Below are 68,636 nucleotides of genomic sequence, written 5' to 3'. Positions count from 1 at the left end.
GTGACATGTTCCTCATTGGGGTCGTTTTGAGTATGTTTTAGTCTTTTGGCCATAACTTTGGCTACAGGTGTCAGAATCGCGCATAAGACCCCAATCCGGAAAGCTCTTTTCGACGCGCACGCTCTCCACATTGAGCTACGCTCTATGTGGCCTTTTTTTCAACCTCAAATTCTGCCGTTTTCTCCTCCGAATCACTAGATTTAGTTATTTTTACTATTTATGGTAATATTTCGATTGTTAATTAGGAAGTCAATTTAAATCGATTTAGACCGGATTTTTGACGCTCTCTATGTGGCCTTTTTTTCAACCTCAAATTCTGCCGTTTTCTCCTCCGAATCACTAGATTTAGTTATTTTTTACTATTTATGGTAATATTTCGATTGTTAATTAGGAAGTCAATTTAAATCCGATTTAGACCGGATTTTTGGGAGATTGCTTATTTTATTTCGAATTTCAATTTAGAGTGATTTTCGGGATTTTGCTATTTTTGGCAAAATTCGAATAAAGACGATTTTTTTTGCTATAACATCCGGCTTGTGGACTGCTTTTGGATGGTTTTTTGATTTTATATTTTATTAAACCCTAGAGACTTTTTTTCTCTGGTTTTTGGGCGAATTTTCTCTTGTGAATCGTCTGTCGGAGCTAGCCTACAGGATAATCACTATTCTGTCTGGCGTTACACACACACCTCTTTCTTTGCCTTTCTCTTTTTGTTCTTACTCCTCAAGCTTCCATGCTATGGAAGCGTTCATTTTCTTCCATGTTTTCAGCCCAAACGTGAGGTTCTTTTTTAGTGTGTGTTTCTCTTCAAAATTTCATCAAAACAAGACAAGTTAAATATTTATTGTGTAATGGTACAAGTGCACGTTATGAGAGTTTTTAGTTCTTTTCATCGAATTATGATATAGTAAATAAAGTAAATTACATTTAGAAGGTCATTTCATAATGGATTTAATGTTTTAATTGGAACGAATATGTATAATTATATATATATATATATATATATATATATATATATATATGTTTTTTAATATACTTAAAGAATAAAGGAAAATCAACTATAATTACAAAAATCGACTGTAAAATACAATGAATATGAAAAAAAATATAAAAAACCAGTAAAGATATATTAATATATGTATAAGATAAGGTGGCAAGGTGATTGGAGAAAGGGGATTATATAATTTGGCCAGTCATTTCAAGAAGGGGAAGGATGGAAAATCATGGCATTGCTCGTTTGGTTTTATGCATGGACAAAGTTTTGCATCAATCAATGGAAGACAAAAGCCAGCTCAAGAAAATGGCATGGGTATAAGAGTAACTAATAAATTGTAGACATGTGGGATTAAATTAAGGCAGTTTGTCATCATTGATAATAATTATTTTTTCCATTACATATTTAATTCAACCTAATGAATCCAATATTAGCTCGGTTCCTAGGTATCCAAATATATATATATAATTATATCTCTTGTAGTTATTAATTAACAGGTAATATTGCAGCTAATCCAGCTTATATATAAACTAAATAAGAGTATTAGAATTTCGAAACATGCATACAAAATTTGTATTATGGAGACAAATGAAAAATATAATATACAAACACGACGTAAATGTTGAGAGGCATGCTTAAGACAAAGCACAAAAGAACAAGAGAAGCCTTCCATTTGTTCAATATATATACAATTAAGCTTAGGATAACTGTTAATCAAGGGAAATATATAGTTCCGATGAATTAAATTATGGGAACTGAGAACAAAATACATATGATAACTAATACAGTTATAGTAGTAGGAATGTTATATAATACGTACAATGATAACAATTTCAATAATCAAGTCATTAATATCGTGATAAGAAAGGATAAATAATTAATTACGATGTATTTTTACCGTTTTAAAGCACTAGAGTGTGTCCTTAGATTAAATGTAGGTATATACGAGTTAAAGGCGGTCAGAGAAAAAGAAGTGATTAAAGAAATGAAAATTAGGGTTAGCATGTAATGATAGATGGGATCACATGCTTGATAGCATGCTTTGATTCCTTTAACAAAAACTTTTTCTCTCTCAAATATTAGAACCAAGTGTTCCTCAAACCACATGCCTCTTGGGAACCAGCAAATCCTTTTTCATTTTACTTTTGTCTTTCGTCTTTGTGTAAATGACAAGAATTCTTAATTAATTGCAGAAAGTAGAGCATGAACAAATCCAATAAATAGAAAATTTAAATAATATCTTACTTCTCGTTATGTTACAACTCAAAGCCCCATAAGTAGTGTGGGTGAAATTAGTGAATGTATTATCTTGTTTATAATATAGAATAAAAAGTACGTTTGTCTGCTGGATTAAATCTTCTTTTTTTTTTTTTTGCTTAAAGGAACATTTGATGTCTTTGGGCACTGTAACTGTTGTTGCATTTTTTTAATATTTATAGTAACATAAAGATAGCCGATTTGGGTGGCCGTGCCCTATTTCTTCCTCTTTTGTTTTTTGTCTTGCTGCAAGCCTTGAAAAATGACAGAGAAACTTCGGAGTTGGTTTCTGCACCATACTATACTTGGGGAAACACAAATTTTACCATTTCCCACGAATTATCTCTCTTAAAAAGAATGTTTGGGGCTACAACATATTAATTGTCAGGGTTCAAATCAACTGATATGTGTAATAAACTCAAATCCATTCCATGTAAATGATTTGTTTTCAGTAGGAGCAAGGAATTTGGGTTTGCCATGCTGCAGTGCGACAGGGCAGCAGTTAATTTCATGTAGAGCCATAGACTTTTTTTAATATAGAAATCAATTTCATGAATTCCATAATATTACAAAACTGTGTTGCATAATATACATACATATCTGGATAACGACGAACACATATCTACTTTGATAGCCATTTCCCCAAAATCCTAAAGAAACTGATAAGAGAGCAGCCAAAGCCATGGCCATGGAATTTGGAGGGTAGGCAGGGTCAGTTTTAGCGAAAGCCAAAAGGATTTGGCGGGAGTTTTTAGTGACATTTTTTTTTGTTTTCGTTGCAAAATATCTCTAATTTTCTATGCTTTAAAGGCAACAATGGAGATGAGGAATTTTTTTGGGGGATACAAGCATACGCACGCACACACGAGATAGGTACACATACGAGATGGGATCAAATCAGGACCCTTCATTCTGAGGTATAGTAGACTCGGGCAGAGGTTGAAAGATGATCGGTGCTCCATATTGTGGGTAAAGTAGCATCAGAACCGTTGGTGCATGTTGATAAGTCGGGGCCAATCTAAAAGAGAAGCGTTGGAGTATGATCAAAAGAGCCAACTTGGCTTGTAATATGGCAAGGTTTTGGCCGATGCACGTGCGGACCCCTAAACCAAACGGGATGAACCCGACCGGATGTTTCGAAGCACGTGCCACGCCCTCGGAGAATCGAGCTGGGTTGAACTCGTTAACATCGTTCCCCCATATGGCTTGATCATGATGAACGGCCAAGATTGGTATCAAAAGCTCAGTCCCACGGAGGATCATGTAGCCCCCCAGCTCTGCATCAACTTTGGCCCGTCTGATCGTGGCTATCGTTGGTGGGTACAGCCGCAGGGATTCATTTAAGATCATGGTCAGCTGCACACCACAACATGTGAACCCAAAATCAGAATGTTTTACTGATTTAGACCCTTTTTCCTGAGTTAAAACCATGGCTTAAACAAGGAGCAAAGAGACAAAACATATGACTGTCTTTAATGCAAAAGGAAGGGGGGGCGGCCTTAGGCTTTTTTTACCGTCTTAAGCTTCATAACATCATCTTTGGGAGATATAACACGTGATCCACACACCCTTAACACCTCCTCACGTGCTTGCACCTGCCACTGGGGATGCATTGCTAGTAGAACAGTGGTCCACGTCAACAAATTGGATGTGGTCTGTTTACCGGCAAAGAAAAAGCTCTTGCACTCTTCGATTATGTCATGGACTGTGATATTTGGACACGAATTTGAGGCCTGCATCATTAATCCTAGCAAATCCTTTGGTCCTTTCTCTTGCCCTATGTCCCCCAACTTCTCTTTCCGTCGTTCTATTAGCTTCATCAATGACTTTTTAATCTCCCTGTCCAATTTCCAAAAGTTTATGTTCCTCTTGGTCGGCAAAAATCTGAAATTTCAAGCCCCCAAATTTAGGCATTTCGTATAGTACTGAGACAGATGACTACACGACAAGGAAACCTTTTGGTACGTGAAAAACTAGGACAAGGGATGATGGATGTAATGATTGATGATATAGAATTTTGAAAATTTACCTATAACCAGGGATGAAAACTTTTTGAAATGCCTCGGCTGCTAAAACCATTTGTTGAGCTTGTAGACGAAAAATGGCCTTTCCATCTTCATAACTGGTCCCAAACGCGGTACGGCCAATGACATCTTCGGTCAGTGTTTGAAACCATTCGCAAACTTCGATTTCAATCTCACCCGAGCTGGTCGGCAGCATTGCCGACCATTTCTCGAGCATATCGGTTACTCTTTCTGCCACCAATGGCACCAGTAACTAGAATAAAAAAAGTTATATGTTTTAATTAAAAGTTGATATGAGAAATGAATGAAGTGATTAATTAAATTACTTTGAGATTCTCCATATGGAAAGTGGGGGTGATGATTTTTCTATGATGAGCCCATTTTTCGCCTTTGAGACTAAGGAGGCCTTCACCTTCGAGCTGTTTCATAAGAGGGTGGGCTTCATTCTTCTCATAGGAATCAGACTTGGAAGTGAAGATTTCCCTTAAGAGATCCGGGTCAGCCACCGTGAGGCGAACCGTTGGACCAAACCAGACCAGAAACGTTGCACCTGGTAATTCATAGTGAAAAATCATTAAACACATTTACATCATCATATTTAAACAAACAACACATGTTTTGCTGTAAACGAAGAAAAATAAAAAGGAAGATTTTACACCGAGGAGGGAGTGGCACGGAACCTCAAGTAGTAAGTATCAAGTTTGCGAAAGAGGAAAAATGAGCAGGAAAGAAATGACAACCCATTAATTAATTCAAAAGGAAATGATGGATATACGTATAGTACACACACATATATGTGTGTGTATATAATAATAGAAAATGAGGGAGAGCAGCGAGAAGAAGACAACTCAGAAACAGTGGTAGTAGGCTACTAGCAAACATAATACAACTTCATCATCAGAAACAAAGGCCAAAAAGGAAGATGACATAGAAAAAACAGAGAAAGATGATAAAGATAGTAAAAGTATTTTGAAAAATGATAGAAATATAAAGAGAGAGAAAGATGGGATTATGAAAATCAAGGGGTTAAGGAGAAAGGGTGCAAGAAAATAAGGAAAAAAGGGAAGAAAAACGGAAGTGGAACCGTCCAAAAATTCCTGAACTTCAACATCAAGCATCAATGGCTCTGAAAAAGGCTGTAAAGTTTAAAAGAAGCTTTTGAACGGTCACAAAATTTTCGAGGACCGATCATAGACAAACCACTTTAATAATGATGATCGAATCCCTCTTGTTTTCTTTAAGAATGGAATAATGAAAATACCATAGATTTTCCTCCAATGATGGTAGAAAGAGAGAACTCTGGGGAGAATGTTGTGGGAGAGAGGCATGGGTTGAGAAGAAGCCTTTAACATCATGCCCACAAGCTCCTTAACGTTTCCAATGAAGAAATGGTAAGGGGGGCCTCGTATCCCTTGCCTTGAGAAATGATCTTCGATCCTCTTTGGTCTCCACCAAAGCAACACTATCACTTTTAAAACCAAAACTAGCACCGTCAACGCTATGGCTACCAACTTCAACCACTGCAAAACACCCTCCATTTTTCGTCAGCAAAGAAGAAGAAGAAAGAAAGACAAATAAATTTGGCTTCTATCTTTTCGCACAGTTTTACTCTTTAGTGTGGAGCAGCCTTTTTTTTCTTATCTGCTTTAGCTTATGTTGGTTTACTTGCCTCCCTTTGCTGGCCTTTTATTAGTACAACGAAAGGAGAGAGAGGGTGGAAAATAAAGCTTTTCTTTTTTAAAAAAGAACACTAAAATAAAGGGCGAGATTAAGCAAACCCAGATCAACGGCGTACGGGCCGCAACTGGAATAAGGGTCAACGTGAAGAGCTTTTTTTTTTTCCTATGACCGAGTGTTGGGAATTGCATGAGTTCTTAATATTGCGTTTGGTTAGCAGAAAAAATCAATTGTTAAAGTTAAAAAAAAATTTAAAGTTAATATTTGTGTTTTTTTAGAATAATAATAACGACATCTCTACTATTTTTAAGTAGTGGTCAATTTTTGCTATTTTAGATTAAAAAAATAGCATAACAATGATTTTTTTTTTCATTTGGATCCTTTGTTATAATTGATATATTTTTATTAATATTATGTTTATGATAGTTTCTAATATTATTATTTTTAAATATATTATTTAAATATCTAATTCATAATGTAAATTGATTAAGAATATTTTATTAGTATAATAGAAAGTTTATTCAAGTTTGAGTTTTATTTTTTAAAGACTCTAATTTGGATTGCAAGCTTATGATAATGAAGATGTAATAAGTTAAATCAATTCAAACTCGAAATTTTGAGATTACCTTATTGTAGGATTCTCCAATATCTGGAAAAATATAATTGTTATTAGGGATGATCATTTCATCCGGACTTAATGGGTCAATTTTTATTTTAAAAATTTAAGTTCTAGTTAGATCGATCGATTTTTTGGAGTGTTTTTGAATTGAGGTTGAAAAATCTAACATAATATTATATTTAACCTTTATATATTTAAGGATAATCACAATAATATCTCTTTCTATTTTATTTTTTTAATTATGTCATTACTTTACTTAATAAAAAAAATATAGTTATATTATTACCATGTGCAAATTTTAACCTAAAAATCATGTCAGATTTTGGATTGGATGAGGTCCTCTTGAACTCAAGTTGGTTCAAGTAGATTTTTAGTTTTTAGGTCGGGTTTGGATGAGCTAAAAACCTAACTTGACTCGCTATCATCCTTAATTAGTACTTCCTAGAAAGCTTGATCATAATATAAGGATGAAATTCAAATTCTAAAACAATATGTTTTGGAATGACTTGAACAATTACTTTTGATCACTTTCAAGCTCACTTAGAAGTTTTATTATATGCTATGATAAGAACTAAATACAAGATATTTATTTATATAAGTTTATTTTCTAAATATTATTTAATATGTTAATAATATATCAAGTACAATGTTTTTTTTATAAAATTTAGTTTGTGTAGCATAAATAATTCTACATGCAAATATTTTTAATTTAATATTAAAAGATTAACTTTTAAAAAATAAAACATATCAAAAAGATCATTTGAGAAAAACAACTCTAAATTGTATTTTTCTAACTAAATGTTATAATTTTAATAAATTGAATTAGATCATAACTGGTTGAGTACTGATTATTTTCTCCTTCCTACACCTAACTTGTTTTCCAATCAAAGGCTACGTAGTCTTCTTGGAAACCATACAAAGATTAGGTTATATTTAAAATGCTTTTTAATTAATTTATTTATCACAAACTCTTAGCTACCTTGATGGGTTTTGTCTAATACTAAGGCATGATTGAAGGGAAACATAGATGATGTACTCCAAGTGGATTTATTGTTTACAAGTTAATGGTTATAGGAGTCTATCGTTAGAGTTTCGATCTTATAGAGAATTGAAATAATCTTGAGTTTTGATGGCTAATTGATTATTTATACATTAATATTTAATTTGTTATCGACAATCAATTGGTTTAGTGGAATGAGACATTAGATTCTTTAAATAAAGATAAAGGTTCGAATTTTAACGTTTACGAATAGAACAAACTGTGTTGGGAATGTCGTCTTTACTTCTACAATAATCAATTCAAATTAATCGATTAATAGATTAAATGATGACGGTCATAAAAAAAACATTTAATTTGCTAAATTATTTACAGCGTGATATGAACCAAATATCTGTTCCCAAAATCATTCCTAGTTTGAATTATTAAGGTTTCATTTTTATTTTTGTTGATTTTATACCTAAGTCATTTTTCGATTCAATGAATCCAAGAAAATTATGGGATTTTGAAATTCCACATGTTATACATGAACCAAGTAAAGACATTGTCAAAAAACCATGTTCCATCGTAGCTCATTTTACACATTATCATCAAAAGTCTAATATAATTATTAGTCCAACGTAATTCGGAATTAAACAACGTTTTACCTTTTCTTTTCTCCGAATTTGGAACATATTTTCTTTTTATTTCAACAAATATGTTTTTATTTTTTAGGAAAAAAACATTTCCCCTAAACATGATATATTTTTATTATTTAAACACTAACAAAACTCCTAAACTATTTGCCACTGGCACTTAATACCATATCTTAATACTGTTTTTACATATCACATGTCATAGTTGAACGATAAAATATAATTTACACTTTTATATAAATATGATTACATGAAATGATTTAAATAAAATAATATATTGATGTGGCGTATCCAATTTATAAAAAGAAAAAGGCTCGTACTAAACAACATACAAGAGTAATTGATAACGTACAAGCAGGTTCAAAGTATTAAAGCGATCACATGCCGTTGAAGTCAAAAACTTCAACTTGGTGTTGGATTTTCCTGATGGTTATAAGAAGCATTGTCATGGTTCGAAAGATATATTGGAAATGTCCTATAAACATAATATAAAAGATTTTGGAAAGTTGAAGATTGAATTTAGAGAAAATAAACAAATAAACGCATCAAACCTTTAAAAAGGAAGGATCAATTTCAACAGCAATATCTTCCTAATATAATCTTATAACATCATAATCAAGATATTCAAAATTAAGGAGTCTAATTAATCTTACTTTATAACTCAAAGGATTCACACCAACTTTCTAATACATTATGTAAAATCACAGTACAAAATTAATATCTTTCTTTTTACATTATTCAATAAAACCATAATCAATACATTAATGAAGACATTCTATTGGGACGTGCATGTTCCTTAATTTAATGTTTCATAGCATGCTGCTACAAATTATGCATTTATGGTAGGAAAAAAAACTACATATAAGTGTTTGATATATATATATATTAAATAAATAACTCTTACGTACATTAATTACTATGATAGTAAATAATAATCGTCTTTGTGATATATAAAATCTAACCTAAAATCAATATTTATATAGATAATTATATTGAATCTAGGTTTATATGTAAAATAAAAGTCATTAAGTGGCATTAATTGTAAAAGGGAATATTGTTCTTCCCGTAGGTTCTAGGTTCAAACAGATGCGTCTACAGGGTGTGTGTTCATTGTTAATAGATTAAGAAAATTCTTATCATATACTACCTTTTAATCACTCATACTATTAAAAATAAAAAAGAGAAGGGTATATAATAGAAAATGGGGGGATTAGGGAGTGAGAGAGCATAACAAATGCCAAATCCTAAGTTCCGGAAAAGATATAATTTGAGGGAGGAAGGGGCACAAAGGAGTTGTTATTTTGGAATGTTACTCTTAAATTGATTCACATGGAAAACAAAGGCTTGTCTATTTTTAGGGTTTCCCCAACTTCGGTTAAGGGTCAGATCAGGTGGGGATGTTTATGTTTTTCCATCACTCAACATTTGGGTACCCACTCGAACCCTCTTTCCCTAATCCATTCCTAATACACCCACGACATGTTGGGGCCATATGTCCCTTCCCATAAATTATAAACATATATAATTCAACCCTTACACTGTTTATTTAAAAGTGCCTTTTTTTTTTTTTTTTGGACAAAGGGTGTCGTGTCTTACAAACACAAATAAGCAAGAATGTTTATGGGGGGTTTTAATTTCATGTTTATTATGAGATTAGACACAAACTAACCATTCAAAACGAATTTTTAAGACAGTTTGATCTAATGCGTTTGCATAGATTTTGATTGATCTATCTTGTAGAGATGTTGTTTGTACTACATATCAAATCCTTTCTTTTCGTTGGCAAAGACATCCTTTTGTCTGTAAGTGCATGGATGATATTGTAATGAAACTGAAATCTCAAAATCAACAAATATTCATTGCACTTTAAATAGAAATATTGTGAAATTTCACATCTCAATTTGTATAATTGCATCTTTGATTAAATTAACTCCGATTAATCATTTTTATTAGAAGTCAAACATTGTTTAAAAAGTGGTACGTGTAGAATTATAAGTATAAGATTATTTATAATTGCAATTAATACAATTTAAATAAATATATTTAGCACGAATCAATTTATTTCGGTGGTAAATGAATTGTTGTTATTCTTTGAGGCTCCGGGCTCGAGCAATGGGAATACCAGAAGTATGAGCGTTTAATGTTAATATTGAGAGTTATCTTTGAACAAATATTGCCTTGTACTTACCCTAAATTAATAAAAATAAACATATACATTTAAAATTGCATCAAAAAGTAAATAATCTCGATATGATTAATATATAATAAAATTTAGAGTAAACTATAAAAATAGTTATCAAATTTTTAGGATTTTAATTTTGATCACTGAGTTTTTAATTTATTTTTATTATGATGATTCTCATCTGTTTCTATTAAAAAATATTAACATATTACGTTAGACTCATCTTCAAAAAAAAAAGTTACCCTAAGAATAAACGTTAACCATACATAATATTTAAATATAATGAGATTCTAACTTGAAATCTTGAAGTTGTAAATATTTCAACATTACTGCTAAACTAATGCTTCATCGATTATTGGAATTTAAACATCTAGATAGTAGCCATGATGCAATCCAATCAACAGTCTTTTTTTTTTAAATAATATATATATATATGTTATATTAGTTACTACTAAAAAAAAACCTTTTTTGTGTGGAAGACGTAATAGTACATGAAATTACTTTAAAATTGGTATTAAAAAGTCAGAATAAATCAAAGCCTGGTACTGATATAGTTATGAAAATCATGCACTGACATTAAGCGAAGAATATGATTAGACAGAGTTTATGGAAGCGAATAATTGAACACCAATCATAATTTTGGACTCATATGACATTCACAATAATTGGAATAGATTGATCATTACATTTTTTAGAAAGGAAAAACAAAACAAAATAATTAATACATCTGTTCAAAAGACGAGAGTTAAACTCGAATGATCTGAATTTATATTTAAATATTTAAAAATATTTTAGTCTTAATTAATAATGTTAATATAAAAATAATCTAATCTGGAGCCAAAACTAGACTGTGAAAAGTTAAACAAATAAAAAATCAGGGTGGGATTTGGCAGCGTGATTAAGTTGATTTGAAAACAATAAAAAAAAAATCATGATTGGTGAAGTCAAGAGGGAAAGAAGGGATTTGCACATATGATTTGGTAGCAAATCCCCTTTCCAACTACCATATCAAGTCCTCCCATATCATTAACCCTAATCTAATTTTATCCCGCAATTACAAAAATGATCTTTTTAGCTACCATTGGAGAATGGCCAGTTGTCATTCCATTTTATGAAGAAAAAAGAAGAATAAATAAACCTTTGACTTAGCTTTGGAGAATCCATAGCTACTCAAATGTCAAATCCAATTTGAAAGGGAAATTGGGCATAGCCTTTCATTGACACAGTAATTTCCATTAATATTTCTAAAATATAATATTATTAAGGTTTAAAAATGGGCCCTGATTAGATGGTCAGGAAATCATCTCAAGAAATCGTCCATGGACTATGAAAATGTTGCATGCTTGCACTATAGCCAAAAATGCAAGTTTCAACTTTGCGATAAGAATCTTACAATGAGTGCTAGAGATCTTTTGACGAGAGGTTCGACTTATGCTTATAATAAAGGAGGTGAATTTGACGGTTGATATGCTCATAGGTATGATTCGTGAATGCCCTATTGGTGAAGATTTGTTTGATGAACCGTCTATTGAAATGGTCGTGTTATTATCTTAAGAGAGTGCGGAAATCAACGCGTAGTTCATTGAATGTTATGCTTTAACCAAAAAAATTAACATCAGACACTAAAATTGAGTACTTTATTTTACATAAGATTGTAAAAAGAAGTTGCCATCAAATCTTTAGTTTCATGTAAAGTTAGAAATTTGACAAATCCTAATCGGTGTTGGTTTTAGCCCTCGTGAATCGAGGGTCAGTGTTTTCTCACCTTTTCAGTTAAATAAAAAATAAAAACATCCCTCTTTTTTATAAATATATTTTAAAACATTATTATATTAAATGAAATAATTTATAGTTTTCAATGGATAAAATACCAGATTGGCCCTCTGAAGATAATTCAATTATCAAATAAGTCATTTCTTGAAAAAGCTTAAATTAAATCAGTCTTTGTTTAAAAATTTGTGATTATTAAGCTGTCCAGGTTACAAAAATGTTGATCCCATTAGCGGTCCTTAATTAAACTGACGCAGAAGCAAATGATTGGTTGGAATTTATTTTTCTTTAATTCAATTTTAAAAAAATCTTTAAAAGAATAATTTTAATTTTTAAATTTTTAATGATTATAAGGAAAGATAAATTTTTAATTAATTAGATGTTGTCACGTTAGATCAATCAATACCTTTAAGTTGAATCGATGTTTTTGTAATTTTAATATTTATTTTATCATAAACTTTTAAATAAAGATTTAATAAATCTTCGAGAGAGTTCCAATAGTCGTTATTTTTTAGTATTGTACTTATTTATTTTAGTTGGACATGTATTATTTGTAAGACTCTTACTCAATGATTTGAGTATGTAAAGTAATTTGATTATTCTTTATATTTTTGTGTAATTGTTTATTTGTGGAGTTCCATCTTTACTAAATATTTGATTTATACGTTTTATTGATGTGACTTTTAATTATCTTAAATGGTTTAGTTTTGAAAAAATGATTTTGAAAAAAAAAGTTTATTAGTAGTTTCGATGGTATAAGTATAACACTTTTGAATCTTTAAAATATTTTGAATCAAATTTAAAATTTTATAAAATCAAAGTTTAAATTAATTACATTAATATTGTATAAAACATTTTAAGGGTTTGAATAAAAACATTAGACAAAAATAAAATCTTTTCGTAAATGAGTTCTGATTACAAAAATCAAGGGCATACAATGGAAATATTTTCTTGTTAATCATACGAGCAGCGACATATCTATAACTTTTTGAAGACGGATATTGAAATTTAAATTTTATTTGATTAGTTATATATTTTATTGATGGTGTTTAAAAAATTTTATTTATGTCTATTTTATTTATAAAAATTATATCATTAAAATATTTGAGTTCACCCTAATTAATATTTTAAAATTTTCATTACGAGCATGTATTTAAACCACTTTTTATGAATATAATTGAGAGAAGATTATTTTTTAGAAAATATTAATATTCCATAAAAATCAATTGTATAAATTTATTTGTATATCGATAGCTCTTATTCATTTGATATTAGACATTCATATCTCTGATATTCTTGGTGCTCTAACTCAGAACCTCAAAAAATAATAAAAATTTCTTTACCACTGATGTCGTTTGATTCGTGCCATAAAACGAGAGAATTGAATGAAAGTTTTCTTCATGTTGTGTATAAATCTAGGGTAAATTAGAAAATTTTTCATTGAACTTTACTCTATTTCCTATTTTATTTATTATACTTTTACTTTTTTTAATTTAATTGCTAAACTTTATATATTTAACTTTTTTATCACTCTGCCGTTAAATAATTTTGTATCAAAATGCCGTAGTTTTAATCTAATAAAAATATATTTTTTCTTTTATTTTATTCATTTTATCCCTTTTCCTTATTTCTTTTTCTTCCTTATCCTCTTCCCATTTCTCTCCATTTTCTGTCCACAACCAGAACCACACCAAATCCCGATCATCATGCGACCGTCGATCACTGTCGCCGTTCTAAACGTTCAAGTATGAAGAAATAATGGCGCACAAGATTTGCACGGGCAAAATTGTCTGCAAGGTACAAAGACAACACATGAGCTTTGTCTCTCCCGACCCCTTTTAAGTCCGATTTCATTCAACCATTAGAACTTTCTCCGACATCAGTTTCTTCCTGTCCCTTAGGTTTGTCTCTCCTCTCCATCTCCTCCTCCTTCAACTTGCTCCACTGATTTATCTATTATTCTGATTTTCCTTGTTTGTCCAAAGCTTTTTTTTGTTCAACTCCCTTATGAATTTGTCATCTTCAACCCTAAAGGCTCACAACTTTGCATATCTTCCTTCAATTTGGTCTTTACCAAAGGAGACATTTTACGACCCCAGTCTTCCCTTAAATCAAACAACGATTTGAAATCAGTCTGAAGAGTCCCTATTGCCTTTATTCGGAGCCATTGTAAAGAGATAGCAACAGTTTCAACAGCCCTTTATCACTCCCATACTTATTCTGTCGTTCGTTGGACACCAACATCCCGACCTTACATCAAAGCAAATGTGCATGCAATTTACAAATTGTAGGAGGAAAAATCATGCACTGGAGTTGTTATTAGGAATGAAGAATTATCACATTACCTTTACCTTTTTGGTCGAGACTCTTGCTATTTTACAATGACTTCAATTTGCAATGCTTATCGGCATTAGACGTGTTATTCTCGAAAGCTATGCGAACTCAATCATCACAAAGCTCAATAGTCGAAGCACCAATCTCTGGACAGTAGGTCCGTTCATCCGTGATTCGAAGCACCTGTCATGCTTACTTCAATTTTGCAAATTCAGCTTTATAGGAAGAAATGGGCGATTTTCCCGAAAAATCATTGATTTTATTATTATTTAAGTATCAGATAACGTTAGAGAAAATATTACGGGTTTAACATCTTTTGTAAAAAGGTGCGACTCATGCACCTCGCCTTACGCTAATGTGGCGTCACGTGTTGAAAAATACGGCCTATGCACCGCTCCTTACTATACATGTAAAGACCGTGTGTTAATTTTGTAAATTTTTTAAAAATAATACTTAATATGTAATTAATTTTTTAAGATGATTTTTGTGTAAAAACGTCAATTTTCATTTATTTATTTTTTATGTGTACAAAAAAAACACTTTCTGCATTAAAATCTTTAAATATTCTTTTGTAAATTATTTTATAACTCGACAATTTTTTATTTTTGTAAGAAATTACACAATACATATAATCTAGTGTAGAAATTTTTTTAGGGTAAATAATTTAAAATATGAATAATTTTATAAAAATTTTATAATTAGTATTTCTTTTACAAAATGACGATGATGATAATAATATGAAATATTTTATAATTTAAAAAATTATAAATTTCATATATTATTGAATTTTATTACAAGTTTAGAGAGTAAAACAAAAGAAAAGAAAATATTTAGATTTTCATGTATGTATTTATACTTTTATTTTAGAAACATTTTATCATAAATTTTCTTAATTAATTTGAATAATAGCAGAATAAATGATTAATTTGAATTATAATTCATATATTTAAAATTCAATAAAAATACAATGAAAAAGAATTAGAAGTGAATAAAATTCAATAAAAAAAGAAGAAGGTAAAGCTAAAAAATATTACCTATATATTTAAAATATTCTTTCTAATATTAATTTTAAAAATATAAAATAAATATTAATTTTTTATTTTATTAAAAATGAATAAACATTATTAACTGTTATTAAAAAATAATAATTAATGAATAATAATTCATTTGATCCTCAATTGTAATTAAAAGTTTATTTTAATATTTTTCTATATTTTTAAACAATTAATTTTAAAAGTCAATAAAATTTTCAAAAATATATGAAATTTTTAATTTTTTAAATTATAAAATATTACATATCATCATCATCATCATTTTGTAAAATAAATACTAATTATAAAACTTTTATAAAATTATTCATATTTTAAATTATTTACTCTCAAAGTTTTTATATATTAGATTATACATAGTGTAATTTTATACAAAAATCAAAATTTGTGAAATTATAAAATAATTTGTAAATGAATATTTAAATATTTTAACGCATTTTTTTTTTTACACACAAAAAATAAATAAAAAATTTAACGTTTTTACGCAAAAAATCATCATAATAGAAACTAATTACATATTAGATATCATTTTAAATAAATTTACGAAACTAATTCCTGGTCTTTACACATCGTCCAAGGTATGATGCATAAGACTAGTTTTTTTACAAAAGCGTTAAATCCGTAATATTTTCTTTAACGGTGTCTTACACGTAAATAAAAAAAATCAGTGATTTTTCAAATAAATGAGAACAAAATTGCACATGCAATGGCAGTAGAAAGACTCTCCAATGCTCATGATCGTTTTTGGATTGAAGAAGCCCCATTTAAGGTTCTCCAAATTGCAAACGAGAACCGATGATCAAGCGATCCTCCTTGAACCATTTATTTTTGCTTCTTTTTTGGAGGATTTTTTTTTCAAAGGTTCGCATCCACAATCCCCCCCTCTTTCCCTTCGGTCTATACTCCTCAATGATCTGCTCTTCATGACCGGAGTTGTGTCGAGTATCTCCAACATTTGGGTCGTTTACCCTTTGACCTTTGTCTTATCCAATGTCTGCTTTAATTTTAATTTGTTATGTGTGTGGACACAAGTGATTCATTCTTTTACGAGGGACACATTGTATTTGTTTTATTTTTATTTATTAATAAAGTCGACGCAAATGTTTAAAAAGATTAATTGATTAAAAATTAACAAAAAAAATGTCATGTCATAATAGAGTTTAGGAGAAAACGACAGAATGATAAGAAAAATAATATATAAAATTTAGTGATTAGATTGAAAAATTAAAAATACAATGAATGAAATATGACAGAAAGTAAAATTCATTTGTAAAATTGGTAATTTACCCATAAATTTATTTGATTGAGTTTTTTTAAGAAAAACTTTGCCACCATTGAGCTGTCACGAGTTAGCATGGAAATGGTACGTCAATTCATGGAATGATTCAGTAGATCCTGCAATCTTCTAGTAAGCAACACTTTAGAAAACGAGCATTTATATGATGATAAATTAATAGTACTGCTTTTTATTAAGAGAAAATCGCCTCAGTGACCAAAAAAAAGTTATAATATACGATTTTAACCAACTTTTTTTGGATTTGCCAAAATGACCAACAAAATCGCAACGCGAAATAAAAATCGCAACGCGATCCCCAGAATCGCAAATCAGTTTCCAGAATCGCAACGCGATTCTTGAAAATCGCGATGCGATAGTACAAATTCGCATTGCGATTTTCCATAATCGCAACGCGAATATGAAAATCGCAACGCGAACACATAAATCGCAACGCGTATCCGTAAATCGCAACGTGTATCCGTAAATCGCAACGCGTATGGGTAAATCGCAATGCGTATCCGTATATCGCAACGCGTATCCGTAAATCGCAACGCGTATCCTTAAACCGCAACGTGTATCCGTAAATCGCAACGCGTATCCGTAAATCGCAATGCGTATCCGTAAATCGCAACGCGTATCCGTAAATCGCAACGATAATCCGTAAATCGCAACGCGTATCCGTAAATCGCAACGATAATCCGTAAATCGCAACGAGAATCTGTAAATCGCAACGATAATCCGTAAATCGCAACGAGAATCTGTAAATCACAACACTGAAATTTTGGGTATATAACACTGAAATCATAAACTAAATCCCTAAATCGCAACTCATTCCATCTCCATCTATCACTCTCTCCGGCGACATCCGTTCCTATATCCAACGACATCCTTCCCCATCCGGCAACAGGTCTTAGTTTCGCATCTCGTTTGTTTAGTTACAACCATGAAATCATCTAATGTTGATCATGTTTGGATAGATTTGTGTTTTGGAGGGTCATGGGATAATGTTAATGGTGTTTTACAATATATGCCTTTACCCATAAATCTTCAACTAAAATTGTCTTTACAAAAGTTAACTTATGAAACTCTAATGCTACGTGTTTCAAATAAATGAATTTAGAGCCCCTAAGTGGATTTAGGCTATCTTATCAGAGAAATGGTAAAGTTTATTTGTTAACCGACAATGAAGATGTTGAACGATTCATTGCTTACATTAGTGTTTCACAAGATGATGTTACATTGTATGTTGTTGAACCTAGAAGTAGTATTGTTGGGTCAGTAGCGGGTAGTAATCAACTAAGTTTTTCTCAAAACCCACAACCTTTCTCTAATCCAAATCCCAATCAACTTTCAGCACCAAATTCCGGTTTTCGTATTGACCAGTTAGACGATGATGAGCCAACAGAAAAATTGTGATTACTAGTCAGTATTCGAAATTTGGTCTTGGTCAATATCCGGACTTTGATATTGGTCAATACACGGATTTTGATGATGTTTCAGAAGAAGAAACAGACCATGCGTGTAATGATATTGATATTGGTCAATACCCGAATTTTGATGATGAAACAGCCGTTGCCGAAGAATGTAATGTTGATGATAATGAGGAGGAAGTTACGACTGTGAATGAACATGTTGAACATCCATTCTGTAATTCATATAATCCTGAAGAAGAAAAAGAAGAAGAAAAAGTCCCCGAAGAAAAGAAAATGCCACGGGCGTATAACTGGAATATGCCAGAATTACTTCAGATACCGGAAGAAGAGTTGATAAAGAAAGCAGTTGATTGTTACACAAAAGTTATTCGTATCAAGAAAGATGATTGTTTTGATACAAAGGAAGACTTGAAGATAGCTTTATATACGAAATGTGTGGAAGATGGCTATCAACTAAAAGTTAACAAATCAAGCAAAGATCGTTTCGAAACAAGGTGTATGATTGACAAAAACTGTACGTGGCGTATGATTGCAAAGAGAATAAAAGATTGCAAAATGTTTCAAGTTAGGACTTTTATTGATAAACATACATGTTCAAGAACCCAAGTTTTTCCTCACCATAGACAGGCAAACAAAAAGGTGTTGGGTGGTTTTCTGGCTGAGTTAATGTTTTGAATGGCAGGGTATATCGGGGACATGAAATTATGACTGACATGAATGCTCGGTTCAAGATTAGTATATCATATTCTCAAGCTTGGAGAGCCAAATGTTATGCCTTGGAATTGTTGAGGGGGTCGCCAGAAGCATCGTTTGCCCAACTGCCGGCTTATTGTCACAATTTAAAGCTGAAAAATCCTGGGTCGGTAACTCATATCAAAACAGATAGAGATGGACGCTTTGAGTTGCTGTTTATCGCCATTGGTGCTACGGTTAGTAAATCAATATAATTTTGTTGACTCATTTTTGTTAGTTACATGCATTTCACATTTAAATGATTATATTTCTTGTGTATATTATTTTGTAGATTCGTTCGTTTATTACTTGCATGCGCCCAGTTATTATAGTTGACGGAGCACATTTGAAAGGTCGATACCTTGGAGTAAACTTATTAGCAGTAGCCATGGATGCTAACAATGGGATATTGCCAATAGCTTACGGGGTTGGCAAATCTGAAACCTCTGATTCATGGACATGGTTTATGGGGCATCTTAGGGATTGCATAGGTCCTATTAGCAATCTGACAATCATATCCGATAGGGCAAACTCAATTGACAACGCTGTTAGAAGGTGTTTCCCAGATGCTTTTCATGGACTTTGTGGTGTTCATTTGTATAGAAATCTAAAATCAAGGTCTGCTGGTATAAAAAAGCACAAATGGACATACTGGAAGGCTGTAAAAGCTTATCGGGAAGTGGATTTCAATAAGCATATAAATTGTTTAAGACGTGTTTTGCCTCAGTGTGCTCAAACACTAGAAGATGTCGGGTTTGAAAGATGGTCAAGAGTACATCAACTTGGAGCAAGATATGGTTTCATGACGTCTAATAGTGCAGAATCAATCAACGCTCTAAGTCGTCATTCCCGGAAATTACCCATTACTATGTTAATGGAGTTTTTCGAGCCTCTATTCAACAGTGGTACTACAAGAAAAGAAACCATGCAGGTATTATTTCTTTGAATTCGTAACTTATCATATTTATATATTTTACTAAGTATTGTTTATTTAAATTTACAGGAACATTGGAACATCGTGTTACACCATGGACTGAAAAAAAGATAACGAAACGTGTTGTGAAGTCAACGTCATGGAGAGTTGAACCATGTTCAAACACTTTGTTTCAAGTACTGGATAATAACTTAAATGGGCTAGTCGATCTAAATGCAAAGACGTGTAGTTGTATGAAATGGCAAACATCTGGTTATCCGTGTGGCCATGTTATAAAAGTTGCTCTTCATTTAAACCAAGATGATTCAAGCGCATACGCTATGGATTGCTACACTACAGAAGTTTATCGACAGACTTATGCCGAGATTGTCTACCCTATTCCACATCCTTCTGAGTGGGACATACCAGATGACTTACAAACAGTTTTGCCACCAGCCATGGACAGAAGGCTACCTGGCCGACCAAAAAGTCACGATCGTATACCGTCTAAGGGTGAAGAGAAGAAGAGATCGACATGTAGTCGGTGCAAGGAAAGTGGTCATACAAGGTTGACATGTGGATCACCAGTGCCATCAAAATCATCTTTTCCTCTACCAAAATATGGATCCTCATCAAAATCCAAAGCTCATATGGTGTGAACTTTGTATTATGTAAACGTTGTTATTCAGTTGTATTATGTAAACGTTTTAACATTTAACATTTTATGTGTATTATGTAAACGTTGCCATCAAAAGCTCATATGCAAACGTTGTATTATGTGGATTTTATGTGTGAACTTTTAACATTTTCAGTTGAATTAATGACTCAGGCCAACCATTTTGACTTAACCAACTCTTGTTATTCAGTTGTTATCACTATTAGGCATGCATTTGACTATCGCAACACGGAAAATACAATCGCAACGCGAAATGAAAATCCCAACATGAAAATCGCAATGCGGAAATGAAAATCGCAACGAGAGAATCGCAATGCGAAATGAAAATCGCAATGCGAAATGAAAATCGCAACGAGAGAATCGCAATGCGAAATGAAAATCGCAATGCGAAATGAAAATCGCAACGAGAGAATCGCAATGCGAAATGAAAATCGCAATGCGAAATTAAAATCGCAATACGAAATGAAAATCGCAATGCGAAATGAAAATCGCAATGCGAAATGAAAATCGCAACGAAAGAATCGCAATGCGAAATGAAAATCGCAATGCGAAATGAAAATCGCAACGAGATAATCGCAATGCGAAATTATAAACGCATTGCGATTTTCATTTCCGCATTGCGATTTCATTTCGCATTGCGATTCTCTCGTTGCGATTTTCATTTCGCATTGCGATTTTCATTTCGCATTGCGATAGTCATTTTTGCCTTCAACATAATGCAGATTGAAATCAACAAAATCAACCATTACATTTCAATCAATTAAACAAGCACAAATAAGAATTATGTTCGCATCAATTACACAAATCAACTTTTACAAATCATCTTTTACAAATCAATTAAACAATCAAAAATTGAATCAACTTTTACAAATCAATTAAACAATCAAAAACAATCAATTAAACTATTGAATCAACTTTTGCAGCTCGACATCATTTTCACGCAGTTCACTTCTGAGATTAACCTGCAGAAACCAAACATTTGTTCAAACAACACTTTCTACGCAAATTATTGAATTCTAATTACTTAACCAAACATTTTCATTTATAAGTATATAAACTTACCAATTGTTTATGGACATTTTTATAACGCGGATGCAGGTAGGCAGCGTCTCGTATATATCGATTTAGCCATATAATGCCGAAACCACAAGCCTACTGCAGCTTTATCTCTATCGGTGGGAGGTAGATACTTGATGCTTCCCGTCGTCAAACGCTCCAACGCCAAGCATACGAGAGGACCACAATCTCCTCTGGCTCCGCTCGTTTGTTGTGGCGCGGTCTCGTCTCTAATAACTGTAATATTGAGCTTCTTTGGCTTCTTGTTTCCAGAACGAGTCCAATAATTGATCGCATCCAAGAATTTAGCCAAATGAGAGCTCCATCCCTTAATAACATCTCTTAAATCAGCCAATGATATGTAATTTATCATGCTGTCATACACTATTGTCTTAAGGGATGGGAGCTGAAGCTCGACGAGAATCCAATGTTTACGTTCCAAAACAGGGATAAACACCTGCAATCATAAGTAATAATTCATTCATTTGCGCACTTATTTCATAAAACCTTTAAACTCAATCTAAAATAAATACTAACCTTATCGACCTCCCACCATGCAGGATAAAGTTTAGCTTGTCCATTGCCCAAATCAAATGATTCATCTCGTGCATTCTTCAAGTGAACGGCGTGAAAAGACGTCGGCATTATTGTATATCGTATATTTTTATTTTTCTTAAGTTTCTTATTATTAGAAGACGTGTCACCCACGCATCGATATGCTGTTTTACAAAAAAAGACATATATTAGTGACTTACATAAATTTAAAAAAAAAATTAATCAAATTGAAATATAAGAAAAATATAAGACTTACCCCCCCATCGAAATAGCCATTGTCTTCGACCCCTAATAATACGCCCCACCAAGGCCGTTCAAGCAACAAAAGATATCATCGGTGAGCTTGCATATGTCAGTGAAACACCCCTTGCTCCGCTCATGTAGATAAAAATCAACTGCGGTCTTAGCCCAAAGGGTGTTATCCAAAATTGTGTCCGGTAGTTGTTCCCTCTCCTCTTCAGATACCGGTATGGTACTGGCCGGTAACTCATACGAGAGCCAACTCTCATCCATCATGTCCGGAACCGGTGGGGGTTTCTCAATACTTCGATATATTACCCCATGTGAATCGGGCTCTGGAATGGTGGGAGGGACCTCTTCAACGATGACAGTTGCCTCTTGAACGGTGGGAGGGGACTCTCGAGGAATGATATGGGGGGCCTCTTCAACGATAGGAGTGGACTCTTGAGGGATGACAGGCGAGTCGGGCTTCTTCTTGCGGTGTCTTCGCACTATTGGGGTGTACGGAGACTTAATAGCACGTGCACGCTGTCTGATGCGTGAACTCCGTCGTGCAAGCATAACCCGACGTAAAGCATCCACTCTATCGGGCCGCTAAATAATTAAATACAAAAATCAGTAAATAAACAGACATGATATTTAAACAGTGAAAACAAAGACAAATATGTTTCAAACTTGCATTGTATTCACCCAAGTCATTATTCTATCATAGTTCACAAAATGCATCAGATAACAAAGAAAAATATGTTTCAAACTAATACCCTGAAGTTAGTATTTGTCTTTGATTTGTCTATTGGTTGAAGTAATGCAATCCATTCAAGTTTCAATTTGCAGAAGAAGAAATAGTTTACTTTCGCAACACGAAACTTAAAATCGCAACGAGAAACCAAAATCGCAACGCGAAATGAAAATCGCAACGACAGAATCGCAATGCGAAATGAAAATCGCAACGAAAGAATCGCAACGCGAAATGAAAATCGCAATGCGATTTTGGTTTCGCGTTGCGATCTTGTCGTTGCGATTTTGGTTTCGCGTTGCGATTCTGTCGTTGCGATTTTCATTTCGCGTTGCGATTTTGGTTTCGCGTTGCGATTTTAAGTTTCGTGTTGCGAAAGTAAACTATAAATTCTTCTGCAAATTGAAACTTGAATGGATAAATTTACTTTCAACCAAAAGACAAAACAAAGACAAATACTATTTCACAGTGTTAAAGAATACACAGTTTAGCAGAATTGGCAGCAACCGAACAAATTTACTTTCAACCAAAAGACAAAACAAAGACAAATACTATTTCACAGTGTTAAAGAATACACAGTTTAGCAGAATTGGCAGCAACCGAACAAATTTACTTTCAACCAAAAGACAAACAAAGACAAATATATTTCACAGTGTTAAAGAATACACAGTTTAGCAGAATTGGCAGCAACCGAACAAATTTACTTTCAACCAAAAGACAAAACAAAGACAAATACTATTTCACAGTGTTAAAGAATACACAGTTTAGCAGAATTGGCAGCAACCGAACAAATTTACTAAGCAATCTAAGTGAAATGGCTAATCTAAGTGAAATTACGAGTAAATTTATCATTAAGTTAAATATGGAAAATCTTAAACTTACCTCGTTGCGTAGAGTATGAACCTCATTCTGCAACGATACTATCATCTCACGTAGAGCGGCAACCTCACCACGTAAAGTTGACACCTCCACACGCCATGCACCATCGTTATCGCGTAGAGTACCGATCTCCTCACGCAAGGCATTGACCTCATCACGTAACTCCCTTGACTCATCCCGTTGAGGTGGAGGTGGAGAACAGGGAGATAGGAGTCGTGGCATCTTTGCCGGTCGCCTATCATGAGGTGATGGTGGAGAAGAGGCTCGATGATGTGACGGGATAGGTGATGGCTCTCGTTCTAGAGGTGTATAGTCGTCACGATCGGGTGATGGCTCTAGGTGAGGTGATGGCTCTCGAATTGGAGGAAGTGGATGCTGCTCATCATCCGTGCCATCAAAAAAACTCTGACTAGCTTGCCACCAATCAGTGGCAAGCTCTTCCTCCGTGGGTGACAGTCTTTGTAATGGAATGTTGGCCTCCTAAAATATAAAAACTCAAACAAAGTTAAACGTCTACTATTAATAACTTGTTTATATTATATGAAAGTATTTGTGTTAACTTACATTATTTATTGTGGCATATGGTATTAAGTCTTCCCAATCCAACAGAGTTTTCCTCTTCCAGGAAATAGCCCTGGGAATATCATTTGACGTTTTTATTGCATATGTACGCATGCTGGGGAAAGCCTCGAATATCCAAATCTACAAACAATATAATAACAAAATTAGTAATTGTTAAATAATTAATTATAATTTTAGAAACATTATATAGAAATTCTTACCTTAAAGGCCCAAACAAAGCCTGACAAAGTGTATTTGGACCCATCGCCCCGCAAACTTTTGCGGTCATCAAAGGCAGACGACAACTTAGTCCAGGTAGCTTTCCATATATACGAACCCCACGGAAACAGATTCCATGCATTCAGGTCCTCTACCAATATTATTAGCTCCCGATGAATAGGTTGTCTGGCCTCTCTGCCTAAAAAGCCGGCATACACAAGTAGTAGAAGGCATACTCGGACAACATCGACGTCTTCCATCCGAGTGAAACCAGCTTTCTTATTAAATAATTTCTTCAGGTCGTCGACATGTAGGTTCGGCTTCTCCATTGACTCATCCGGAAAAACCCGGGATAACCATGATGGGCGGGCGATATGACGAGTGTACCGGCCTACATCATCGTGTCCGAATCGTAGACCAGTGATTAAGCAGAACTCCTTCCGCCCAAAGCAAGTATACGCTGGTGGAAAATGAAACCATATCTCTTCCTCACCACGTTGTATACTGTCGGGTAGATTTGATGTCATGGTCTGAAGCCACAAATGGGTCAAATTAGCATCTCCACCCGGATGCTGTACTCTCAGCCATGGCCCGAAGCAGGTTTCCTCAAACAATTGTCTTTGAGCAGGTGAAAGCTTCTTTGCAATTGTAGTGGCCAGGCTGACTTTATTTCTCAAGGTCAATTGAGCCGAAAAAAATTTCTACAAAAACAATAAACATACCAAGTTAGATATACCAAAAACTACACTGTGAAGATATACCAAAAACAATAAACATAAAAAGTAGTAGTTTATTCTTGAAACTAAAATTTGCAACACTGTTTTGTCTTTTGGTTGAAATGAAAATCGCAACGAGAGAATCGCAACGCGAGATGACAATCGCAACGAGAGAATCGCAACGCGAAATGAAAATCGCAACGAGAGAATCGCAACGCGAAATGAAAATCGCAATGCGATTTGGTTTCGCGTTGCGATTCTCTCGTTGCGATTTTCATTTCGCGTTGCGATTCTCTCGTTGCGACAGTCATTCTCTCGTTGCGATTTTCATTTATCTCGTTGCGACTCTTCTGCAAATTGAAACTTGAATGGATTGCATTACTTCAACCAAAAGACAGAACAAAGACAAAGACAAATACTAACTTGAAAATCGCAACGAGAGAATAGCAACGCGAAATGAAAATCGCAACGACAGAATCGTAACGCGAAATGAAATCTAAGTGAAATGGTTAATCTATTATTGAAATGACCAGTAAACTTATCATCAGTTTCAATATGAAAAACCTACAATAATGCAAACATTTCAAAATAAAAATAATTAAAAAAACTAACCCTCGGAGGTTGATTTTCCATTTCTGAATATTGTGAGGGATTTCTGACCGTGAATGGTTGTGAGGGATTTCGCCGGAGATGGGGACGGAAATCTTCGGAGATGGGGACGGATTTCTTCGCCGTAGAGAGTGAGAGATGGAGATGGGACTGAGTTGTGATTTTAGGTTTTAGGTTATGAGTTGCGATTACGGGATTTTGTCTTAATATTCTTTTTGTAATTTGAAAATAAAATACGCGTAGCGATTATAATGGCGCTTTAAATATCGCGTTGCGATTTACGGATACGCGTTGCGATTTTATGTATTATCGTTGCGATTTACGGATACGCGTTGCGATATACGGATACGCATTGCGATTTACCCATACGCGTTGCGATTTACGGATACACGTTGCGATTTACGGATACGCGTTGCGATTTATGTGTTCGCGTTGCGATTTTCATATTCGCGTTGCGATTTTGGAAAATCGCAATGCGAATTTGTACTATCGCATCGCGATTTTCAAGAATCGCGTTGCGATTTTGGAAACTGATTTGCGATTCTGGAAACTTATTTGCGATTCTGGGATCGCGTTGCGATTTTTATTTCGCGTTGCGATTTTGTTGGTCATTTTGGCAAATCCAAAAAAAGTTGGTTAAAATCGTATATTATAACTTTTTTTTGGTCACTGAGGCGATTTTCTCTTTTATTAATTCTTCAATTATGATATCTATTTGAAAATTTGAAAGTTCATTCTGTAATGATTATGGATTGCAGTGGTGCAGAAGTATGTTGATATCAAATCTATTATCAGATTAAATAACAATCCGTACTTTTAAAAGTGAGATCTAAAACTTTAATACTATTTTTTTCTCAATAAAATTAATATGTAAATTTTCTTTTTTTTTTCCTTCCCCAAATATATTGGATTAAATTTAATAATTTATCCAAAATAATGGATGCACCAGATCCCTAGGGGATTTAATGCATTGCCACTGGTTGCATTGTTGGCATTTTATGAGATGATCTGAATTTTACCATTTTGACGCATGTGGTGAAAGTTAATGTCAAATTAAGCTAGCAATAAATTCAGGGTTTTTGGAGGGGTTAATTTCTCATAGACAAGGACAGTTGTTTCCTAATCCTATCCCATATATTGATGTCTTGCCCCCGTTTATGTTGAAGCAACATTGTCCCATTGCACTTGCACAACATGTCATGTCCTGTTCCAAGCTTACATTAATTCAGACACCATACTTAGCTTTTTTTTTTTACTTTCAAGACCAATTAGGAATAAATGAAATGTATGCGCTTAGGTATTGTTTATGATTACGAATTAGCAATACCGAATTTGAAAACATGTCTGCATACATGCATAAAACTAGACATGCATAAATACGTCAAGTCCTTTTCTTGGTAGCATGCAAAATCTAATTCATATGCTCGTGTTGCTTCTTCGACCCTACACCTATACCAGAATCATAAGGCTTATGTTTTGTTTCCACTTAATTTGGATAATCACCTCATCTCATTTTCTCATAAGAAGCTCTACTGCAAGTCTGCTAGCCAAAGAAGAAAAACAGTGAAGAGTTATGATAAAAGAAAAAGGAAAGAATAGCCATTTCACCAAAAGAAAGAGAGAAAGGCAACAGTGTGATAGCAGAGAGAACCCATTACCCCCCCCCCCCAGAATAATAGCAACGGAAGCTGACTTATGAAAAGAGCAGGGACTGGCATTCACTCGGTAAATAGTGGCCCAATCTTTAAGAATCCGATAACCAATCGATAGTAATTTGCACAGCTCCTGCTGCCGTTAGTAGCTAGAACTTAACCCAATTTGAAAAAGGGGGGGGGGGAGTAATGAGCCTCTGAAAATTAGAACAGTGTCGTTTTGAGCCCACCCCACCATGCTGGCAATGGGTAAGACCAGCTGAATTTGCCCCACTCTCGGTTGGTATGATATGGATTGCTTGGTGGGCATAACTAGAACTTTGTTACATTACACTGCGACGACAGTTTAACCCTAGAAATCTTTGATTTCAGTACAAAATCTGTAGAGGTATTTGAGTATTCACTGTCAAATGATAAATGACGATGGAAAATGACCTCACCAGAAAACCACTCTCCCTTGTTAGAGCAATCGCAGACCTGCGCAATGGCCCATGCAAAACTCATTTCCAGTAGATCTCAATAAACGGAAATAGAGTGGCCCATGCAAAATTCATTTCCAGTAGATCTCAACAAATTTTACCTAATTGAAGTGTTCCTTAAGGGAAAAAAAAGAAAAAAGAAAAAAAAACAATTCCCCATGAAAGAAAAAACTTATAAACAATTCCTAATCTATAAAATATTCAAGCATACATTTTGAAAAAAAAGTATCATTCCTTTTATTATATTACTATACTTAATTACCAGTTAATTTTTTAAAAATGGTTTCCATTATTATTTTCATTCAAATTTTAGTTACGATTAAAAGTTTATATTGTTGTAAATTTTTATTATCAAAATAGTTAATACATTTTAATTATACTTAACAATATAAATATATTATGAGTGTGATATTAAGAATTAATTTAATAAAATATCATGAACTTGTAGTTCCTCAAACTGCCGCTGAATAATAAAAAAAACAAAATCTCGAGATTAAAGGTGCACATACATCCGAAAATACAGTACAGAACGTATTAGGAGTCGACGTCCTTCAACAAAAGTAAATATCAATCATATCGTACGTTGATTATTTGGCTACTAACAAACATTAATTTCCTTCTCAAACAACGGATCACATCCTTGTTTAAACATTCTTGAAACGAAGATACAGTGTGCATTTGCAGATTATAACAGACAATATATAGGTTTCTTTTCTTCCTTCAACTACCTTGAACGCAGGGAGCCATACTACCCTTCCATATCCTCAAACCCTGCAAATGGAGAAGCAAAGAACTCAAACCTTCGAATTATGGGGAAAACGGGAGTAATTATTAATGAGTAAGATGAAGAGATTACTGTTGGAATTCTATGTTGATGGAGTCGATAGGTATGTTGGTAATCCCACCAAAAGCCGTCTCGGACAGGACAATGGTGGTTGACTGACTTGAAGGCTGAGACTGTGCAGTAGGAGCATAATCGACAATCTTGACTTGGATCGTCTGGTCGGGAGCACAAGTCCCGGGCTGCGACACACTGATGCATCGTACCAGGTATTGTCTCCCACACAATGCTCCATTGTCCCATATCCCATCTCCAGCTGCTGCGAACAAATTACTGGATGGAAACTGCGTTTGGTCATCACCATAACACGCTGTCGCTGCACATATATCACGTGATATATATCAAGTAGACTTTTCAAAGCTTAAAGACACTGCTGTGGATGTAAACATAATTATTACTCACGTAGATATGGTGGGGTGTATTGGGCAGCAGTGCCAACATCGGCATGGGAGAAACGGAAAAGCTGGGAAAGAACAAACAGGTATGATACAAGTTGAAACACCGGCCATTGGTGGCTCTGCATCTTTGCAAAATAGTATGTTATTTCCTGCTGGTAGTGCCAACGAAGAATGTGTATATTATAGTAATACTTTTCCGCCTTATGACCAAAAGAAAAAAAAATCCCCTTTTAAGTCTAACTTGATAAACTACGAATTTTCTATTGAGAAATCGAATCCAAGTTACTCAGAGATAACCATAGCTTACTCCTCACGCGGAACGACAATAAAGGCTGGATATTTAGTAGAGGGTCTTTACTTATAGCTGAAACGCCGCAATTAATCATCGAATACACTTGGGGGGGGGGGGGACACCTAATCATCATGTGAAGGATGAGGTGTGACTTACGTGCCAGTAAGAAGGAGAGATAACTGGTCAGACTTTAAATATTATTTATTATTAACCCATCATATCTAATAACAAAAAGTTTTGATTTTTGACTTTAATACGTTTAGTCATGCATGCTATTAATTATCATAGCAATAACTGCGGTTGCCTTGAGAATTTAATAATGTTGGTGGGTGGGTTTAAACCATTGACTCAATCATTGTTACCTGCTTGTAAAGTTATACAAACTATCCTCATGAATCCAATGATATCAAGAAGCAATATTAGTTAAAAGTTAAAATAACCACTGTTCACCGCTTCATGCATTATGTAACTTGGAAATATTGTTCATAAATTTTAAGTCCTCTACTTTAAGCAAATTCGATAAACGGCCGTGCCTAGAAAAGCATATGTGTTTAGCCAGCAAAATGCCTGTTGTGCTAATATCTTATACGCGAAAGCACGATAAATAAAACATAATCACTTCCATAACTTCCGTAAGGACATGTTTTTCTCGCTCTCCTTCTTCATCACCTTTGCCACTGCCATCTCGAAATCTTCTTGTGTTACATGGACTCTCCTTTCCCTCAAAGCAAACATCCCTGATTCTGTACATACAGCCTGCAAGATAAGGAACAGAGTTTTGTCAAACTAGCACAAACACCGACAGATAGTTGCCAATTTGTGTTATATAATCAGAAGCCTATGGTCTTGCTAAAGTAGCGATTTTGGTTATCCAAATAATGTACCGAAAACATTTTCAAAAAACTTGTAAGTTGCAACAGTCGGAATAACCTCATAGCATACATAACAAGATATCAAAAACTGGGATGAAGGTTCTTGCTTCTAGCATAAATTATTAATGGGGAAGAACTATTTTCCTAGAATGCAGAAAACAGGAAACATTTCAAATAAATCAACTCTCCCTCTGATGCTTATGAGGTCGGGGGAAGGGAAGGAAGTTGGGGATCTAAAAGAAAATATGTTATTTGCGGCTTGCCAACCATATTCCAATTGGAAGAAAGATATTTCTTACCCAAAGACCAACATTCAATTTAATTAACCGGGCATCTGCTAACATACCTTAAGCTCTGCACCAGAAGCGCCGTTCATCTTCTCTGCAATCTTCTTTAGATCAATCCCTCTCATCAAATTCATTCTTCTAGAATGTATTTTTAAGATGTCGAAGCGAGACTGCATATAATTGAACAGACAACATAAGTACCTAAAGGGGCATTACAAGCTCCTGCACAAATTAGAGAATTTTGGTACAAATTGCCAGGTTCTCCATAGTACCAAAACGGGTTGATAAAAAGTAAGAACCTGAAAAGTTTTGGCTTTTGAATGTAGTCCAAAATGACAGAAGAAGTTTCTATTGTATATTGGCAGCGCATTAAAATAACAGTTAGCGTAATGAAACGTTTTATAAGAACAAAGTGGCAATGGAGGAGTGTCTTTGTATAGCCCTAAAATGAAAATGATAGATAACATTACTAAATTGCATGCAGGAACATAACAACGATGGTATTAAATCACATGTACCTCCTCATTAGGATTTGGAAATTCAATCTTCCTGTCAATTCGTCCTGGCCTAAGAAGAGCTTGATCCAAGATATCAATCCGATTTGTGGCCATAAGAACCTATTATTCAGTGCATCAAAACAAGGAAACAAAATAATAATGTAAGCAAACTACAAGCTGATCTTTCTAATTCAATAACTCTTTATTTCTGTCAAGTAATTAATACCTTTATCTTGTTAGATGCTTCAAATCCATCAAGCTGGTTGAGAAGCTCCAACATCGTCCTCTGCACCTCGCTGTCACCATTGCCACTTCCAGATTCCATCCGAGCAGACCCAATGCTGTCTATCTCATCCATAAATATGATCGATGGAGCATGCTCTCTGGAGAAGGGAAAAGAAGAAAGACAAGAAGGAACTACACTAAATACAAAAAGGGAAAAGAAGAAAGACAAGAAGGAATTACTTTAAATACAAAAACAAATATAAAGCAAAAGCAGAACAGTGTGGTAGATAATTAGATAGAGGCAGTTCTACTTTGTGTTCCAGGCTACATGAGAAATGGCTATTGGCTAATGAGTAATTACAGATGAAAAGAAACCAACCACATCCACAAAAGTTCCCTATCTTCCTCGAACTCAAATTAAACGGGATTAGAAACCAAAATTAATAAATAGGTGATATTTAAAAAGAGATTAGAAACTAACCACATTCACAAAAGTTCCCTGTCTTCCTCAAACTTGAATTAAAAGGGATTAGAAACCAGAACTTATATATCGGTGATATTTAAAAAGGGTTTTATTTGTTCAAGGATAACAAGGAAGAAGAAGAGCAAACCTGGCCATAACAAAAAGTTCTCTAACCATTCGAGATCCCTCTCCAATGTATTTCTGAACTAATTCAGAACCAGAAACCCTGATAAAAGTACATTCAGTATGATGGGCCACAGCTCTAGCAAGTAGAGTTTTTCCTGTACCAGGCGGTCCATACAGCAGGACACCCTATAATTTTTTGAAAGAGCAAGTTTTAGTCTCAAAATGAAACCACATGGGAAACAAATTGACAAAATTTTATAATTTGGAAGTATGATAGTACCTTTGGCTGAGCTATTCCAAGACTTTCAAACAGTTCAGGATGTTTGATTGGAAGTTCTATAACCTGCAAATTTTACCACATAGCAGGTGGGAAGAATTGAATCATTTAAGAACTGAACGTGGGGTTAATAATGGAGCCATAAGAGATGAAGGGAAAACAAGAAAGATGGTAAGCCATAAATGAACAAATTAAGGAAGTGCAAACCTCTTTTATCTCTTTAATCTGTTGGTCAAGACCACCAATCATGTCATATGTAGAATCTGGTACTTTTTCAACTTTCATAAGATTAACCAAGGGATCTACTTTGCTTGGTAAGACCAGATGTAGAACATAGCTGTCATTACGAAGAGCAACTCTAGTGGATGGCATGATTTTTGTGATATCAATATTCTTATCAATATCAACAACATATTTTCCTTCTGGATGAACCTAGAAAAGAAATAATAAAAGAGTTAGCAGTGTAAGACAGAAACACAAATCCAGAAATGACATGACAAATTAAAGAAAAAGAAAACAATTACAGATTTTAAATTATGTTAATACCAAGTAGCTAGTTAGCAACAAGATGTTATTCCCATTTTAATGACAGAGAGAATCATGAAGAATCACATACCTTGACTAAGACCTTGTTTTTACCCATAACTTTCACAACCTCACCAACATAGGATCCAGGCTCCTGAAGAAGCTGCAGTTCCTCTCTAAGCATTCTCACTGACCAATATGAAAAATATACTAATATAGTAAGTAATTATGCAAGAAAAATGTACCAGAATGAATAAAACATTCTGTTAAAAAGCATCCTCTTTCCCTGGTAAAAAACAGAAGACTTGTTCCCTAACCATTGGCATGGTATTGTCAGAAGTAGCCAATGCACTATCAAACTATAAACGCAATTATGTTTGAACAAACCCATCCTCTTTCAATCAGAACGATTCTAAACTGGTAAACAATGGCGTAAATGGGCAATAAGAAGATAAGGTTATTACCCAGCACCAGCAATTACCGATAAGAGCATCCCATTCCCAACCATGTGCAGTTTCCAATCGTACAGAAAAAGGAACATGGATTTACGAATGCAGATTATTGACCATTAAATGAGCAGTTCCAGCTATATTTTCATCCTAAAAAAATTGTGGCCTTTGAAACTCAATCAATTATTTGCATAATCTTCTATTCACTTCATTTAAGACTTTTCCAGATGGTGTTGAATTAGAAAATATAAGAAGTTCACAATTTATCCCCATTGCAGCAACTAAAAAATTGTCAGATCTAGAAAAAAGTCAAATAAACCAGCTCAATAGAATCCTTTGTTTCACAGTTTTTAATCAACTAACAGAAACCAATTCCCTAAGTAACTAGCAGATGTATGCACCGCCTTAAACTCTAGGAATCATGAAACAAAAATCTTCCTCTTATCTTACTAACCTTTATTCAAATGTCACTATTTTCTCACAGATCAAAACACAATGGAAACAATTTATCCTAAAAGGGGAAAAAACAACTAATCCCAAATCGACAATCGCAATTCACCCATAATCAAACGAAATTAAGACAATAAACGGAGATAAACAAAAATAGATTTATGGTTAGAGGACCTCGAGAATTGAGCTCGTTGCGTTGGGCTTCTAGTCGGTTGAGATTGTGTGTTTTTTGACGGAGATTGAGCTGGAGCTCGTGGATGTGTTGAATATAGTATTGCCGTAGGCCTTCCCCTTGCTTGGCGCCGCTCTTGGCGGTGCACATCTCTTCCGCCGACGCCGTTTGCTTCCTCTCGACATCCACCGTCGCCATCGAGTATTTTTAATTCTAGCTTTTGTACTCTACTACAATCCCGCGGATTTTGAAGAAAGAAAGGGGTTGTCTTTGACAAAATGTTTGATTCTCAATTACGAACAGAAATGGATCTTTTGGTTTATATATATAGAAGGTCTCCCTCAGTGTTCGTTGAAATTCACTGCCTTTATGGCGGTGGTGGATAGATTAGCTGGGCCTTTATTGTTATAGGTAATATGACGCAAAAAACCATTTTTTTTATTGGATTGAAAAGTGTAACAAATTTTATTAGGGTATTTAAATTTATAATTTAAAAAATAATATTTAATTTTTTAAATTAATATTTAAATTTAAAAATTTAAAATCGTTATTCATGTTAATTAAATATTTTAACAATTAATTAAATTATTCATGCGATTTTGATCTATCAAAATGATGATTAGATTTTATGTGCAACAATCTGATTAATTTTAAAATACCATTCCAGCACTGAAAAAAATTTTTTTTTAGATTGAGATATTATTTTGAAAATTCTTTTTAAATTCAAATATCAAATTAAAATAAAAAATAAGGACTAAATTGAGAAAAGTTACCGAGTTAAGGCATCAATTTGTAGCATAAGCTAATTACTTTTTGTTAAGAAAAAGTGAAGTGTAAAGAGCCTTTCCCTATAAATGATCAATTGGCAAGAGTTTCATTGCGCCTAGCCCCAGTTTGGTTTTCATTGCTCTGTGCCCCAATTTTTATTGCATCATCAGTATCATCTTGCCCAGGGCTCAGGGTTAGGAGGTGTGGACTAACGCGATCGTTTCCCAAATCTCACTAATCATAGCGTCTTTTCGACCTGTATTAAACTACCACCATTCCTTTTTTTTTTTAGTACAAGTAACTTTCCCCTGTATATTCTGATTCAGAAAAGTACCCAGGAAAAAATAAGTTCGAGTTTGTTTTTTATTCTTTTGGTTTGTGTAGATTCGTTAGAGATTAAGCAAGAATTTGTTTTTTTCCTTCTTATATCTGTGTTTGATTTTTGGGTAACGAGGAGAAATTCGATTAAAAAAAGGTTGCTGTCCCACTTGTATGCCATGGCCATTCACGTCCCGTGGTGGATCTCTTTTACAGTCCTGTCACTCCAGATGTTTTTTCTCATCAGTGCTAGCAAGGGTAATTGCTATTTATTTGGTCGAAGTTGTGATTTTTATACTATAATCGGCTATCTTAAAATTGCGTGTTCTCATCTATTTTTAGGCTTACTTATGGTTATATTTCATTGATAAGTTTTCATTTAAAAGTTTTTATATACGTATGTAAATGGTGGGTATACATTATCAATGCTGAGACCGGATTTTCCCCATAGAACTAGTAGTGATATACACTTATTTGGAAGTATAATTTGATATTGATCTTAAATTTATATAATTGGGGTTTTAATTGTCTGGTTTAGATTCCAGTCCCATGCTGAGGAATGGAGAAACTGGAGATTAGATAGGAACCTTTGAAGGACACAAGGGTGCAGTGTGGAGTGTTTGCTTAGATACAAACGCTTTGCGTGCTGCTTCTGCTTCTGCTGACGTTTCCGCGTATGTTATTTCATTCTTGATTGTCTTCTGTCACAATATTGTTGTTGTTATAATCTGAAAGTTGTTTAGTTGTTTTTAGTCGGTTTCTTTGTTATGTATGCAGATTTTGTGTTTAGTACTAAATGTCTTCGAACACCTCTAGAGGCTTGTGCAAAATTCTTCATATATTTGCACTTATTGATAAAAGGTTAACTTATCCTGTGAAATTGTCTTTACATACAGGAAAGTGTGGGATGCACTAACCGGTGATGTTTTGCACTCATTTGAGCACAGGCATATAGTTCGAGCCTGTGCTTTTTCAGAGGTAAAGTCGGTTCGTATTCCGTTTAAGCTTTAAACTTGGTGGAATTATGGAAGCATAGGTATGGTGGGAAAAATAAAAATAAGATACGGTGTTTGAAATGTGTAACAGCTTGGTTTAGGAATCATCTAGTTTTGATAAAAGGGTGTCTGTATGACAATATCTAGGTTGTTGAACAGCTTTTGAGGTTACTTTGGCTCTCATTATTAGCGTGTGAACAGTATTTTCCATTTCTTCTAGCAGACCCAATTTAATTTTTTGGAATAGAAAATCCTATTTCTAAATCAAAGCCAGCATTGCAAAATTTTAGTTCTTAGTGCTGCTCTTGATCTTTATTTTCATAGTTTGTCTTGAGAAAGAAATCTTTCGCATGTTTGACTTTTGATTGTCTGGTCAACTTGTAACAGATGGTTTCACAACTATTATAGTATATATATTATTCGTTTGTTTTCTAATGAGGAATTTATTACAAGATGTTGGCTACCACAACATGTTTTTGAATTATTTCTTTAACCTTGTACCCACCACAGAGGTAGCTAATTAGTGCATTTTCATGTTATCACCAAGTAGCAATAGTAAAATTTTATATGGAAGCATTTGGTATCGTTTTCAAGTCACTGTGTTATTCTAATCATCAATAAGATCTTTATCAATCATGGTTTGCATTTACTTTTTGTACCTTTAATTATTAAGAATTGGAAATAAAAACTATTCCAAATAATTTCAATGTTGCATAAATATTTCAATTTGTAAAATATTAACATAGTTGATTTCCTTAATAATGAGGCATATCTATATTGTTAAATTAACAAATGTATTTATTGATAGGTAATCTAACTTTAATAATGTAAATATGTAAAAGAATTACAAAATTAAACTGAATCTACTAAAATTATAATAAAAAAGTAATTATACACATTAAAAGGGTAGAGTTTAGTTAACTTTACATATCACATCATATCGGCGATAAAAGTTTCCTTCCCTTTTGGTTGGTCTAATCAGATAGTCATTTAAGGTAATGATCTAATCACTCTCGTTGATCTAAAGATCACTGACACGTAGGATGTTTGAGGTTGTACCAAACATGGTCCAACCACCATGGATTTTGATGTGACCACCGCTTACCAGAAACCGCCATGGAATTGTTGGCATTTTTGTACGCTAAGTTCAGTTTTACTGATCTGTTTATTTTACATTTTGTTTATTACTTTTACATCTCATTCAAGGTTTTCTGATCTTACTGAAGGATACACACCTTCTATTGACCGGGGGAGTAGAGAAAATCCTCCGTATTTATGATTTGAATCGTCCAGATGCGCCTCCAACAGAAGTGGACAAATCTCCTGGTTCAGTCAGAACCGTTACTTGGATGCATAGCGATCAGACAATATTAAGTTCTTGCACTGATATGGGGGGTGTCAGGTATCCTTTCCTTCCATGTTTGGAGGTTTTGTGATCAAAATCCAGGATGCATTAATGTCAGTGGGGAAGGGGTTTAAGTTTTGTAATGCTTGCTTTGTTGCTGATTTGGTAACTTTATACCTGATTTAAAATATTTTTGTTAAATTGTTTATAATATCTATTTAAAGTTTTCCTAAAATGCTTGTTATTAACCCAGTCTAATACTTGTCTTGGTTTTCTATAGCATTTCTGTATCTGTTTCCTATTACTGATTTTCTTAGTGATTGTACAGATTATGGGATGTAAGGAGTGGTAAAATAGTTCAAATCCTGGAGACCAAGTCATTTTTAACCAGTGCGGAAGTGAGTCAAGATGGTCAATGTATCAACTGCTGACGGATGTACTGTTAAGTTCTGGGATGCAAACCAGTTAGTTCTGATTTTTGAGCCAGATTGAACTTTTGTGCTGGAATTTCTTGTTTTATTGCTTAGTGCTATTGTGTTTACTCAGCTATGGGTTGGTAAAGAGCTACGATATGCCATGCACAGTTGAATCAGCTTCATTGGAACCGAAATATGGAAATAAGTTTGTTGCCGGAGGAGAAGATATGTGGGTTCGTGTTTTTGATTTCCACACTGGAGATGAAATAGGTATTGTTCTCGAAAACATAACTTTGGACCATACTTTATAATTTTTTGTAGATTTGGCGCTTGAATTCACATTTCACATGTGATCTAGTGTTTTGATTTCTGTCATTTTTCCATAACGATTAATACATCTGATGTGCAGCATGCAACAAGGGTCACCATGGTCCTGTACAATGTGTGCGATTCTCACCAGGAGGGGAATCATATGCCTCAGGATCTGAGGATGGAACGATTAGAATATGGATGACGGACCCTTCGACTCATGATGAGACTGAGCCATTTGCTGCAAATGGGTCAGTTGGAAAGGTGAAGGTAACTGCAGAAGACGTTTCGCGCAAGATTTGAGGGCTTCCATATTGCAGAAGAGGGCAAGACCAAAGAGAAAGAAACAGGGAAGGAGTAACAAGGGTGATGATTTCCTGTTTTGTTTTTACAGTCAATGCATAACCGCATTTATCCAATATATTGAAGATAGTTTTTCTTATTAGAGATAGAGACTAGAGCAAACTGTAATTTGTATTATTTAGTCTTCTTGCATTTAACATATGCAGGACTAAGACCAATGGTTCTATAAAAGATATAATAATGGCATCTATAATATCATGGTGCGCTTTAATTAATCCGGTTAATGTTATTCATGTTCTGCTTGAGCTTTAATTTCTTTTCCGGATTCAATCTTGCATATCGGTTTGGGAAGATCTTATGAAGTAGATTAATTCATATAGGATGCATCAAATAAGTTCTCTTATTTCTTAATATTGTCGTTGACGAAGATGGTCAAGAGAACCCATCTCGAGGTGGAGCTTCTTCCCTTTTGTTTTGGCCTTTTAGTAGCCCTTGTTCTTATCTTTTTCTATTTTTGGGCTGTAAATGCAAGCAGGATCCTATGGTAAAACGTATTACCCCTAGACAAAGGTGTTGGGGTTGGCTGGAAATGCAAGGATCTTAAGGTGACTGACGAGGAACTTGATACCCTTAGTAAGGGAACAGTTGCCTCCTATCCACAAATCACTTAAAACCATAAGATTGTTTAACCTACATAAGAAAGCAGTGGTTAAATTCCCACATTTAGCCAACAACATAAGAGAACAGTGAATAGTTCTTTGTTCCTAAAATGATCAACGTTCAAAATGGTACCAAAAATTACCATGACCATGGGTTTGGTCATTGTTCTAAGTGTACAATATCAGGAAATCCTTAATTATTTTCCGCATTAAATCAACTTGCAACGTTCACTACCCCACTAAATCATTCAATGATTCCTTGCAGGTGGACTAATTTGTTCTAAAAGCCACCTCTAAGCTATCTTGGGTTCAACTGATTAAAACGAATAGCTACATTCCTAACATTGTTACTACTAGCATATTTATGAGATCAGGAGCTTCAGTCAACAATGCCATCCATAAGTTACATGAAGCTACAAATTGCAAATCCCAGTCCAAATCTCTAGTCAAATGATGAGATCTTTGAAGATAGCCAAGCCTCTCATGAAATAATCCCAGTAAAAGAATGGTCTAATGTTCCCATAACACCCTCGAATCAATGCTTTGTTACAACAATAATAAAAACCCCACTCGAGCTACTCCCATTAATAACTCGGAAACTAGATAACTAAATGCAAAAGTTGGGACGAATCAAAAGTGAGACAAGATAACATGAAAATAACACCACAATTGCAGCAAGTCCTGGAATTTAGATGGTCGAGACGCTTGGAACATCAACTGGGAAATTATGGATCTCATCCATCCATGGGTTCTTCTCCTTTGCCGGATTTATCGTCCTCAAAGCTTTCCACACCGCACTGTTACACTTGAATCCTGAACCAAATGCTATTTGCCATGTCCTGTCACCCCTCCTAATCCTACCCTTAGCTTCCGAATAAGCCAATTCGTACCAAAGAGAACTACTTGAGGTGTTCCCAAATCGGTAAAGAGTCATCCTTGATGGTTCCATGTGCCTTTCAGACAGCTGCAAATTCTTCTCCAGCTCATCCAAAACAGCTCTTCCTCCAGCATGAATGCAGAAATGCTCAAAAGCTAGCTTGAAATCTGGGATGTATGGGTTGATCTTCATCTTCAAAAGCTTCTTGCCAACCAATGTAGCAAAGAAAAGCAGCTGCTCAGACATTGGAAGAACCAAAGGCCCCAATGTGGTAATGTTGGTCTTTAAAGCATCACCAGCAACTGCCATGAGATCCTTTGACAATGTAACACCAATCTTGCCTACAGAATCTTCTTCCTGGGTAACACAGGAAAAGCACTTATCATCTGCACCCTTGTGAGTGCGAACAGTGTGAACCAATTGGTATTTGGACCTTCTTTTGTCTGACCATTTGTTAGAGAGAAGTATCGCAGCCCCTCCCATTCTGAATAAGCAGTTTGATACAAGTTTCGAGCGGTCATTTCCAAAGTACCAGTTCAAGGTGATGTTCTCCATGCTGATAACCAGTGCATAGGAGTTGGGGTGGACTTGAAGAAGATGTTTTGCAAGATCTATTGAGATCAAACCTGCACTACAGCCCATTCCTCCCAAATTGTAGCTTTGAACATTCCCTCGAAGCCTGTAATGGTTGATAACCATGGCAGACAACGATGGTGTTGGATTAAACAAGCTGCAGTTAACAATCAAAATTCCAATGTCTTTGGGTTTTACGGACGTCTTGGCCAAAAGCTCGTCAATAGCACCAAACATAACAGCCTCTGCTTCTTTTCTTGCCTCATGCATTGATGGGTTAGGGGGAACATTGAGGACAGCCTCTGGAAGATATGTTGAATCCCCAAGCCCTGACCTTTCAAGGATCCTACGCTGAAACTGAAGATTATCATCTGTGAATGTACCAGTCATTTGTGACTGATCTACGAACATCCTTTTTGTGCATTTCCGAGATTCCTCCGGTTTGTAGCAAGCAAAGTTGACGAGATAAACAGGGCGAGGGCGGGTCAGAAAGTAGAGGGTCGACAAGAAAACAAGAAGTGACGAGCATATGATGACAGAAATGAGGTTGAATTGAAGATGCTCCCAAAGATCATAAAGATCCTGGACAGAAAATGTTGAGAGCTGAGCCGCGATTATAACTACAAGAGGGGTAAGGAAAAGGTACATTCCATGGGTGATTAGATAATGGTATCCAAGCTTCACATACTTTAGCTTAACTGATTTCTTAAAATCAGGTAGGTTCCTGGATGATGGTGGGATCAAAGGTTGGTCTGGTTTCGAGTCGGCCATGTTTTCCCTGCGAACAATTGAATTCAATTTGTTAGATCAAGTGCAGAAAAAGGAATCAGAAATTAAAGACAACATAAAACCGAGGGGCGAAGCCGGCAAAAGATAAAAGCAGGGAGTGTTCCAAGGGTCAAGTTAACAATAAGTTTTCACAGGGAGTGTTCCTAGTCTAGAATTGATTCTGTACCTTTCAAGAGATTAGCTTCAATGCTATATAGTCCTTAAATAGCTAAATCCTAAATTCAAAATGATAAATTACACATCTTTTTCATAGAGATGGTTCACATAAAATCTAACTGGGATTTGCAAACCCAGATCAGCATTTGCATAAACAACACAATTTTTTCAATAATTGAGATCAATCGGCAAAAGAAAATAACACTAAAAGTAAACCCTGATCGCAATTCACAAGCAACTATTGATGGAATTACAAAAAGAACAAGACTCCAGATTTTTAAAAAAAAAAACTGACCTAGATCTCCGCAAGCCACCGACGGTGAGTTGAATCTATTAGAGGACGGCCAGAGTACAAAGAGAAGAAGACTATAAATACGAGGAGAGAAGAAATGAAAGGAACGTGACAAGAAATGAGAAAATGATGAACAAAGGCAAACAAATAGAGAGTGCCGTAACTGAAACGCGTTTTCTTGAAGAGGCAGCGCCGTCTCTGGAATCTCTCTCGGGGATCACGGCCCAAAGGGAATATAAACGTTGTCGTTTAAAGCATCTGGGCGGCTGGAAGTTTCAGTCAACTTGTTTGCGTTTGTTTACGGCTTCCTTTCAAACACATTTGTTGATTTGTGTGTGAAAATCAATTGTGAATATTTTAAAAATAATAATTACGTGGTCCAAATAAGAAGAAAAATAGAATTCAAAATCTCTTCTTTTTCTGGGCTGGCACGTTCCACTTTCCTTTGATATGCACAGAACAGATCACATCTTCTAGAAGAAAAGGTAGTAAGAAATAACATATTTGAATTGTGATTTTTAATATTTTAATTATGGAAAAAAATCGGAGATAGACTCAAGTCAAGAACTTAAAATTTAATTTAGATGGGCGCTATTTTCTCTAGTTTACTCCTTCCATATATGGATTAAGACAAAGCAAAATGATCCGCACAGTAGCAAACGGGATGACAGTTTGGTCACATGGTTACCAACTGGAATTCACATGGATTTGTTCTCTCTTTTGTCTTTAAACATGGTGATAATATTCTTAAGGGCCCATGCCAAGCTGTTGTCGACATGAAAACATGCTTCAGCTTATTAAGCCAAGGTTTTTATATCCATGCAACCATGGCTGAATGACAGTGGATAGATAGCTTCAACTTAAACATTACAGTATCTCAGGTTTAAACAATTAAGGAAATCTAAAAACAAATTTGATTATTTTATTTCTTCAAACACATGCTGGACAACCCAGTTTTCCATCTAAAAGAACTCAATCAGAGGGAGGAAATCTGACAACAAAATTTTCAAACACAGGGGATAAGGATATTCTTAGCAATTCGAACAGTGTTGCATGCAGAAGATGACGATCATAAACTTGTTCCATAGGGAGTTGATGAATGATTCGGATGCCTCCACAGACTCCTATTGGAACAAATTTAAGTGTGCTGAACATTTTTTTCTCTCCATCGTCACTCTGACAGAAATGGTGAAGCTTGTTCAGTAACTGTTCTAAGAATTCGTTTGTGCTTTTTCCCTAACTAAACAAAAAATATCATTAAACAACTTTAGAATATACCAAAAATGCCAATGTATTCCCCTATTGGGCAGTATATGTTCAAGAGACTGATCTATTATCAAGTTACTGCACCATTGACTTTATTGAGCTACAACCAGGCACCTTTCTGACTCCAAGATCTTTCATTTTTTCTCTAATCCTTTTTACATCTTCCCATCTATCAGCAGATGCATAGATGCTGGCAAGAAGCGTATGAATACTGGAATCACTTGTTTCAATTCCTACAAGCCGTTGAGCTATCCGTTCTCCCATCTCAACATTTCCATAGGTCCTGCAAGCACTAAGCAAGGAACCATAAAGTGGCACCATGGTTTCATTTTCTTTGCTTGGTAAATCATCTATCAACTTCTCAACTTCATCTAATAGTCCAGCTCGACAGAGTAGGTCAATCAGACACGCATAGTGTTCCAACTTTGGTTCAATCTGGTACACTTTTGACATGGAATCAAAAACCTTACGACCTTCTTCAATCAATCCTCCATGATTACAAGCACTTAAAACAGCTACAAAGGTGATATCGTCAGGTTTTTCATCAATTTGTTTCATTTCCGAGAATAACTCAAGTGCCTTGCTTGTTTCCCCGTTAATTGCCAGCCCAGATATAATTGAAGTCCAAGAGGCAGTATCCCTTTTCCTCAACCCATAGAATATCTCTAGAGCTCTCTCAACGCACCCACACTTTGCATACATTTCTATAAGAGCAGTACCGACAACAGTGTCTACAACAATTCTATTTTCACGAAGGTATCCATGAATCCATTTCCCTTGCTCAAGAGCTCCCAACTTAGCACATCCAGTTAGGAGAGAAACCAAAACAAACTTGTCCGGTTTAACCCTTTGAATCTGCATTTCTTGAAACAATTCAACTGCCTCTTCAAAACGGTTGAACTGCACATAACCATTCATCATAGCTGTCAAAAGAACTACATCCCTAACCGGACTTCTCTCAAAGAACTGTCTAGCTTCAGTCAGCCGACCACAATTTACATAGCCATACACCATACTGGTCCAACAATTAACATTTTTACTCGGCATCTCATCAAAAAGTTTCCTGGCCATATCTAGACAACCACACTTACAATACAGGTCTAACAAAGCATTACCCACTATCGCAGTCAGTTCAAGTTCCTCCCTCGCGTAACGGTCAATTTCCATGCCAAGTTCCAATCTTCCCAGAGCCGTGCAAGCTGAAAGAGTACTAACAATTGTAGACTCATTAGGCTTAACCAGACCCTCTTTTCTCATCAGGTCAAAAACAGTCACAGCATCTTCAAACTTTCCAGACTTGACCAAACCAGAAATCAACACATTCCAGGCAATCACATCTCTTTGAGGCATTTCATCGAACAACTTCTTCGAACAATGAATCCAACCCACTTGAACATACATATCTATAAGTGAATTAATGACAAAAGCATCAAATTCAAGCCCGGATTTTGCTACCAACCCATGAATTTTCTGACCTCGGAGAACGTCTCCCAAGCTTCCAACGGCCTTAAAAACAAAAGGATAGGTGAAATTATCGGGCCACAGCCCTTGTTCCCTAAGCTTCCCAAAGACCAAGATTGCATTTTTAGGACTACCATTTTTCACAAGCATCTTGATTATAACATTGTAAATAAACAAAGATGGGTATTGAATGAGATTGAATATTTTTATAGCGTATTGGAAGTCCCCGAGAGATGGGTCCGTACAAAAAGCAATGAGCTTGTTGAGAGTGTTGCTGTCTTGGTGCAGACCGAGTAGGAAGGTTTGGGTTTGAATTTGCTTGAGGTGGTTCATGGACTTGCAGCTTTTGAGAAGAGAGATGCATGATTGCTTGGTTAGTGGAGTGTGAAAGGAGAGAAGGCGCGGCTTTGATAAAATGTAATAGCGGGAAATGAAGTGAAATAACGGAAGCCGACTTTGAAGGAGCATCAGACTTCAGAGCTTAGCTCTCTCCAATCTCCAACTGAAAAGGTGAAGGATTTAATATGCAACAGACTATGGGCTTGGGCTCTTAAAAGGGAAAAATTCTTTACACCCACCGGCTCAATCCAGGGGTGATTAGGCAATGGTATCCAAGCTTCGCATACTTTAGCTTAAATGATTTCTCAAAATCAGGTATGTTCCTTAATGATGGTGGTATCAAAGACAGAAGATTTATTGGGAAAAGTAGTGGTAATAACATATTTGAATTGGTAAAAAAATATTTGATTTTATTGGAAAAAAGTTGGAGACAAAAAAAATTAAAATTCAACTTAGATGGGGGCCATCTTCTCTAATTTAATTATTCCTTTAAGACGAGGTTTTTAATCCATGCAACCATGGCTGAATGACAGTAGAAATACAGCTTCAGCTTAGAAGTTTGCATACTGTAAGCATTACAATATCTCATGTTTTACAATAAAGCAAAGGCTTTGTTGCTATACAGATCAGTCCAGTCTTTTAACTGGCCGCTGGTATTGATCAGCTTCTACAAGTTTCATTCCTGGATAGTTTAATTTGCTACATATCTATGACCTTTTGCAAGAATAAAATACTTTACACTGCGAGTTGCTTAGGTAAAAGAGACGTTCTTTAAGAGACAACCTATTCTGTTTCTTTAACGACCACTTCAAGCTGTCACGGTCGATTTGAGATCCGGAAAATAACGATCCGCGGCTAGTTTTCTTGATAATCCAAAGAGAATTCTTCAAGCCAAATTAGAACTTCATTTCTCTTCAATGCAATCACCCATAGAACAATGTAGAGATGGAGTCAGTAACTAAGGTGAGTATATAAAGTAATAAAAGCAATATGGAGTCAGTAACTAAGGTGAGTATATAAAGTAATAAAAGCAATATGTTAAAGGACATCCTATATTGTTTTAGGTAACATGTCACATGAACTCCCAACAAGTCAGCAAGCAAAGAAAAGTAGCAATTATCTAGGGGCCATCACCAACCTAGTATGCATCAAAGAAGCAAATTTCGAAGTATGCATAGTTGCATACCATAGTGCTAGTTCAAGAACAGAAGATTCATGGCTAAATTTAGCAGTTATATGGGAACTTGATTAATGAATTTTTGTCATGATCAAAGTTTAAGAGCACGTTCAAGAGAAATGACATTTTCTTAGATTACTTATGAAGCATAATTGTCAAGGAAAGTCAAAATCATACCATCATAAAGCTCCATGTACGTCCCGGATCATTGTACCGTGCAAGCAAACAACCCATCTTTGATTTGAGACCATCTTTAATAAGACTAGAGCGCAGTGCTTTCTCTTTCTCACGAACAACATCCTCTGTCGGTTTTCCGCTGAACTTCAATGCTGCGGCAATCCCCCCTTCCACCTTTCTCAAGTAAACTTTTTCTTGACTAGGATCTGGCAGACTATTGAAGTACAATTACACAGCTTAGGTGCTTAAACAAAGCATCAAAGTAGAAAACAAAAGTTATTGTTGTCATTATCCAATTTGGAAATACAAAACTCTCTCCTGATGTTTTGGACCCCTATAAAACCAAGAAGCCTCACCTGCTGATATCTTTCTCCGCTGGAAGAACAATTTGGATGGATACATCAGACAATTCAGGATCAAGTGCCTGGGTGAACACAGGAGTAGTCATTGGTATCTTCTCTGTTGTAGAATTCTTACCAAAGATATATCTACGCCAATGGAATCGATCAACCATATCAGGCATAAAGGAATAACTATATCTTAAAATTGAAACCAACATAATGAATAGGATTTTCCAGAAGAACTGAAAACACTTACCCAGCAACAGCATTAAAACCAGTTGACCCTGACAACTTGTCTCCATTTGTTTCTACCACTATGAATGGTGCATATTTCCTTACCTGCATAACACCTAACTGTTACACACTGTGAATACTACATCGTGGATGCAAAATTTCTCCAAGGTTCCTACTCAATACTGAATCAGTTTACCGAACAAGTACCCCCCCCCCCCCCGCTTTTCATTCATATTTTCTGAATCACAAGCTTATTTATGCCTGTGTGGTTATAAAACCGAAAGGGGGTGAGTTTATTTACCCTGCAGACTATATAGTTCATAGATGTAGAACTGATTTTATTCCAAATTTTCTTTTAAGAAAGGGGAGACCATAACACGACCTCATAATTTGCAGTCCTCTTCAGTATCTGATTTCTTGGTGTCTCCAAGTCAGGAGTCTTATAAATCCGCAACTGAGAGATAACATTCTAGAACATATAAGATGCGGGAAAAACAAAAAATTTATGACTATAAAAATGCAATTTTGCAGAATCAAATAACCATACCTGCCTAAATACATCCCATAAACCTTCTAGTGAAAAATACTCATTGTTCTGTATAGAATCCCAGAAGTCCTACAGTACATTCATATAGCAAATTTCACAAAGACTGGACATCAAAATTACCCGATGAAAATTTGTTTTTTGGGAGAAAATAAAAACTTCACCACATGGCTACAGAACTTTCCATTGTTTGGGTTAATTCCCATAACAGAAGTTCCAGTAAAGACCAGCTCAGGCTTCCAAGGCAAAAGCATGAACTTCATCACCATAGTCCACCTTGTTGTTATCTCATAAGGTCCTGTCTATAGAAACTCAACCCGTCAAATAAGCAGCAAAGACCCAAGCTGAAAAGAGTCTGAAACTATTAAAACCAACGCTATAATAAATCGAACCTGCTTGACCCAATGCAATTGAAACAGAGGCCTAAAGAGAATCTTCAACAAAGAAATGTTAAACAAATAACCACTAATGGTATCGTGCTTTGTTATGGGGTCCCTGAACTTGACTTGTTCATCATATGCCGTTCGATCAATTCCTTGATCATCAAACAGATGGGGAAGATCATCATACAAGAAACTAACTAACCCTTCAACATCAACAGTTGGTTTCGGCGGGCTGCTTTGCTCCACCAGGCTTAATTTACGTGCCCACTTTAACTTTTGATTCCTTGTATTGTGTTCTTGCCTTGTCTTGAAGATTATTGTAGGAGGCGAAGGAGAAGTAGAAGGGAGTCCGGCGGTGGAAACACGTCGGAAACAGCCACAGCCAGGACCAGGAAGGATTGGCCGGAGAATTTGAGTTGAAAGGTGAGCGGTAGCCATTGGTTCAATAACCGAGAGTTGCTGCTTTAGTTCACGTGGAGCAACCTTGAGGCTTTGGTTTGAAGCCGAGGCAAACGGCTAATGTCAGCCAGGAAAACGATCGGTTGCCATTGGTTCAGGTCTCAGGATAATATCATGCTTGGGCTAACTTGGTCCTATAATGGGTTTAAGATGCAAACCTCAGCTCGACCCAAAAACTTATCTACCCTACACTTTCTTCATTTAAATTTCGAGCTCGTAAAACATGAAGTGGCCGTGAAGTAGGGTTGCGGCCGTGGCTGAGCCATTAGCCCAATGCACTCGTCCACTCTGCTGATCGATCCTCTTTAGATATAACTCATTATATTCATATATTTTATCATATTGATTAAACTATTTTATATTGTCATAATTTTTTATTTTTTTAAAATATATTATATATTTCAGGATATTCTTATATATCTGTGTTAATTAATTAAGTTATTTTATAAATATCATTTTTAAAGCATAATCTATCTATTAGAAAGATGTCGTAAACTTGAGAATTTAAGCAAGAGTTCAATAAGAGAGTAACTAACAAGAAATTTATTATATCAAGAAGAAACAATACTAAATTATTATTGAATATTAAAAAAATTAATTCAGAATACAACTTGAACTTAGATCTTTATAGTTAACTAATTGAAGTCTAACTAACCAGTTAGAGTCCAACTATTTTTAATAATTTAAATGTTTTATATATATATAAAAAAAAGAAAATCATATTTTGTACCCTAGATTTTCAAAGGAAAAAAATTGGTAAACATTGAGAAGGGTTTTTAACAAGCATATGAAGCATTTCTGATGTAAATATCAAAACATATTTAAATACATATAAATAATTGAGATTCTTTAGTCTTTATAAATTAAGCCGAAATATTAAGAAAAATAAACTAAAATAAGTTTGGGGTTAAACGTCGTTCAACCACAATCACTACGAATAGAGATCCCACAAGAACCTTTCACAAAAAAAAAAAAAACTGAAAATGAATGGCAACAACAGAAGGAGAAAAAGATCAGACAGAATCAACCATTTTGTTGCATTTATTCTTTACATATTCTTCGTATTAATGCAAAACCATGCTTCTTTTTATTTTTCAATGGAGCCATATAGGATATGACGTGGCACTTTATGTCACAGCTTCCCACGCTCCTAATTTCTTATGCCACGAACCCTCCACGGAATCGCCTCGTGTTTCTCTCTATATAATCTTCTGCCTCTATCCCATCAGTTTCAACCCTAAGTCCTCAAATTCCTTTGATTTTCCTAGGTCTTACACACTGCTCTTTCAAAGTCAAAATCAAAAACTAAAACTTCTTTCTCACATAATTATCATGAGTAGCTTGAAGTCATGTGTCATCATGCATGATGCTGGTGATAGTATTATTAAAAGGTTTGGAAGCACCTCAAACATGAACATGATCGTGAATGTTGATGGTGGACATGTTATTTTAAACCCAAACTCATCGGCAAAACATGATGGCGGCTATTACCGTGCTCTGTCTACACTCGAAGATGGTGATGGAGACGACGACGACGACGATGGTGGTTATGATTATGCTCCGGCAGCTTAATTTTAAGGGATTATAGTAGCATATTCTCAAAACCTTGCCTATAGTATTACAATGCTCTAAAACCCTATTGAGGTTGTTGTTTCTGTTTTTAACCTTTCTTTTTGGGTTATTATATACTTGAGATCACTTTAATTTGGTCTAATCATACCTAATGTAATTGACTAGATTGCTTATATATGTGGCACGCATGATGTAATTTAGTTTAAAGTATAAATTAAAATGTCTAAATTATTTAAGTTCTCTAAATCCCTAAATTAGGGGTGACCATGCTTAAACTAAATGCACTAAATTCACAATCTCTTAAATATCATAACAATAATGATTCAATTCAATCTCAATCGATCAATCTTCATATCATTTTTAATGATACGATGATAGAGATAAGGTATAATTATTAAACTAAATTGATTTTTCTATAAAAATTCCGAATTTAAGTAACTGTGTATAGAAGATGTGTATGTTTACAGGAAGCTCAAACAATTACTACCTAATTAATGCATAAATTTGTTAACATGGCGATGTCGTAAATAAGTAAAACAGTTCAATGATGATAAAAAGTTAATATTTTTTCCAATTTAGGTTTGATTTCAATTAATGTTTTCCCTGAAAAATTAGACTTAATATATAACATTATTTCATATTTTAATTCCATAAAAATATTATTTAATTAATAAGAAGATTTTTATTTAATAATAATTTTTAAATATCAATATGAACTATTGTATATCACTACAAGAATAAAGGCTTTTAGTGACAAATTAATAGTGGCTATGAATAATTTTATCACAAATAGTAAGTTTTTTAATTTTTTTTATAATTTTTTTTAGGAAACTATTAATGAAAGTAATTGTGATACATTTTTATTTCATCACTATTATAGTAATAATTGTGATGATTAAAGTTTTATCGCAATTAAATTATCACTATAAGTAAAAAATTGTGACACAAATTTCACTTACATAAAAATTGTGATACTATTGGAATACATAAATTGGTGCTAATTATTTTCTTGATAAGAAATGATATGATAATGACGACATATAAACTGATAACTATTATTTGATATTTGTTGTGACGATAAAGTTACTTTTCACTTAAAATTTTACTTTTTGTTGTGATAAATATTGACATTAATAATAATTAAAGTTTTTTTTATTAGTCTATGTACTATGTGCAAGTGCAAATTATGGTTTTAGTCATTATGCTCTAATTTGGTCAATTCTAGTTCGTATAAATTTTAAATTTTAAAATTTTAAATTTCAATAACAATCTAAACAGTACAACGATTATATGACTAATAAAATTGCCTTAACCTTTTAAATATATAATTTTATATTACTATGAATTTTATTTTTATTAACTAAATTAATTATCTATGATACTATAAACTTTGAAAGTACCATTAATCTTCAATTATGATTAGTTTTTCTTCAAAAAAAATTTGATTAGTTTTTATATGCAATTTATTGAGACGTATGTGAATTTTCTCAAGGGATTAATATATTGTCAAATATTTTTTATTTGATTAAAACTTGATATTATTTTAGGTTTAAATCTTAATATTTTACATGTTTATATTTTAAAATCAACCAATTATTTTTTATATTTTTTTACTAGGAACGTGTTCCATATAAGAAATTTATAAAAAAAATAAATTATTCAAATAATAATTAATATTATAATTAATATTTCATAAAATAAATAAAATTAATTCCAACAATAATTTAATCTAAATACTATTTTTCTGTCAAAAATAAATATTCCTTGCTTAGCACAGTGGTTAAACGTTGCACTCTTCCCTGAAGAATCCAAGTTAGATCACATCTTAGAAATCATGCATTGCCTTAATTTATCAAAAAATAACATGTTAATGTGCCACATCAACTATTGTTAATGATAACTAACTAATAACAATAATTGAAATGCAATGTCCTAAAAAGAAGGATGGTTATAATTAAAAATGTAAATATACAACTATAATTGATTTCATAATGAATTTTTTAATTAATTAATTTAATTATGTAGTTGTTATAAAATATTTATCACTAATAAATATAATACTAGTGTCTAAATTTTCATTACTATTTTTAATTTTTGTGTCAAAAACTATAGTAACAAAAAATACAAGTAACTCGACGAAATTATTGGAAGTCGTTACTAATATAATAATGATGGAGTTATTACTGACAATTCAAAAAATTTATCACTATAATCTTCAATGACTAGATTTAATACTTTCAGCGACATTTTTATTTTCACTGAAAATGTATTTTCTTATAGTATATGTTTATGCAATATAAAGTTTATTCAAGAACGATACGAACATGTGATAAAATTTAATATTTCTAAAAGTACATGTTCAAGGTACAATCAACTAATATATATACAAAACTAAATTGATTATAATTAAAATTAATTAGTATAAAATACAATCAAGCTCATGTTTGAAATGATTTAATATTTTCTTTGAAGAAAAAAATAACTAGTTATAAAAGTAATCGATGATTAATGCATAATATATTTTAAGGTCGACGAAATTTAATTAACAGACAACGAGTTGATGCCTGGCGTGTTGCTAATTTTATGATTAACTAATTTTATAAAGATGGTTTATCTTTATAAGATTCCCCTAATTAATGGCAAAAGCATCAAGCAGCATTACTGTCATCTTGTTTTAAAAAGCTTTGTTTATCAATCCCAATCTTAACTCCATTCTCATAAATATTGTTAAACGTAAGATGCATATATGTATTCAACGCCCAGTTTTCCATATCTCAAAGTTATAGACTTGTGCGTATGTATATAATGATAGATGCCACCGCAATTTAGCTTTAGCTAGTCCCAAACCACATGTAAGAAGATCTGAACCTCACGTTTTCTTATCCTGCGAAATCATCCGTAGATTTTTTCAGTCTACCCCACATCCCTGCCCTAAAGATGACTTTACTAAACGCCCAAAGGGCAATGATAAGATGCAGAGGAGAATCTGCTGACTTGTCAGCATAGGCATTTGGTATTGCACAAGGCAACACAAGTACACAACCTTTGGTCTTTCCACCACACTCTTCGCGTGCTTTCCTTGTGGCAGAAAGACTCTGTCCACCACCTCTGCCAAGACCACCATCTATATAAGCACTTACATATCCCATCCTTTGAAAACCAACACAAGTCACAGACTGAGTAATTCAAGCCACCACTAGACCAGCTGACCTTATTGCAGTACCAGTATCAAGAAAAATGACACCATTATCCAAGGTTGTTGCTCCATGGTGCAAGAAGCATGTTGATGGAGACGGTGACGACAACGATGGATTTGACTATGCGCCAGCGGCATGCATAGAGGGAAATGGCGACGATGATGACGGAGACTATGACTATGCCCCTGCTGCTTCTCTTGAAGGCGATGATGATGATGATGGCAGCCATGATTATGCCCCTGCTGCATAAATATTAGTTAGTCCTTGTGATATTTACTCTTAACAGCACCAAACCCTAATTTAACCCAAAAACTATCTTCAATATATTGGATAAATGCGGTTATGCATTGCTTCAGTATGTGCTTGAGTGTTCCCCCACGTGCATATTGGATGGTGGATTTATAAGTGTTATTTTAAATGTAATTTAAGTAAATTAAACATGGGATGTCATGTATACTTTGTCATCTATGTTATTACTTTAGCCATTAGTGACAAATACTATAATCATGCATGTTGCGTTTAATGACAATGATTGATATTCATCATCACTCTATCATTAACTACGTAACCAGAGCACTGCTGACGCTGTAGTGGTAGAAATTAAATAATATCACTGCATTTTTGTACTTAAGCTGTCAGCTCATTATCCGATTATAGAGGAGGATGTTTTAGGGTAAACTAGTCCAATGGTCACTAATGTTTAGGTAAATTTTCGTTTTTACCACTGATGTTTCAAAAGTTACAAATCGGTCACTACCGTTATCGTTTGTCACAAATTGGACACTCGCCGTTAACAGGCGTGACAGAAAACACACGTGGCATGTTAACAGCAGTTAACAAGCTTATCTAGATGGTATAATTACACATATTGCCCATGTTATTTATGTATTCTTCCAATTTGATCTTAGTTTTAATAAATTAAAATATATTTATTTTTAATTCTTATAAATAATGATATATTTTAAAAAAATGAAATCAAAAATTTAAAATTAGTTATAAAAAGAAAAAAATAACTTTTTTTTTTAATTTTAGGGTAAACTAATAAAAACAAAAAAATCAACTTTTTTTAATAAAATAACATTTTTTCTTCCCCAAACTAGAACCTCTTACCAAGATATATGTGGCTTACATGCAAAGGTTATCAGTTGTTGGGGAGATCGACCAGCCCATCTGGAACCTCTTATCAAATTATCAGGGTTTATTTATAGTTAAATCTCTGTTGTGGCTTATTTGCAAGAACAGATTGCTATCAAACGAGGAAAGGGTGCGACGGTGCATGGCTTTGGATCCGGGCTGCTCAATATGTGTTGTTGCAGTTGAGTCTATTTCACACATTCTCCGGGACTGTGTGGTAGCATGTAAGACGTGGGTTAATGTAATTAAACCGGAACTCATGGGTGAGTTCATGCAACTCGACATGGTTAGTTGGGTCGAGCAAAACTTACGTGGTTGGCTGCGCTTTCCAGTCGTGTCGATTGATTAGGATTTATACTTTGGAAATGTCATTTGGTGTTTATGGAAGAGAAAGAATTATTTGATTTTCGATCCTGGTTTTTCCTCTTATGAAAGCGTGTTCTATGAAGGTTGCAGACTGACAACAGGGGTTGTGCGTGCTAGGGAGGCAAGGAGGGAAGCCATCTCCGGTTATCGTCTATGCGTGGATAGGTCTCGCCGCTGGGAACCTCCACCGGTCTGATGGTTTAAACTCAACTCTGATGGGTCTCGAAGAACGGATTGTGTTTTAGCGACGTACAGAGGCGTAATTAGGAACCACTTGGGTAATTGGGTATCGGGTTTTACCAAGGCTATTGGGTGTTTAAAAAAACGTTGATTTTGTTGTTTTTATTAGTTTACCCTAACATTAAAAAAACGTTAATTTTTTTTGTTTTTATAATTAATTTTAAATTTTTGATTTCGTTTTTTATAAAATATATCATTATTTATAAGAATTAAAAATAAATATATTTTAATTTATTAAAACTAGGATAAAATTAAAAGAATATATAAATAACATGGATTATTTGTGTAATTATACCATCTAGATAAGCCTTTTAACTGCTGTTAACAGGCCACGTGTGTTTTCCGTCACGCCTGTTAACGACGAGTGACCAATTTCTAACAAACGATAGTGGTAATGACCGATTTGTAACTTTTGAAGCATCAGTGGTGAAAATAAAAACTTACCTAAACATTAGTGACCATTGAAATAGTCTGACTATCGCATTGCGATTTCCCAAATTCGCGTTGCGATTTTTCCTAATTCGCAATGCGAATACGTAAATCGCAACGCGATTAAGTAAATCGCAATGCGAATTAGGAAAATCGCAATGCGAATACGTAAATCGCAATGTGAATCTAACTATCGCAATGCGATTTACATAGCGCCATTCGTATTAACGCGTATTTTTTTTTCAAATTCCAAACACGAATTTTTTTCTTAATATATCGGAAACTGAACCGTCCACAATAATCGCAACTCATAACCTCAAACCTAAAATCACAACACTCAGTCCCATCTCCATCTCTCACTCTCTACGGCGAAATCTGTCCCCATCTCCGAAGATTTCCGTCCCCATCGCCGGCGAAATCCCTCACAACCATTCACGGTCAGAAATCCCTCACAATCATTCAGAAATGGAAAATCAACCTCCGAGGGTTAGTTTTTTTTAATTATTTTTATTTTGAATTTTTTGCATTATTTTAGGTTTTTCATATTGAAATTGATGATAAGTTTACTGATAATTTCAAAAATAGAGTAACCATTTCACTTAGATTTCTTATTAAATTCATTCGATTACTACCAATACTGCTAAACTGTTTAGTATTTAACCATGTGAAGTTAGTATTTGTCTTTGTTTTGTCTTTTGGTTGAAGTAATGCAGAAGAAGAATAGTTTCGAGAATGAAAATCGCAACGCGGAAATGACTATCGCAACGAGAGAATCGCAATGTGAAATGAAAATCGCAACGAGATAATCGCAACGCGAAACCAAAATCGCATTGTGATTCTCTCGTTGCGATTTTCATTTCGTGTTGCGATTCTCTTGTTGCGATAGTCATTTCCGCGTTGCGATTTTCATTTTCTCGTTGCGATTTTCATTTCAACCAAAAGACAGAACAGTGTTGCAAATTTTAGTTTCAAGAATAAACTACTATTTATGTTTATTGTTTTTGGTATATCTTCACAGTGTAGTTTTTGGTATATCTAACTTGGTATGTTTATTGTTTTTGTAGAAATTTTTTTCGGCTTCATTGATATTAAGGAATAAAGTTAGCCTAGCCACTACAATTGCTTTGAAGCTTTCACCTGCACAAAGAAAATTGTTTGAGGAAACCTGTTTCGGGCCATGGCTGAGAGTACAACATCCGGGTGGAGATACTAATTTGACCCATTTATGGCTTCAGACCATGACTAGCGATCTACCCGACAGTATACAACGTGGTGAGGAAGAGATCTGGTTTCATTTTCCACCGGCGTATACTTGTTTTGGGCGGAATGAGTTCTGCTTAATCACTGGTCTACGATTCGGACACGATGATGTAGGCCGGTACACTCGTCATATCACCCGCCCATCATGGTTATCCAGGGTTTTCCCTGATGAGTCAATAGAGAAGCCGAACTTACACGTCGACGGCCTGAAGAAATTGTTTAATAAGAAAGATGGTTTTACTCGGATGAATGACGTCGATGTTGTCTGAGTATGCCTTCTACTACTTTTGTATGCCGGCTTTTTAGGCAGAGAGGCCAGACAACCTATTCCTCAGGAGCTAATATTATTGGTAGAGGACCTAAATGCATGGAATCTGTTTCCGTGGGGTTCGTATATATGGAAAGCTACCTGGACTAAGTTGTCGTCTGCCTTTGATGACCGCAAAAGTTTGCGGGGCAATGGGTCAAAATACACTTTGTCAGGCTTTGTTTGGGCCTTTAAGGTAAGAATTTCTATATAATATTTTTAAAATTATAATTAATTATTTAACAATTACTAATGTTTGTTATTATATTCTTTGTAGATTTGGATATTCGAGGCTTTCCCCAGCATGCGAACATATGCATTAAAAACCTCAAATGATTTTCCTAGGGCTATTTCCTGGAAGAGGAAACGTCTGTTGGATTGGGAAGATAATACCATATGCGATATAAATAATGTAAGTTAACACAAATACTATCATATATAAACAAGTTATTAATAGTAGACGTTTAACTTTGTTTAAGTTTTTATATTTTTAGGAGGCCAACACTCCATTAATGAGACTGACACCCACGGAGGCTGAGCTTGCCACTGATTGGTGGCAAGCTAGTCAGCGTTTTCTTGATGGCACGAATGATGAGCAGCTTCCACTTCCTCCACTTCGAGAGCCATCAGCTCACCCAGAGCCATCACCTGATCGACCCGACTATACACCTCTACAACGAGAGACATCACCTATCCCGTCACATCATTGAGCCTCTTCTCCACCATCACATCATGATAGGCGACCGGCAAAGATGCCACGACTTCTATCTCCCTGTGCTTCACCTCCACGGGATGAGTCAAGGGAGTTACATGATGAGGTCAATGCCTTGCGTGAGAAGATCGGTACTCTACGCGATAACGATGGTGCATGGCGTGTGGAGGTGTCTACTTTACGTGGTGAGGTTGCCGCTCTACGTGAGATGGTAGTATCGTTGCAGAATTAGGTTCATACTCTACGCAACGAGGTAAGTTTAAGATTTTCCATATTTAACTTGATGATAAATTTACTCTTAATTTCACTTAGATTAACCATTTCACTTAGATTGCTTAGTAAATTTATTCGGTTGCTGCCAATACTGCTAAATTGTTTATTAACACTGTGAAGTTAGTATTTGTCTTTTGTTTTGTCTTTTTGGTTGAAGTATATTCGGTTACTGCCAATTCTGCTAAACTGTGTATTCTTTAACACTGTGAAGTTAGTATTTGTCTTTGTTTTGTCTTTTGGTTGAAAGTAAATTTGTTCGTTTGCTGCCAATTCTGCTAAACTGTGTATTCTTTAATACTCTGAAGTTAGTATTTGTCTTTGTTTTGTCTTTTGGTTGAAGTAATGCAATCCATTCAAGTTTCAATTTGCAGAAGAAGAAGAAATAGTTTATTCTTGAAACTAATTTAGTAACACTGTTTTTGTCTTTTGGTTGAAATGAAAATCGCAACGAGAGAATGAAAATCGCAACGCGAAACGAAAATCGCAACGAGAGAATCGCAACGCGAAATGAAAATCGCAACGCGAAACCAAAAATCGCAACGCGAAACTATAATCGCGTTGCGATTTTTGGTTTCGCGTTGCGATTTTGTCGTTGCGATTTTCATTTCGCGTTGCGAGAGTCATTTTTCATGTTGCGATTTTAAGTTCCAGAAACTATTCTTATTCTGCAAATTGAAACTTGAATGAATTGCATTACTTCAACCAATAGACAAAGACAAATACTAAGTTGACAGTGTTGCAAGTTTGAAACATATTTGCCTTTGTTATCTGATGCATTTTGTGAACTATGATATAATAATGACTTGGGTGAAATCAATGCAAGTTTGAAACATATTTGTCTTTGTTTTCACTGTTTAAATATCATGTCTGTTTATTTACTGATATTTGTATTCAATTATTTAGCGGTCCGATAAGGTGGATGCTTTACGTCGGGTTTTTCTTGCACGACAGAGTTCACGCATCAGACGGCGTGCACGTGCTATTAAGTCTCCGTACACCCCAATAGTGCGAAAACACTGTAAGAAGAAGCCCGACTCGCCTGTCATCCCTCAAGAGTCTACTCCTATCGTTGAAGAGGCCCCTATCATGCCTCGAGAGTCCCCTCCCACCGTTCAATAGGCCACTGTCATCGTTGAAGAGGTCCCTCCCACCATTCAAGAGCCCGATTCACATGGCGTCATATGTAGGATTCTTAAGAAACCCTCTGATGTGCCGGACATGATGGATTCAAGTTGGCTCTCGTATGAGTTACCGGCCAGTACCATACCGGTATCTGAAGTGGAGATGAGACAACTACCGGACACAATTCTGGATAACACCCTTTGGGCTAAGACCGCAGTTGATTTTTATCTACATGAGCGGAGCCAGGGGTGTTTCACTGACATATGCAAGCTCAACGATGATATCTATTTGTTGCTTGATCGGTCTTGGTGGGGCGTATTATTAGGGGTCGAAGACAATGGCTATTTCGATAGAGGGGTAAGTCTTATATTTTTCTTATATTTCAATTTGATTATTTTTTTTAAATTTATGTAAGTTACTAATATATGTCTTTTTTTGTAAAACAACATATCGATGTGTGGGTGTCACGTCTTCTAATAATTAGGAAACTTAAGGAAAATAAAAGAAATACACGATATACAATTATGCCGATGTCTTTTAACGCCGTTCACTTGAAGAATCAGCGAGATGAATCATTTGTGTTGGGCAATAGACAAGCTAAACTTTATCCTACATGGTGGGAGGTCGATAAGGTTAGTATTTATTTTAGATTGAGTTTAAAGGTATTCATAAATAAGTGCGCAAATGAATGAATTATTACTTATGATTGCAGGTATTTATCCCTGTTTTGGAACGTAAACATTGGCTTCTCGTCGAGCTTCAGCTCCCATCCCTTAAGGCAATAGTATATGACAGCATGATAAATTACATATCATTGGCTGATTTAAGAGATATTATTAAGGGATGGAGCTCTCATTTGGCTAAATTCTTGGATGCGATAAATTATTGGACTCGTTCTGGAAACAAGAAGCCAAAGAAGCTCAATATTACAGTTAGCATAGACGAGACCGCACCACAATAAACGAAAGGACCCAGAGGGGATTGTGGTCCTCTCGTATGCTTGGCGTTGGAGCGTTTGATCACAGGAAGTATAAAGTATCTACCTCCCACCGATAGAGATAGAGCTGCAGTAGGCTTGTAGTTTTGACATTATATGGCTAGATCGATATATACGAGACTCTGCCTACCTGCATCCGCGTTATAAAAATGTCCATAAACAATTGGTAAGTTTATAGGCTTGTGGTTTGAAAATGTTTGGTTAAGTACCTAGAATTCAATAATTTGCTGTTTGTAGGTTTTAGATGTGTAGAAAGTGTTGTTTGAGAAAATGTTTGGTTTCTGCAGGTTAATCTCAGAAGTGAGCTACGTGAATATGATGTATGGCTGCAAAAGTTGATTCAATAGTAGATGAGGAAATAAGAATTATTGCTTATTTTTTGATTGTTTAATTGATTTGTAAAAGATGATTTGTAAAAGTTGATTTGTTTAATTGATGTGAACATAATTCTTATTTGTGCTTGTTTAATTGATTGAAATGTAATGGTTGATTTTGTTGATTTCAATCTGCATTATGTTGAAGGCAAAAATGACTATCACAATGCGAAATGAAAATCGCAACGAGAGAATCGCAACGACATTAAGATTTTCATTTCGCATTGCAATTCTCTCGTTGCGATTTTCATTTCGCATTGCGATTCTCATTTCCGCGTTGCGATAGACATTAAGATGATTGCGAACATCATTTCCGTGTTGCGATAGTCAAATGAATGCCTAATAAGTGATAACAACTGAACAGATCATAGTAATTTTCAAACTCAAATTACTAATACATGCCTAACTGAAAATGTTAAAAGTTCACACATAAAATCCACATAATACAACGTTTGCATTTAAAAATCACCTAAGTTAACAGTCCCAAAAGGTGAACCCGGTTGTGATTGGGATTTTAAAGATGATTGCGATTTTGATTGTCTTTTGCTTGACACCATATGAGCTTTGGATTTTGATGAGGATCCATATTTTGGTAGAGGAAAAGATGATTGTGATGGCACTGGTGATCCACATGTCAACCTTGTATGACCACTTTCTTTGCACCGACTACATGTCGATCTCTTCTTCTCTTCACCCTTAGACGGTATACGATCGTGACTTTTTGGTCGGCCAGGTAGCCTTCTGTCCATGGCTGGTGGCAAAACTGTTTGTAAGTCATCTGGTATGTCCCACTCAGAAGGATGTAGAATAGGGTATACAATCTCGCCATAAGTCTGTCGATATACTTCTGTAGTGTAGCAATCCATAGCGTATGCGCTTGAATCATCTTGGTTTAGATGAAGAGAAACTTTTATAACATGGCCATACGGATAACCAGATGTTTGCCATTTCATACAACTACACGTCTTTGCATTTAGATCGACAAGCTCATTTAAGTTATTATCCAGTACTTCAAACAAAGTGTTTGAACATGGTTCAACTCTCCATGACGTTGACTTCACAACACGTTTCGTTATCTTTTTTTCTGTCCATGGTGTAACACAATGTTCCAATGTTCCTGTAAATTTAAATAAATAATACTTAGTAAAATATATGATAAGTTACGAATTTAAAGAAATAATACATGCATGGTTTCTTTTCTTGTAGTACCACTGTTGAATAGAGGCTCGAAAAAACTCCATTAACATAGTAATGGGTAATTTTCGGGAATGACGACTTAGAGAGTTGATTGATTCTGCACTATTAGACGTCATGAAACCATATCTTGCTCCAAGTTGATGTACTCTTGACCATCTTTCAAACCCGACATCTTCTAGTGTTTGAGCACACTGAGACAAAACACGTCTTAAACAGTTTATATGCTTATTAAAATCCACTTCTCGATAAGCTTTTACAGCCTTCTAGTATGTCCATTTGTGATTTTTTATACCAGTAGACCTTGATTTTAGATTTATATACAAATGAACACCACAAAGTCCATGAAAAGCATCTGGGAAACACCTTCTAACAGCGTTGTCAATTGAGTTTTCCCTATCAGATATGATTGTCAGATTGCTAATAGGACCTATGCAATCCCTAAGATGCCCATAAACCATGTCCATGAATCAGAGGTTTCAGATTTTCCAACCCCGTAAGTTATTGGCAGTATCCCATTGTTAGCATCCATGGCTACTGCTAATAAGTTTACTCCAAGGTATCGACCTTTTAAATATGCTCCGTCAACTATAATAACTGGGCGCATGCAATTAATAAACGAACGAATCTACAAAATCATATACACAAGAAATATAATCATTTAAATGTGAAATGCATATAACTAACAAAAATGAGTCAACAAAATTATATTGATTTACTAACCGCAACACCAATGGCGATAAACATCAACTCAAAGCGTCCATCTCTATCTGTTTTGATATGAGTTACCGACCCAGGATTTTTCAGCTTTAAATTGTGACAATAAGCCGGTAGTTGGGCAAACGATGCTTCTGGCGACCCCCTCAACAATTCCAAGGCATAACATTTGGCTCTCCAAGCTTGAAAATATGAGATACTAATCTTGAACCGAGCATTCATGTCAGTCATAATTTCATGTCCCCGATATACCCTACCATTCAAAAACATTAACTCAGCCAGAAAACCACCCAACACCTTTTTGTTTGCCTGTCTATGGTGAGGAAAAACTTGGGTTCTTGAACATGTATGTTTATTAATAAAAGTCCTAACTTGAAAATTTTCGCAATCTTTTATCCTCTTTGCAATCATACGCCACATACAGTTTTTGTCAATCATACACCTTGTTTCGAAACGATCTTTGCTATTTGTTAACTTTTAGTTGATAGCCATCTTCCATACATTTCGTATACAAAGCTATCTTCAAGTCTTCCTTTGTATCAAAACAATCATCTTTCTTGATACGAATAATTTTTGTGTGACAATCAACTGCTATCTTTACCAACTCTTCTTTCGGTATCTGAAGTAATTCTGGCATATTCCAGTTATACTCCCGTGGTATTTTCTTCGGGGACTTTTCTTTGGGGATTTCTTCTTCTTCTTTTTCTTCTTCAGTGTTATATGAATTACAGAATGGATGTTCAACATGTTCATTTACAGTCGTAACTTCCTCCTCATTATCATCAACAACATCTTCCTCGGCAACGGCTGTTTCATCATCAAAATTCGGGTATTGACCAATATCAAAATCATTACACGCAGGGTCTGTTTCTTCTTCTGAAAAATCATCAAAATCCGAGTATTGACCAAGATCAAAGTCCTGGTATTGACCAAGATCAAATTTCGAATACTGACTAGTACTCACAATTTTTTTTGTTGGCTCATCATCGTCTAACTGGTCAATACGAAAACCAGAATTTGGTGCTGAAAGTTGATTGGGATTTGGATTAGGGAAAGGTTGTGGGTTTTGAGATTGTGTTTGGTATTGGAAATGTGGTGAAACAATATTTGCTTGGTGATGAAATTGTGGTGGAACCATTAAATTTTGAGCACCATAGACTGGGGTTGAAAAACTTAGTTGATTACTACCCGCTACTGACCCAACTTCACTACTTCTAGGTTCAACAACATATAATGTAACATCATTACTTGAAACACTAATGTAAGCAATGAATCGTTCAACATCTTCATTGTCGGTTAACAAATAAACTTTACCATTTTTCTGATAAGATAGCCTAAATCCACTTAGGGGCTCTAAATTCAATTTATTTGCAACACGTAACATTAGAGTTTCATAAGTTAACTTTTTTAATGACAGTTTTAGTTGAAGATTCATGGATAAAGGCATATATTGTAAAACACCATGAACATTCTCCCATGACCCTCCAAAACACAAATCTATCCAAACATGATCAACATTAGATGATTTCATTATTGTAAATTAATTTACTAAACAAACGAGCTGCGAAACTAAAACATGTTGCCGGATGGGGAAGGATGTCGTTGGATATAGGAACGGATGTCGCCGGAGAGAGTGATAGATGGAGATGGAATGAGTTGCGATTTAGGGATTTAGGTTATGAGTTGATGTTGCTGCGTATTTATATACCCAAAACATTTGTGTTGCGAAATTAAAACCTGTTGCGAATTCAGAAATCGAGTTGCGAATTTGAAATTCAGTATTGCGATAGTCAGAATCTCATTGCGATTTACTAAATCGCAATGCGATTACGTAAATCGAAGTGCGAATTAGGAAAATCGCAATACGAATTAGGAAAATCGCAATGCGATTACGTAATCACAATGCGATTTACGCAATCGCATTACGATTTTCCTAATTCGCATTGCGATTTACGTAATTGCATTGCGATTTTCCTAATTTGCATTGCGATTTACGTATTCGCATTGCGAATTAGGAAAATCGCAACGCGAATTTGGGAAATCGCAATGCGATAGTCAGAATCGCGTTGCGAATCTGGAAACTGATTTGCGATACTGGAGATCGCGTTGCGAATTATCGATCGCATTGCGATTTAGTTGGTCATTTTGGCAAATCCAAAAAAAGTTGGTTAAAATCGTATATTATAAGGCATTTTTGGTCACTGAGGTTATTTTCTCTTTTTTATTTTCAAAATTTAAGTATTAATTTAAAAAAAATCACGTGTCAACTTAAAAAGTATTGATTTTAAATATTTTAATAAGTACAATAAGCATGAACCAACTTACCGCAGTGGTTAAAGGAAATTATTGTTATTCTTAGAGGTAACGAATCCGAACACCAGCAACTACAACAATGATTGAATATTCATTGTCAAATAGTTGATAATATTTAGAATAAATACTACTTTATAATAACCTTTTGCTTAATAAAAAAATAATATGTACAATAAGTGGTTAAAGGAAAGATATTATCTATAGAGGTTTTGAATCTCAGAACCATATTTATAGGAATATTTGAACGTTCATTATCAAATAGTTAAAAAATAATTGAAGGTCTTTTAAATAGATATTATATTATAATTATTCTAAATTAATTAAAAATAATAATGTGTAGAGGTGTTTGAATAAAGCTCATCAACCAGTTCACATTGGGAAATACAAAGAGGGGATCAGCATTTGAGGAATTCGAAACTATTTTTCCCTTTATTTGGTTTAATGACGATGGAAATTAAACTTGTGACTCAGACAACTTTTTTATAGAAAAAAATTTGGTAAATTCTTCGATAATGTGAGGTTATGACGTCGTTTGAGAACATATTTTGTTAGGTATGACTCATAAATATACCGGTAAAGAAAAGTCTCGTAGAGGAGTTATTTTTGTAAATATGTAACATGGTTTATTTATTATAAAAAGATATGTAACATAAACCTATGAGACATTGAATTGAATAAAAATTCTAGCACCGCCTAAGGTACCGAGGACGTAAGTACATTGCTGAACCTCGTTAAAATTCTTGTGTTCTTTCGTTTGTCTTTATCCGATTATTCAACAATTGGTATCAGATGTCATGAGCAATATTCGATGGTCAGGGTAACTTCGGATTATGGCAAACAAGGGTGAATGATTTGTTGGCGCATCAAGGGATCCTGAACGCTTTGCGACCTATAAAGACGACGTCGATAAAGGAGGAAGATTGGGAAGAATTGTAGCAGCGAGAGGCAGGAACCATACTATTATGTTTGACGAACGAGGTCATGTATCACGTCATGCATATGTCGTCTCCAGATGAAATTTGGAAGAAGTTGGAAAGTCAGTTTATGTGGAAATCCTTAACGACTAAACTGTATCTAAAGCAACGGCTGTATGGGTTACGGGTGTAAGCGAGCCGAGTCGAGCTCGAGTACTGCCGAGCTCAACTCGAACTTGAAAACTTTAAATGTAGGCTTGACTCGAAAACTCGTGAGCCTAAAATTTTCAAGTGCGACTCGAACTCGAAAGATAATATTGAAACTCGACTCGAACTCGAAAATGCTCAAACTCAAGAAAAATTCAAGAGCTCAACTAAAGCTCGAAACTCGAGCTCGATTCAAGCTCAAGTGCTCACCGCGCGGCTCCGTAAATTAAACCAATGAGTTTGGACTTTAATTTATAGGATCACTTGTGGAGCACTTGTTTCTATCTTAAAAATGTGGGATATCAAGACTTCCCTTCAAATTACTATCACTTTCTTATAATCCAAACGCCACTTTTCTCTCATCAAATTATCATACCGATGGCTCGTACCAAGCAAACTGCCAGGAAATCAACCGACGGCAAAGCTCCACGTAAGCAGCTAGCCACGAAGGCCGCTAATAAGTCAGCTCCGGCGACCAGAGAAGTAAAGAAGCCGCACCGTTTCAGACCAGGAACCGTGGCTCTAAGGGAAATCCGGAAATACCATAAGAGCACTGAGCTCCTGATCCGAAAGCTTCCGTTTCAGAGGCTAGTCAGGGAAATCGCTCAAGATTTCAAGACTAACCTGAGGTTCCAAAGCAGTGCCATCGCCGCTCTTCAAGAAGCTGCCGAGGCTTATCTCGTCGGTCTGTTTAAGGATACCAACTTTTGTGCAATTCATACGAAGAGGGTTACGATTATGCCTAAGGATATCCAGCTTGCTCGGAGGATTCGAGGCGAGAGGGCTTAGATTTGTTTGTTTATCAGTTTTTCAATGTCTAGAATTCGAGATCTATGCTTTTGTTCATCTTATTGTATTTGCTCTCTCTGCAAATTTTTAATGTAAATCAGTAGAATTGTAGTGGATTTATGGTTTTGTGATTTCACCATGGAATTCGATTAATGAAATCAGATTAGTTTCTTCATATTGTAAGGTTAACCTTTATTAAAATTGCTTATTTCTCCCCACATCTGATTCTAAAACCATAAAGTGTTGTACATTTTTTCACCCAGTAAAAAAAATTAAAATTTCTAATTTTTGTTGGAAACAAAATGAATTTTCGAATATATTTGTGACAATTAAATGTACTACTTACAAATTAAATTACAACATACATCATTAAATTATGAATTTTGTTTTAATTTCAATTCAATTTAGGATACACAAAACAGAGAGTGGAAGAGAGAAAAAGAAAACCAAATAAACGTGGACAATGGATAGGTATTCAAGCCCGTGTTTTAGAAATTGAGTATTAGCATTTTAGGACCTGTTATATTTGTAATCTTCTGATTTCGTCATTAATCAAGGTTTACGTTTTTATGATTTGGGTTGTTAATTTATTTTTATTTTATGTTTTGATCACCGTTTGTTTTGATAATGAACATATTGATTAATTTGACCAAGTGTGATTTATTAGTTTATTTACATATAAACCCTTGTTAATTTCATTAATTTCATTTTGCATATTTTGTATGTTACCTTCATGTGCATAACTTAACCCCTATCACATAATTGGGTTAAGGGTTAAGGGTTAAGGGTTTAGGGCTTAAGGCTTAGAGTTTATGGTTTATGGTTTATAGTTTAAGGCTTATAGTTTAAGGTTTGAGATTTAGGGTTTATATTTAGTTTAGGGTTTAGGATTTAGGGTGTAATCTAACATGGGCATAATTAAATAGGCTTTTATTTTTCTTTTAGTACCCTGTCATATAATCGGATTAAGGGTTTAGGGTTTAGGTTTAGGATTAAGGGTTTAGGGTTTAGGTTTAGGATTTATAGTTTAGGGTTTAGGGTTTAGGTTTAGGGTGTAATCTAACATGTGCTTAATTAAATGAGCTTTTATTTTTCTTTTAGTAATATACAATGTAACAATTGGACGTGGGTTGCTTAATTAAAAAAATTAAAAATTAAGGGTAGTTGTATTATAGGATTTTTAATATATTTTAAAAATTTTATAATGATCAATAATATATTTTTAATAAATTTTATATAATGTAATTTTAAAAAATCTAAAATTATAATATAACATTTTTTGAGCTGCTCACGAGGTTCTCGAGTCGAATATCGAGTAGCTCGTTTTGGCTCGTTAAGAACTCGAGTAGAGCTCGAGCTCGAGTCTATTCGATCAGAGTATTTATCAAGCTTTGATCGAGTCGATCTCGAGTAGCTCACGATTTGTCTCGTCTCATTTACGACCCTGGTATGGGTTGAAGATGTAGGACGATCATGATTTGGCGCAATGATAACTCTATAAAAAGGTCACATTTTGGGACCTTTTCACTTAAATTATTGAATGTTTAAGAGCTCATTTAGGACCATGTAGATGCATTTAGAAGCATTTAGTTGCATGTGGTGGAAATCGGTTTGCCGCGGCATTTTAATTTGTCATCAGTGCTACCTTATTGGGAAGGTGTTTGTCTAATGTTGTGCATGAATTGAAAGCAAGGGAAAAGCGGAAAGGAAATGACGTGACATAAGGAGATTACTGAGAAAAATGCAATTGCCAAGTTCTACTAGCATTTCGAAAGCACTTTAAGTGCGAGAAGATATTTTTAAAGCCAAATGTCTCCGACTTCCCGAGAGCTCTGCCCGAGAAATCATATATTTACATTTTATTTTGCCTTGACATTTTCATTTGTTTGCATTAAACACAATCTATTTTTCCATGACATATCCATTTGCTACCACCATACCACCATTCCATTTCCACAACATCCATCTCATTTTGCCATAGCATTACCTAACTTTACTTAGGTGACAAAGTAAAGTGCTTTAACAGAACTTATTCGACTTCCTCCAATCCTTGTGGAGACGATACTCACTTATCACTGTATTACTTGTTCGATTGTGTATACTTGCACACATATCCGCACTCATTTTGTAGTACTCACAAGAGCGGACAAGTTTTTGGCGTCGTTGCCGGGGATTGGCAACTGGAAGTTAATTA

The 68,636-nt window shown here is 34.7% G+C and overlaps 7 protein-coding genes and 1 pseudogene across 8 annotated transcripts; 2 read left to right on the top strand and 6 right to left on the bottom strand.

The window, feature by feature from the left end:
• Positions 1-2,848: 2,848 nt before the first annotated feature.
• Positions 2,849-5,813, bottom strand: LOC120218933 (cytochrome P450 734A1-like). The gene is made up of 5 exons (XM_039215816.1): positions 5,537-5,813; positions 4,602-4,825; positions 4,281-4,528; positions 3,766-4,135; positions 2,849-3,607 (listed from the first exon to the last, which is right to left on the bottom strand). The coding sequence occupies exons 1-5, from the start codon at positions 5,811-5,813 to the stop codon at positions 3,149-3,151; spliced, it is 1,578 nt and encodes a 525-aa protein (XP_039071747.1). The 3' UTR covers positions 2,849-3,148.
• A 23,137-nt stretch (positions 5,814-28,950) lies between these two features.
• Positions 28,951-29,681, bottom strand: LOC120218868 (EG45-like domain containing protein). Its single transcript, XM_039215768.1, has 3 exons — positions 29,514-29,681; positions 29,127-29,427; positions 28,951-29,041 (listed from the first exon to the last, which is right to left on the bottom strand). The coding sequence occupies exons 1-3, from the start codon at positions 29,632-29,634 to the stop codon at positions 29,035-29,037; spliced, it is 429 nt and encodes a 142-aa protein (XP_039071699.1). The 5' UTR covers positions 29,635-29,681; the 3' UTR covers positions 28,951-29,034.
• A 579-nt stretch (positions 29,682-30,260) lies between these two features.
• On the bottom strand, positions 30,261-34,472 carry LOC120218867 (26S proteasome regulatory subunit 8 homolog A-like). Its single transcript, XM_039215767.1, has 9 exons — positions 34,147-34,472; positions 33,165-33,262; positions 32,756-32,980; positions 32,552-32,614; positions 32,294-32,457; positions 31,684-31,840; positions 31,479-31,577; positions 31,020-31,130; positions 30,261-30,557 (listed from the first exon to the last, which is right to left on the bottom strand). Exons 1-9 carry the CDS (start codon positions 34,340-34,342, stop codon positions 30,417-30,419), a joined length of 1,254 nt encoding a protein of 417 aa, XP_039071698.1. The 5' UTR covers positions 34,343-34,472; the 3' UTR covers positions 30,261-30,416.
• Positions 34,473-35,384: 912 nt separating this feature from the next.
• Positions 35,385-38,875, top strand: LOC120218929 (annotated as a pseudogene).
• Positions 38,876-39,635: 760 nt separating this feature from the next.
• Positions 39,636-42,055, bottom strand: LOC120218866 (3-ketoacyl-CoA synthase 11-like). Its single transcript, XM_039215766.1, has 2 exons — positions 41,948-42,055; positions 39,636-41,485 (listed from the first exon to the last, which is right to left on the bottom strand). Exon 2 carries the CDS (start codon positions 41,476-41,478, stop codon positions 39,946-39,948), a length of 1,533 nt encoding a protein of 510 aa, XP_039071697.1. The 5' UTR covers positions 41,479-41,485; positions 41,948-42,055; the 3' UTR covers positions 39,636-39,945.
• A 932-nt stretch (positions 42,056-42,987) lies between these two features.
• LOC120218865 (pentatricopeptide repeat-containing protein At1g31430) lies at positions 42,988-45,218 on the bottom strand. Its single transcript, XM_039215765.1, has one exon. The coding sequence runs from the start codon at positions 45,137-45,139 to the stop codon at positions 43,286-43,288; it is 1,854 nt and encodes a 617-aa protein (XP_039071696.1). The 5' UTR covers positions 45,140-45,218; the 3' UTR covers positions 42,988-43,285.
• Positions 45,219-45,528: 310 nt separating this feature from the next.
• On the bottom strand, positions 45,529-48,398 carry LOC120218863. Of its 2 annotated transcripts, XM_039215762.1 has the most exons (8): positions 47,876-48,398; positions 47,648-47,785; positions 47,487-47,555; positions 47,322-47,393; positions 46,962-47,044; positions 46,721-46,852; positions 46,365-46,578; positions 45,529-45,922 (listed from the first exon to the last, which is right to left on the bottom strand). In XM_039215762.1, exons 1-8 carry the CDS (start codon positions 48,302-48,304, stop codon positions 45,866-45,868), a joined length of 1,194 nt encoding a protein of 397 aa, XP_039071693.1. In that variant the 5' UTR covers positions 48,305-48,398; the 3' UTR covers positions 45,529-45,865. The 2 variants fall into 2 exon arrangements, with proteins under 2 accessions (XP_039071693.1, XP_039071694.1); XM_039215763.1 differs by lacking the exon at positions 47,487-47,555.
• LOC120218864 (histone H3.2-like) lies at positions 47,137-66,617 on the top strand. The gene is made up of 3 exons (XM_039215764.1): positions 47,137-47,142; positions 47,562-47,569; positions 66,006-66,617. Exon 3 carries the CDS (start codon positions 66,032-66,034, stop codon positions 66,440-66,442), a length of 411 nt encoding a protein of 136 aa, XP_039071695.1. The 5' UTR covers positions 47,137-47,142; positions 47,562-47,569; positions 66,006-66,031; the 3' UTR covers positions 66,443-66,617.
• Positions 66,618-68,636: the final 2,019 nt, after the last annotated feature.

Source organism: Hibiscus syriacus, unplaced genomic scaffold, assembly GCF_006381635.1.
Source record: "Hibiscus syriacus cultivar Baekdansim isolate YM2019G1 unplaced genomic scaffold, ASM638163v2 tig00110201_pilon, whole genome shotgun sequence".
Classification (NCBI taxonomy): Eukaryota; Viridiplantae; Streptophyta; class Magnoliopsida; order Malvales; family Malvaceae; genus Hibiscus; species Hibiscus syriacus.
Note: the sequence above shows the minus strand (reverse complement) of the source record. Positions and strands in the feature narration are given on the sequence as shown.

Coding starts and splice junctions, on each gene's coding strand:
- LOC120218933 (XM_039215816.1), bottom strand. CDS start 5,813: ATGGAGGGTGTTTTGCAGTGGTTGAAGTTGGTAGCCATAGCGTTGACG. Junction 4,826..5,536: donor TCATTGGAGGAAAATCTATG/GTATTTTCATTA, acceptor ATGAATTACCAG/GTGCAACGTTTCTGGTCTGG. Junction 4,529..4,601: donor TCCATATGGAGAATCTCAAA/GTAATTTAATTA, acceptor TTTTTATTCTAG/TTACTGGTGCCATTGGTGGC.
- LOC120218868 (XM_039215768.1), bottom strand. CDS start 29,634: ATGCAGAGCCACCAATGGCCGGTGTTTCAACTTGTATCATACCTGTTT. Junction 29,428..29,513: donor ATACACCCCACCATATCTAC/GTGAGTAATAAT, acceptor ATATATGTGCAG/CGACAGCGTGTTATGGTGAT.
- LOC120218867 (XM_039215767.1), bottom strand. CDS start 34,342: ATGGCGACGGTGGATGTCGAGAGGAAGCAAACGGCGTCGGCGGAAGAG. Junction 32,615..32,755: donor AGATTAAAGAGATAAAAGAG/GTTTGCACTTCC, acceptor TAAAATTTGCAG/GTTATAGAACTTCCAATCAA. Junction 31,578..31,683: donor AAGCATCTAACAAGATAAAG/GTATTAATTACT, acceptor ACTGAATAATAG/GTTCTTATGGCCACAAATCG.
- LOC120218866 (XM_039215766.1), bottom strand. CDS start 41,478: ATGGCCGACTCGAAACCAGACCAACCTTTGATCCCACCATCATCCAGG.
- LOC120218865 (XM_039215765.1), bottom strand. CDS start 45,139: ATGCTCCTTCAAAGTCGGCTTCCGTTATTTCACTTCATTTCCCGCTAT.
- LOC120218863 (XM_039215762.1), bottom strand. CDS start 48,304: ATGGCTACCGCTCACCTTTCAACTCAAATTCTCCGGCCAATCCTTCCT. Junction 47,045..47,321: donor AGAGGACTGCAAATTATGAG/GTCGTGTTATGG, acceptor GGTGTTATGCAG/GTAAGGAAATATGCACCATT. Junction 46,579..46,720: donor GCGGAGAAAGATATCAGCAG/GTGAGGCTTCTT, acceptor GTACTTCAATAG/TCTGCCAGATCCTAGTCAAG.
- LOC120218864 (XM_039215764.1), top strand. CDS start 66,032: ATGGCTCGTACCAAGCAAACTGCCAGGAAATCAACCGACGGCAAAGCT.